The 72089-nt window shown below is 38.1% G+C and overlaps 2 protein-coding genes across 6 annotated transcripts; one reads left to right on the forward strand and one right to left on the reverse strand.

Moving 5' to 3' along the window:
* The first annotated feature begins 5782 nt into the window (after positions 1-5782).
* LOC104441362 (ELMO domain-containing protein A) lies at positions 5783-14029 on the forward strand. 5 transcript variants are annotated; one of them, XM_039312710.1, is made up of 9 exons: positions 5783-6487; positions 7552-7646; positions 8036-8104; positions 8231-8346; positions 8422-8476; positions 11004-11124; positions 12562-12609; positions 12838-12932; positions 13629-14029. In XM_039312710.1, exons 1-9 carry the CDS (start codon positions 6403-6405, stop codon positions 13728-13730), a joined length of 786 nt encoding a protein of 261 aa, XP_039168644.1. In that variant the 5' UTR covers positions 5783-6402; the 3' UTR covers positions 13731-14029. The 5 variants fall into 5 exon arrangements, with proteins under 5 accessions (XP_039168644.1, XP_018727621.2, XP_039168645.1 ...); XM_018872076.2 differs by having other exon boundaries at positions 5784-6487; positions 7537-7646; XM_039312711.1 differs by lacking the exon at positions 5783-6487 and adding an exon at positions 6643-6752 and having other exon boundaries at positions 7537-7646.
* A 1955-nt stretch (positions 14030-15984) lies between these two features.
* On the reverse strand, positions 15985-18164 carry LOC104441361 (nucleoside diphosphate kinase 1). Its single transcript, XM_010054489.3, has 4 exons — positions 18008-18164; positions 17505-17553; positions 16985-17216; positions 15985-16337 (listed from the first exon to the last, which is right to left on the reverse strand). The coding sequence occupies exons 1-4, from the start codon at positions 18056-18058 to the stop codon at positions 16223-16225; spliced, it is 447 nt and encodes a 148-aa protein (XP_010052791.1). The 5' UTR covers positions 18059-18164; the 3' UTR covers positions 15985-16222.
* Positions 18165-72089: the final 53925 nt, after the last annotated feature.

Here is a 72089-nt window from a genome sequence, read left to right on the forward strand (position 1 = left end):
TTCCTTTTTCTTGTTACTTCAAAGCGCTTACATTTTCGTTTATTTCTCCTTTGTCGGTAAATCCTACGGGCTATCATTTACAGTCATATTTGTACGTGCCAGGGAAAAGGGCTAGACTCACATGCATAGTGTTACTTGGGCCCCACCTTCTGAGCATGCGATCAAAAATTTCCTGCCTCGTGTTATGAAAATTTCCCACTGTGAAAGTACTCTCTCCATGTTACCCTCATAATAACTTGGGAAGTAGCTAGGAATCTTGATTTCAACGCTCAGACGTGGAAACTCTCCATTTCTTAGCTGCTTTGGGTTCTTCCATATACATGTTGCCTATCATATATACTTTAAATAACACTACTTGCAACTGGGGGTATGGTGCTAGCCTACGGTTGCCAGCAATGTCATAAGACGTGCTAGCACAATAGTGGGCATGTCACCCACCCATACTCACATCAAGTATGGGTGGCTACTAAACCAACTTATTTGAAAGTAGCCAAAATAAGCATGCATACCCTGACGTGGAGTCTATCTTTCCCACCATAGGGCCCCCAAATTTTCTGTTTATCTTTGTCTTCCCGATAGAGAGGGAATATGGAGGACAGTACCGGGTCTCCCACCCCAAGATGGTTTTCCCGCCTGTTTCTCCTCGAGCCTTTTAAGGACTTGCCCATGTTCATGTTATCCTCATAATAACTTGGGAAGTAGCTAGGAGTCTTGATTTCAACGCTCAAATGTGGAAACTCTCCATTTCTTAGCTGCTTTGGGGCCTTCCATATACATGTTGCCTATCATATATACTTTGAATAATACATGATGTGCTAACTAATTTTACTAGACTAATGTGATGCGGTTTGAGTTGTTCCTAGATTAAATGTGAACAATGATGCGCTTGGTTCATGGAAATTGTTGATCTGGAAAATACTTTTTTAAAAGTAGTTTTTTTTTTTTTATTTAGAAGGGAAAATTTACAAAAAAGGACCCAAAGTACATTGATTTTCTCAAATAAGAGCCCGAAGTAGACTTTATTTCAAATAAGAATCTGAATTGGCTTTGGTTGCTTCAAATAAATGCCTGAAGTAGCTTTGGTTTTCAAATAAGGACTTGACCTTGTCGATTATTTGGCTAGCTAAATTTTCCGACCAGTCAAGGGTATTTTCGTCATTTGACATTTTCCCATTTTCCCATTTTTTTCTTCCTTTTCTTCTTATTTTTTTTTTTCCTTCTGATTCTTCTTCTTCCTCTTCGCTGGTGGCGGCCATAGAGGGCTGGGTGAGGGTCACCCTCACCAACAAGGGCCAACCACGCCAGGTGAGGCCATCACTCGCCTAGGGACCATCCGCAAGGTTGGCCCTTGCCTGCAGTCGGCAAGGGCCAAGCGACCTCGTTAGCCATTGGCAATGGTTGGCGAGGGCCTGCAAGCCCTCACCTAGGCTTTGCTCAGGGTTGACCCTCGCCAGATCTAGCGAGGGTGGCCTTGCTAGCCCTTACTAGCGGCTGACGAGGTTGCCTAGCCCGCGCACTGGCTCTAAGCAAGGCCAATCCTCACTAGTTGCTAGCGGCCAACGAGGTCGCCTAACCCTCGCTTGGGGCCAAGGTGAGTCGACCTCGCGGATGGCCCCTAGGCAAGGGTCGCCTCGCCCAAGCGAAGTTGTGCCTCACCTATGGTCGGTGAGGGCAACCCTTGCCCAGCCCTTTGTGGGCATCGCTGGTGGCCGACCAGAACTAGAAAAAAAAAAGGAAAGAAAAAAGAAAAAAAAAAGGGGAAAATGATGAAAATACCCTTGATCGCTGCAAAGTCAAGTTCTTATTTCAAACAAATATAACCACTTTAGGCCTTTACCTCATTTGAAACAACATCCACTTCAAGCCATTAATTGAGAAAGTGATGGTACTTCAGGTCCTTATTTCAAATAAAGTCCATTTCGAGCCCTTATTTAAGAAAAAAAAAATAGTACTTTAGGTCCATTTTTAGAATTTTTGCTATTTAGAAAGATTGCCAAACGAATTTTTTTTTGAAAACAAACTCATCTAGGCTCATTTATAGGCTCTTATAACACATAATTTGCGGCATTTTTGGATTAATTCACTTGATGTATTGTTCGCCTTGACCTATTTCATATCGAATTTCATGGTTCCTTTGGAGTATGATTGATACTTTTTCAAGAGGATATTCATCATGATTGTGCTTTCACAATTTCACCTAAGCATGTCTAACATTTGAGTTCCAACGCAAAGTGTTATAGTTATGTCAAAAGATCTATGAGCTAATTCCAGATTTGTCTAGAAATGCTTTCTCCTTATTTGGTGCGATTCGATTCATTCATGCCCTATTCATTATTTTATAAACTTGTCCGGAGCCACTCTTTATTTTACCTCTCTAGCCTTTGTGACCACTTCTCACCCTCATTGAATAGGGTCATTACAAGTCCATCAACTTTAGCCTAATTCATCCCAAACCACGCCTACCGAAGGGGCTCTCATTTGATACCATGTTACAACAACCTTAGATTAATTCAATTGAGGTATTATCCTAGTTATCCATCTTATATCGATCATCACAATTTTGTGCTTTGGCATACACGTGGCATTTTTCTAGGTCACCCATTCTAGTAGTGTTATCATCTGAGTATGCTTAACATTGGAGATTTGAGGATAAGTGTTGTCGTTATGATAAAAGATTTTTTTTTTTTTTTGTAAATTAATTTAAGTTTCATATATAATCTCAATAATATTTTCCTCCACTCATTCTTATCCTTTTCGCTATCCTAAAAGTGAGGTGGGAGCCCGCCTAAGCAAAAACTCTACGCCCGCCGATTTATAAGTAAATTAAGGTTAACATAGGTGGCATATTTATTTATTTTTAATTATTTTGGGCGACATTGTAATGCATGCCTGAAATATAAATAGTATCGCACCACGTGGGTTCAACCTGTACGTTAGCAACGAAACCTAAAAGAAAGGAACCCTGGTTGAAAGGATTGATACGAAAGAAAAAATAAAAAAATAACCCCACAAGACAATGCCACGTAGTTGTGCAAACTTTATGACACATGGGTAACGACCGATTAATTACAGGACAAATGACTTAATTAAATTACACTCTACCTTACTTTAAATAAAAATGGCACGAATGTCGACCCACATGGGTAGGTTCTTTGTACCATCGGAATTTCACTATTTTTCTGATTTTTCCTTGAATGAAACTTGAGGGCCACCGTAGTTATCTAGAGCAGCTTTAGCTAGGATGAAAAGTACAAGACAAGGAAAATAATATTGAAATAAAAAAGAAAAAAGTCAAATTACCTTTCTCTTTAGTTCTTTTAAATGTAAGATCGAAATACTTTGAAAAATTGCAAAGTACATAGAGTCTTAGAAATTAGTGCGAATGATTGATCTTAATGTTAAGATAATTATGGCATAAGGTGAGAAGATGCGACAGTCATAGTTATCCCTTCCGGTGATATCATGGGAATGGGATACTTCTATAAGATGTTTGGTTTGCAAACCAATTTATTCCACCATTGCATAATCCCCATCGGACCGCATGTACACCAAAGCCATGTGTTGGCCTCTTAAAACGTCATCCTAGATTCCGTTAGTTTGCCATCATGACCTCATGAAGTGGACAATCGAATATAATCCTCCTTTAACTTTGGGTCAACTCAAAAACTTGTGAGACTCGCACTCTCTCGCAATTCGAGAAGAAAACCATTAAGAAGATAGACCCTCTAGGCTCCGAATCAATTTCAAAGTCTTGTAGCCCGACATTCTCGCTATCCCTCCCACGTAATTCACTCATTAACCTTATCCGGTCGAATCGAGATTTAACCCACGTAATTACTCCCCTTAGATCTTCCCCCTATTCACAAGCCACGGACATAGGACGGCCTCCTTTCCGTGACCTCCTAATGCCATGCTTAACAAAGTGCCGACATCCTCGAGAGAGATCCTGATCCAGTCTCTCTCCAAGACGGAGGGAGAGAGAGGAGGAAAAAGGGAAAGGAAAAGAAAAGGAAGAGGAAGACGGGGCTTTACAAAAGGCACGACCGGTTGTTGATGGAACCGGGAACCAAAGCATGCTCCGGGGTTCGCATGGCCAAAAGCGCTTTTCCCTTTTCCAAAGGCAGGCGGGGGGCGGGCGCGGGCGAGGCGAGCAAAAGCGAGGGGAGGCGTGTGCGCGCTTATCGCACGTAAAGCCACCCCGGACGGATGGGGACCGTCCCGCTCGGCCCCCCATGCGAGGTGGGGCCGATCGGACGGCTCCTGTTCAGTGGGGGCCGCCTCTCCACATCAAACGGTGCCAAAGTACAGTATGATGGCTCATGTGTCGTGGGGCCCCCCTAGAAAAAGATTAAATGAACTCGATGACGCCCGTCGCCGGTTCGGGCCCCACCCTCAGCCAAACACCCCATGTGATGGCGACCCTATTCTTCGCCCCTTCGCCCCTTTGCCGAACGAGGGTGATTCCGTCATTTCGCTCCCCACCCCAGAAAAAGAAAAATAGAAGAGCCCCTCGTCGGGAATTTCAAATTTTTTTGTACTTTCCTCCTTTCTTGGTCGTGTCCGGTTACGTCTATTACCATACGGTTCGATGGAGAACGGGATCGATTGCGTGGAGTTTTCGATTTTAACATCGCCATTCAATGTTCGCCCGAGGTTTTTTTTATTTATATTTTTTTGGTCTTATAAATTTCGATAGTCCGTCCATTATCAATTTGAGACAATCGTAGTTGATGAATCGATCATTATAGGTAACGAATATGATTTGGCAAGATGTAAAGATTTAGAGTCGTCGATAAGATGGATTTTACGAAATAGGGTCAAGGCTATGCGGAATTTACCTATGCCATTTACACCATGATGAGCTAAAAAAGTAAAGTACTCTAAAGGAGAAAGCGAAAAAAGGTTCCTTAACATTATAAATATTCTACTAAATTCGTGGATCTTGCGAGATATGGGGCAAAAAGCATAGAGAGATGAATCAAATATTAGTGTTTTTTGCAAGGGAGTTAGAACATGTAGTCATTACCTAATTCATTGCGAAATATTTCGAGTGATGTACCACGTGGAATGCGATGATCAATCGAATATGTGTGGACATCTCATTTTTCAATCAATCAGACACACTCTGTGTTATAATTATGTGGTTAACTCGTCACGTGAATACTTTTTCTAACTTGTAGACACACAATCTATTTGTATAATCACTAAACTGAAATTCTCGAACAAACATTTGATCCTCAAAGCATCGGTTAAGTCCTGGTGGTGAAGATCATACATCACCATGTCGACTTTCGAGAAGAGATATTTCAAATTGAAACCCCACGGGAAATTCTTAAGTAACCCAATCACGGAAACTATAGTTCCCACTACCCCAGTGCACGACCGTTCTCGTGTCAACAATAACTAGCTGATTTTTCAAATTCTAATTTCTCTCGAATTAAAAAATTAACAAATGTCCGGAGGGCACCCGGTTGGCTCCCTTCCCCCAAGCATTTCGGTTACGGTTAGGCGAAGAACAGCTCAGCCGGCGCCTCCCCCGTCAAGCCCCCTGATTTCCGTTATCGTCGCCCTCCGCTCCCACGCGGTCCACTCGATTTCAATTCCAGCGACTAATTAAATCCCGAAATTTAATCCGATTCAATCCAATTCAATTCGCTCCCCGTCCGTCCTTTAATCAAATTAAATTAAAGTAATCAAATTCATTAACGTTGTAATCGCCCTCGCTCTCTCCATCTCCAAACGCACGCACAGGACGCGAATTACAAAAAGCGCCCCCCCCCTCCTCCTCCAAAACGAGGGAGAGAGAGAGGGGCTAGAGAGAGAAAGAAGGCGCATACAAAAGCCATTTCTAGAGCGAGAAACCCGTAGCCTAGAGAGAGAAACCTCCCCCTCCCTCTCTCTCCCTTCTCTCTCTCTGTAACTGCTCGATGGAGCTTCCATGGCAGATCTCGAAACCCTAGCCTCGGACGTCCCTGTAGACATCCGCCATTCCTCGCGGGAGAATCTCCGCCTCGCTCGCCGTCCACCGGAGGGAGCTCCCGCCTCCGTCTCCGGCGGTTCTCCGTCGAGCTCCCGGCTTCGCTCCCGCCTCGATTCCGGAGATCTCCGGATAACTCGAGCCGGCCTCGCGTCCGGTTCTCTGCTCTAGCCGGCAGGCATTGGCGTTTCCGGATCGTTCCCCGGGGGGGCGAGTTGCGTTGCTTTCCTCGTGCGAGCTTCGGGAGGAGGTAATCCGGTACCGTCCGGTTCGATTGGCGCTCTTCCAGGACCGTACGCGCGCTCGCTGGCTACCGTTGCGGAGGGTGGAGGTCGCGTCTGTGAGGGTTTGAGATTCCGCGGTGGGGATTCCGTGGGGTATATGGTGATGGTGCTGTAGTCGCTTGGTTGGTCAAGGTAATAAATATGGAAGATAGGGGAGGGTCGTTTGTCGCCGTCAGGAGGATTTCTCAAGGCATCGAGAGAGGCAACACCTGCCATTCAACTTCAGGTATTTACTGTTGCATAATGCATCTCTCTCTCTCTCTCTCTCTCTCTCTGTGTAAAAAATTAATATCCCGAAAGTTTGCTTCGACGGGAAGGTATTCTTGTCCGATATTTTCTCTAGCGAAGTGTCCTTTTAGCTTTTGTCTTCAAACTGTCACTGTTAGCAGCCAGCTTATTGGAGTGGGATGGTGGATTTGAATCGAGACGTGTGTCTGCGGTTTCACCTATTATTATGACTATGTACTGTTTGGATTGGCTTGATCGGGCGGGTGAGCTGCTTTGAGATGAGATGGCGATCTCTAATTAATCTCGGAAGTTTCTTCGTGCGATTAATTTTTGGACTGTAACGCTTTTCTGGTCATCACAGTGCTAGAAAAATACTGTGCCAGCCTGGTCTTGCCTTTTTATCTCTCACTTTCTTTTTACTGTATTATTAATTTTCCCTCGGCAGATCTCCAATGGCATGCCGATTTGACTGGAGAGCTACCTTAAAGTTTCTAAACTATGTGCATTGTTCAAATTTTGCTTTATCCTACTTTAAATGTACAATTTTTTCATTCTGGAAAAAATAACGTGTTAGATTTTGCTCGACATTTGGATGTTCTGGGCTCAATTTTGATGATCAACCGTTTTCGCTTGGCTTCTGTATATACGTCTTTGAACTTGAACTCGAATATCCACAGGTAGATATTTTAATCCCTACTTTGATGATTGGTCCTAGATCGACTGCTCTAATCTCAGGCCTCTTGTAAACGGTCAACAGAATGTGGAGTATTTACTTTCATCTGGGAATTGCTTATTCATCCCTCTTTGTTTTGCTGGACATAAACAGTGGATGCTTGTGCAGAGTATTCTGACATGCTCATATGTCAGGTCTTTACATAAAAGAACTGTTGTCAGATTGTGCTCGCCTATTTATAACTTGAGCCCTTTGTTGTTTGGTATGGCAAATGAGTTAAACACTAAGCGCTTTTATTGATGGCCGTGTCGCATTTTCTGTTTGAAGATAGAAATTTTAATTGGTAGTTCTTAGGTGCTTTCATTTTGTTACAGCTGAAGTTGTGGCAGGCTCAGCAGCATGGCTTGGTCGAGGTCTTTCTTGCGTTTGTGCACAGAGACGAGAGAGCGATGCTCGTCCGTCATTTGATTTAACTCCAGCCCAGGTAATAATTTGCTAACTTTGTGACTAATTTTTCGTATTTTATTGCATTTTATTGTTTAAACGGATTAGTGTTCCTTCTATCAGTATCTTCTTTATCTCCCTGAACCTGGGTTATTAAATGCACTGTCCAATGACCCATGTTATCCAGAAATTACTGAGGTTAAAAGATAGCCTTTGTTCATGCATCCTTTTTTTTTTTCCAACAGTTCTGCTTGCACCTTTTTTATGCACTCTGTTTAGTTTCTACGTTGCTCTTTAGTGCTATCAGCCACATCGGTGTTTATATTTTCATTTTGTCCCTATTATGCCCATTAATGGTAATTCTATTGAAAGAGCTGATTGTTCACACCATTTATTATCTTGTAAGTCCTTCAATTTATATGCCATCAGGAGGAAAGCTTGCAGAGGCTTCAAAGCCGCATAGATGTTGCATATGATAGTTCTATTCTGGAACACCAGGTAAATTTTATGTAGACTTCCACATTTTTTTTTTTTTTAACACTATTTATTTGGTGCGGCAAATAAATCAAATTATGCTTCTAACAAGCTAATCTTTTTTTGCATTACCTTGTTGCACTGTCTTAGGAAGCTCTAAGGGCACTTTGGCATGCTGCCTTTCCAGAAGAGGAACTTCATGGTTTAATAACTGAACAGTGGAAGGAAATGGGTTGGCAAGGAAAGGACCCATCCACTGATTTTAGGTAAATCTTCTTTTCTACAGTTGTTGCTACAATGCACAATGCATTGCTGACTGTTAATGGTGTATATGTTTTCAGGGGTGGTGGTTTCATTTCATTGGAAAACTTGCTGTTCTTTGCCAGGAATTTTCCGGTATCTGTTTATTTCAACTATTCTTGTCCTAATTACTTGAATTCTTTCAAATTTAATAATTAGTTGGCACTGGAAGACACAATTTATGTTTGCATATTGTAGAACATGTTACTTTTGGGTTTTATATTTGAGGATAAGACCTTCTGTGTTGAGGTACTCTGTTGGCATGCCTCATGGTTGATGATGTGAGTTTGTGGATTAAGATGTGGACAATTTGTGTGATTCGAGAACTTGAGTCCTGTACAATGATGGTGCAATGATGCAAGCTATATTACATGATGAGTTGGCAAAGATAATTGATATATGCTGTGATGGTGGTGTATGGTTTATAACTGCTGAAAATGTTACATAATGCTAGGCTTAATCATATGGTAGGTAGTCTGGTAAGTATTAGAAGATAGCTTTCTTGTAGCGTATGAATTAACATGAGTAGGAAGCAGTGTAGGTTGTGTAGCAAGCTGAATTCCCTGTCTCCCCCAACCAAGGAGATACCGGGGAGTGTGTGTTATTAATCTCAAAACACTGATCCAGACTTTTAAGCATTCATTTTCATCAAATAGCTATTTAAAGGACATAAGTTTTGACTTTAATGCTTCAATACTTAAAGTACTGATCAGTTAACCTGATGTTCTCAGAAAATTCTGGCCACTCAACTGATCAACAAATGGGTATGACTTGAGGGAAAAGAGTTTTAAATGTCATCTGTGGTGATTGCTGATTTAGATCTAGAAAATTTTCATCGAGACGTGTTCTGGCAGTCTACAAGCATAGTTGGTCTTTCCTTAATGGATTCCAGTGAAGTGATCTAGTGGTGCTTACTTGGCTTGAAATCCTCTGCCCTTGATTTTGATACTAGAAAGCATGACATGCACGTTATGGAATTGTTTCATATTTCGGTTGAAAGGCTAGAGACGATAAATTAAAAATGAAGAGAGAAAGTCAAAAACATTGAGCTATTCAGGTTTCCTTTCTTTATATTAATATATTAATAATGTTGGGTTGAATATGAGCTAGATGCTATTGCCTTGTCAGTCATTAAATGTACCTTGCCTTTCTATTATATCTTGTTCTCCTTTTGGCCTAGATATTAGTTTCGTTAGAGCTAGTCTATTTTCCTTTCTTTTTATGTTTACAGTAATAATAATGTGGGGTTGATTATGACCTAAATGCTATTGCCCTCTCAATGGTAAATGTATCCTGCTATTCATTTATAATCTTGTTCGCTAGAGCAATAGATAGCCTCTCAACCCCGTACAGAGAACTCTGCCATAGATAGATGTTGGAGTTTTTTGGCATCATACTGCTAGTGCTGCTTTGTCTAATGACCTGAATGGGCTTCTCTCCTTATCATATCTCTGCCGCTATTTCCTTTTGTGAGGGAAGTGTGCAAATTTGTGTGAAGCATAGGCGAACAGTGTATTTTAGTTCTATACATGCTGTCATGTTGTTCATTTTTCAGGATGGAGCACGATTTTCTGTAGGAATCAATGTTGTCATATGTGTGATTAAACTATTCTGTAATCTGAGTTTGTTTCGTAGAACTTTTTGCAAGCACTTTCTTCTTTTTACAAATCTCGCTTCCCATGCAATTTCTTTGATATCATGGGGGAAGACATAAAACCTTTCCAAATATAAATCATTTATTTATTTTTTCATAATTTTTGGACAAAATATTTTTTTGGCCTTTCATTTGATGGAAGATTATTTTAGCACTTTTTCTAAGTGAAAGCCAACAAGCTTTAGTTTCAGGGATTTGTCTTTCACAACAAGTGTGCTTGAAGGACATTTTTTTGATCACCTTTGTATCTAAGTGAAGGACTACTTAACACAATGACCATCGCCTTTTTATAACTTATAAGCCTTTTAACGAGTTAAAACTGAATATACAGAATAATTTCCTTAGTCTCTCCAACAAGTTTGATATAACTTGGTTGGAATTTTAACTCACTTTTACATAATCTCCTTAGTACCATGTACCCATCTGACAATTATTAACCAAAGCTGAATCATGACTGAAATAATTAATTAGGGGGGCATAAGAGGAAGGTTGCTCATTTGGATAACATAGCTTCTTATTTAGTGTCCATGAATCCATGCTGGTGATGAGATTAATCCTCTTTTGAGAGATAGCACTATATCTTTTCCATTAAGCAGATTATGAACTGGAAGGCTAAAGCTTCTTTCCCTTCCGTTTGGATTTACCGACTCACAAGAGAGTTGGCTCTAAGTCTTTTGATTGGTGCGATTGTGATTGTAGATTAATATTCGAAATCTAGTTGATATATATTGACATTTGCAGGAGCATTGTTTTCTTAGCGAAAACAGTTATGTGTTCTCAATGTAGTAGTTTTCTTTCAAATAGTGCAAGTTCTTAGAATGTTTTGGTGTGATCAATTTGTTTCCCGTCTGAGTTTTGGTTTTTTGCCTCTTTTGCTACTCATCTTTACTTGCTTCCATTTGTTATGATTGGTTAGAGCTGTTATGGTGTTCTCTTTCCCTATCTGATGCATTGAGTTTTTTGAACCAGAAATCCTTTCAAGATCTTCTAAGGAAACAGGAAGGTGATCGGTCAATGTGGGAATACCCTTTTGCTGTAGCTGGCGTGAACATCACATTCATGCTTATCCAAATGCTCGATCTTGAAGCAGGTAAGATAAAACCATAACTTTCAGTTTGAAATTTTTATACATGATCATTTGCATGTAATGAACGCTGCAAGGATGGGAACCATTGTAGTGACATCAATAAACATGGAGCCTTTTGAGATACAGACAAATGTTAGCTCTTATAACATTTTTACATCTTTTTTGAAGTTTTATAAAGTATGGGACCCTCTCGGATGAATCTCAAATCAAGACTAAGGGTGCGTTTGTTTCGCGGAATACATTTTCGGGGAAAACATTTTCCTAATTTTCCGGCGTTTGGGTCGCTTAGGAAAATGAGTCAATGGAAAACGTTATCCTAGTCAACAGAAAATGTTTTTCTAGCAAAGCTTAAATTCAGGAAAATGATTTTCCCTTTGAAAGGACCGGAAAACGTTTTCTAAATCTACCAAAGCTTAGATTTGATGCTTGGTTTACAAACAATTATTCTTATAAAAATATATTTTAAAAAAATTGAATTTGAATTTTTTTAAATTAAAGTTTGAAAACATTTTTAAAATAAAAATAAAAAATTCGAATTTGCTTCTTTTTCTTTTTCTTTTTGCTTCTTCTTCACCCGTCATTGGCCACAAGGATGGCCAGTGAGTTTTTGCTTCTTCATTTTTTTCCTGTGATGAAGTGTGATTATTTTTTAATGGGATACAAATGGCAGAAAACATGTTCAATTATACATTGCCAAACAAAGGAAAACAAACCGTATTCTTGGAAAATGCTTTCCCGGAAAGCATTTTCATTCATCATTGAGTTTTGGTGCGTTTGTTTCACTAAAATGTTTATCTGGAAACTATTTTGGGTGATTTCTGGTGTTTGAGAGCTAACTGACCGCTCTTTGTGCTAATCTGTTGACTAAGGGCTACTGCCACTTTCTAAAGCTGAGTTCTCTGAAGACTTCAACTAGTGTTTCTTTTCTGATTGGTTCGCATTTTGTTTGCATTGATTCATTGTTTGACATTGCCATGAATTTGAAAATTCTCTCTCTCTCTCTCTCTCTCTCTCTCTCACACACACACACACACACACACACACACACACACACACACACACACTAATTTCAACATCTTCTACAGATCTTTACCAACAACCTTCAAAACTCTTATTAAAGAATTCGACATTACGATTCTAAAGAAATTTTATGTCGAAACATCAGAAAACTATTTGCTTCTCATTTTTTAGCTACACTCCTAGCAAGGGAAAACTACCATTTTCCTCGAAAAAGATTTCCGAAGAAAACTTTCCCTTTTATTATTAAGCTTTCTAAAAGAAGAGAATGCCACCAAAGGAGATTTTCAAAATTTTGAAATATTGATATGAATAAACCAAGTATCTTTCACCAAAAAATAAAATAAAAATAAACCAAGTATCTGGGTGATAGAACTTTGGGAAAGTAAATGCTTTTTTATATTGATGTATTTGATCGTGCAGTTAAGCCACGAACGCTTGTTGGAGCTACTTTCTTGAAGTTCCTTTCTGGTAAATATTGGCTATCTATTGCTTCATTCAGCTCTGTTTAATATAGTCTTATGTTGAGGTAGGTCCAGGAGAATCATGAAGCTGACAGAAGGATTCTCTGTACTTGTAGTTAGAAATTTTTATTCTATAGGTTCTAGTTGATTTCTGTCTCAATCTAGTATATATGTCTTTTACTATTTGCAGTCTATTTCCTGTTATTTTTTTAAACAAAAATAGTTCACTTGACAGAAAATGAATCAGCGTTTGATCTTCTATACTGCATCACATTCAAGCTGATGGACAATCAGTGGCTTGCCATGCGGGCATCATATATGGATTTTAATGTGAGTTTTTCACCCAGAAAATTATCTGAACAGTTTCTCTTTTTTATCTTTGAGAGTTGTGGTTGTGGTTACGAGCAAATTAGTGCAGTTGCTTGAACCTTTTACCTTCTACTTCTCGCAATTAGAAGGGCGCTTTTCATAATTGAATGCCGGATTTACTCATGGCCTATTTGGCGGCCAAAAGTATCGCTTTATGTTGGTTTTTTGGAGGTCCCGCTTGAGTAAAATATCAAAAATGGTGTCAGTAGCAGTTTGGTGATGAAAACAATAAGTTTGGGACTGGTCTGCTGCTCTTCATTATAATCTTTTCTTTATAATTACATAACTTATAGGACAGGGTTGTCAAGGGGTCTCAACCCGTATACAAGCAGAATATTCCGCCCCTTATGAGATCATTTGAAGCCTCCTGTCAACCCTGTATCCAGAACCAAAATAGCAAAGTGGATTGCCCTCTAATTTCCCCGACCCTCTTCTCAAATGAGAGACCAAAAACCACACATATACCTCTATTGACTGTTATACTCTACAGTTTTGAAGACTTTTTGGAACTCCTTACCCTACGGCAACTTTCTCTTAGCCTCTGTAATGGATGCATGCTATAAGTTGCTAGGAGTGGCGCACTTCTAATACGTAAGTTTAGGATAAAAATTTTAACATCTTGTTATTTTCTGTTGGTTGTTTGCTTTCCCTCCATAGGCTGTGATGAAATCGACCCGCCGTCAAATGGAAAGAGAGCTGCTGCTTGAAGATGTAACTCGTCTTGAGGACTTGCCCTCTTATGGCCTTCTTTCTCGCTAGTGTGGTTCTGTAAGTTCAAAAAGTGGTCGATGTAGAAGCAGGTTTTATAGAGTGAACAAGGAGGTTTCCTTTTTTTAGCGTCTCTCTCTCTCTCTCTAGATCATGTTTGTACGTCACGCTACCCTCATAAAATGGCTTTGCATTTACAGTATTGAGTGTTATCCTTGATTCTTTTGGAAAATTTGAACCTGGTTTCCCAAGTCTGTAACTTAGAGTGGCCCCCTTATTGAGTGATTTGGAATGCTGCTGGCAGGAGCAGAACTATGGCCAGAAAATGAAAAGCAAAAGAAATCGATTCATCTATCTGCAGCCCAATGACATTTGGTAGTTCTGCCTGATGAATTAGTGATGAATGACAGTAAAAATGAAATTGGTTCCCACACGATGACATGCCGATGTATTGGTCAGGGTTTAATACTGCTTCATTGGGAGGAAAAGAACAGTTCAGAAGATTGTCAAGGTTACGTTTCCGAGCAGCGTTGGATTTCAACAAGTAGGGGAATGAACCACGAGACAGTCCCTTAATTACGCTTTGGAGACACATTAGGCTTTTTGATTAAATTGGAGGTCTGGCTTTTAGCTTGTGAAGTTGAATAGCAGCGGTTGATGGACGTCATTCAGAACCAAACCCACTTATATTTCTGACTTGCTTATCCTTTTTCCCCTAACTACATTTATGCCTGCGATTCACTTTCTAGGCTGAAGTAGTACGATTAACATTTTCGACAAGAAATCCACTCAAACGAGCCAATGTTTACACTGTTTCGGCAATGTCAAAAGCATGGACTAATTGGAAATCTTCTGTTCAATTGATAGTCGTGCTAGACTATTGATCACGGACTTGTAGTGATTAGATTCGATGAGAGCACAATAATAATCAATCAGTTTCAACACAACAGATTCACAGACATTGGATGGATAGCAGAAATGAGATTGCGATGATTTTTCAATCTATCAAAGAAAGATGGGGGCATTGGATGATTGGAGGCAGGTTCCATGAATGCAGAAAAACAAAGGAAAACAAGCGAAGGCAAAATTATAATGCCGAAGAAATGTAAACCTCATAGAAGGATATACCCTAATCGATGCAGATTTTCCCGCTGTTTTCTCTTTGACTTACCTTAAGCTTAAAAAATGCAAATTCTGCGCGCCTCCCAGGCTCCTATGCATTATGAGGATTGAAATTGTTTTGAGAAGCGATGCTTGGGTGTTTTGACTTCTTCATTCGTTATGAAAGTCAAGACTGTCCCTGAACCCCTCACTTTAGAATGTGTAGCAAATGGAAAGTACATATATTTGTTACCAAACCATTTATTTGAATATCAATGTAGGCCCATATGAGTCATAAACTCATTTCTCAATCCATATTGGTGCAAGTTATACAAGTTATAGATGAGTTTAAATATAATATAGATATTAAATGAGTCATTGATGAATTTACAGCTTACTTAAATCTAATCCATTATAAGTTTTTCGTAAATTGAGTTAGATATATAAATGCTTTAGCAATATGAATTAAGTTGGATATGAATCATTGCACTTTAGCAAAAGTGAAAAACGTGTGATATGAATCTATCAAATGTGAAAGTCGTGTGATATGAGTTTATTAGGCATGAAAGTCGTATAATATGAATCTATCAAGTGTAAAAGTTTGAATATGTACAAATTATTGGCCATTGTCAACCATAAGGGATTTTTGTACATAATTGATGATCTCCAGAACTTTACCAATAATTAGTCTTATGTCTACATAAGTAGGTGCTTGTAATGTTAAAGGACAGAAAACAACCTACCTAAATATAATATCGTGTAGCAATATGGAAAAGCTTTAGCAGCAATAACTCTCTTTTCTTTGCCATGCTCATCAACATCCATAGAGTTTGGCACTTTAGGCATATGACAAAATCGATATCGAGCATCTATAAATTCTTCTAATATCAGAAATGGGGGATTAAAATTTAAGGGGTTCAATGTGACTATTTAGATTGGACCATTTTCACCCGACCCACCTATTATCTCATCGTGACAAAAAAGGTGCAGATGATCAAGTCAGTAGCCTGCATTTCTCATCCAAACTTGTCAAAACACACAGAAGATGTCAACACCTAATAGAGATGTGCCACCTCCATAACTTCGGATGGATTCACCCTACAGGAAGATGCTGCCTGACGGGACAACCTTACTAGGGAATTTCAAGGAGAATAGGGTCAGAGTTAAACAAAGCAGAGCGAAAATGGACATCTGGAAAAGCACATGAGACTCAACTAGAATTGCCACCAGACATCTATCAAAAATCATCATATATCGTTCAAATTCCATCCGCAGTCGATGCTACATTAACTAAATTAGACGAGCAGCAAACACAATCATATCGCAAATCTACTCATAGATAATACGGGACACTTACGACAAAGTAGATCAAAAGCTCAACAGTCGATAATACATTAAACTAAATTGGACGAGCAGAAAACACAATCACAGCCCTTGCAAATCTACTCGTAGATCCAGGAGTGAGCGCTGCTTTGCCAGCTCACAGTGCCCTCAGGAAACCACAGCGCAATTTCCTTCCTTGCGCTCTCGACCGAGTCGCTTCCGTGGATGACATTCCTGCAAGAGAAAAGTCAATTTTGATTATCGACGCATATAAATTTATCAAAATCCCACTATGCAAAGATCATTCCGTGTGCAACTCCAATCTCAAAAGTGAATTCAGGAAGTCCTGCAACTGAATGTAAAATCGAGACAAGACATCAAATAATCATGTATCCAAAAGTTAATGTATCCCTCTGATGTGCTGGAAAAGAATTTGTAAATGCGTGTCTGTTTGTCTTCTCTTTTCTATCATTTGAAGGTGTTTACATGCAATACTGCATATTCTTGCATTAGAGAAACTAATGGGCCTAGATAACTAAAAAACACAGTTAAAGAAACTCCAATATAACCGTTACTTGATGCTGTTCTTAGTTCCAAGTTGCATTGGTTTGGTACACCAATGCTACACTACTTTAAAGATTGTCTTCCCAAGTTCAGTGGCAACTTTGGAAGGGTTATCATGGGAAGAATTTGGTGATTCAGCTATAGGACTATTGATATTTGGCTACTTTGAACTATACATAATTGACCGATATGAGACTTTTTCTGACTAAGGAGCAGAAGCAAAGCGACTTCAGGCAATCTGACAATCACCAGCAGACCATCAACTGATTCCACTGGAATGTATTCAATAACTTTAGCTGCATGCAACAGGAAATCACCTGCCAATGTCAATGGCATAATCACCACGGATGGTTCCAGGAGCAGATTCTGCAGGGTTGGTGGCTCCAATAATCTTCCTTCCGGTTGTCACAACACCTTTGCCCTCCCAAACCATAGCAACGACAGGACCAGAGATGATATAATCAACCAGGCCACTGAAGAAAGGCTTTGCAGAGAGGTCAGCATAATGCTTCTCGGCAAAAGGACGATCCACACTAACGAGCTTCAGACCTGATTCGAATTGCACATAACACGCTTTCATCAGAAAGATATGCAACCAAGCTTAGTCAAGTCCGAAAGTCAATAAAATGATTAGAGCAAAATGCCATAACGATTATTAGATGATGCCTGCTCAATTGAGAATGAAAAATCTCCATAACGATTTTCAGACTAGTGTCATCATATTCAAACAACAGGTTCAGGAAAATTAAGCAGCAAAAGCAACGGCAATCTTTTTCCTCCCGTCAAACAGATTGATCGCTGCATTCAACAATTGTCAGCTGATAAAAAAGGATGTACCTTTCAAGGAGAACCCTTTCTTCTCGAACCTGCTGATGATTTCACCGACCTGAAAACAAGAACAGCATTCATGTCAAACCCGACCCAAGTGTTCACACAAGTTAACCAAAACAACGGACACAAAACTCGAGCGAGAGAACAATCACCTAATCCTCTGAAATCATTATCTATTTCCACATAGCAAGCTCATAAATTTACGCCTAACCCACGCTCATTTGGTTTCGGAGAGATCCCAAATAATGAAAAAATATCTCAAACTCGATCCTTCTTGCATCGAATTGCCTTCCACGCGAAGGAAAAAGTAGAAAAAACTGACAAAATCCCTAAAATATCAGAACCCATCTTTCAAATGCCCATCAAACAAAAAGGGTATCCCACAATCAAGAACCCAAAATCCATATCCATCTTCACACGACTCCTCCCGTCAAGAAACACCGGATCAAGCATGCAAGACAAGTAATCAGGCTGAACATAACGAAGGTCAGATGACACGGGATACTCACGAGGCCTCTCTGGACGCCATCGGGCTTGATCATGATGAACGTTTGCTCCATCTTTCACGGCGTGTACAAGCGAAGAGACGCGAGGAGACAGAGAGCGAGCTGAGATGGTCGGGAGGAGTGGGAGGAAGACGACTCGGGCTTTGGTTTTTATAAGATGGACGGGGGCAGAAACCCTAGCCCGTCATCATGTCATAAGCTCCGAGGAATATTCGCACGGATGCCGGCCCCATAACGAAATTTCCGCTTGCCGGTTCGCAAAGCCGGCCATCATCATTACACAATTTCATGTAAAAATTTGTGATGTTTGACGTTAAGTCTTAACCAAAGGTCGATAATCGACCTTTCGAGTTTGATATCATCACATATAGTTATTAAACATAAGGACCAACTTGGTTGTGCAAATTTGGCAATGTATGCATTGACGATACGTGAAAATCGATGATAGATATAGAATGGAAATAATAATAAGATGAAATGATAGGTAATGTATTTATTTATTAAGTCGGGTCAATGACCCCACTCAAATGATAATTTATGTATAAAATATGTATACTCTTTTTTGCGATATTGCTCCCCCTAAATAATTTTAAAATTTATGTACAAATTTTATTGATTATCAAAAAAATACAAAAACGAAAAGCAATCTAACGTCACTTGAATATAACACTTCCCCTAACTTTTATGCGATCATAGTTTAGACATAAGGCACAATTTATTTTCGAGGGAGAAAAGTCATGGAAATTGCCTCCCTTTTATCCGCAAGAGTCCTTTGATATAGAGTTTTTTTTTTTTTTTTGGTCGGTCTTACTTTGATATAGAGTTTAAATAATTGAGAGCTTGGTTTGATAATTTTTTTTTGGGGTCGAAAAATACCTTCACTGAGAAAAGATGAGACAAAGTCGAAAACCCCAACGAATGGGCTTCGTTGTCCATAAGGACTTGAGGGGGAAAAGAAAGCCAACTGCTAGATAACTCTCTTTTTAAATGGGTTTTTACAACCCAATCTGTTAAGGAATTAGCCTAATCTAGATTAATGAACAAGCAGAATACTAGAAATTTGCAATAACGTATCAGCACCCTCTTGTATAAGCACCTGACCCTCCCAGTTAAATTGATCTTTGGTCTTAAACTGGGAGCGCTTATCCCGGACATCACACCAGTTTGTGGGATGCATCAATGTTAATGTTTGAGTGCTCCTTATTTCGGTGGACTTCATAGATGAGGTGAGTGAAGTTCTGCAGAGCTTGGGTTTCCTTCCATTCTCGAGGAATTGAGTAACCCATCCCATCTTTTTTTTTTTTTTTTGACATTTTGTAGCAAAACAAGGGCCGATTAAACTGTTATCCTTGGATCTGGGACTTGGCGTCTAAAGATCAAATTGCTCCGTGCCTTCCAAATTCCCCAGAGAATGGCCGCAATCAGTCGTAGAGCAGGCGGGTTTCCTTGGCTATTTGTGCAATACAGAAGCCATTCATCTATTCTAGTTGGACCATGTCTGGAAATTTGCAAGTTTACTAGAGGGTTGGACCAAATTGATTTCGTCCAAGAGAAGAGATGGAATATGTGCTCGGTGGTTTCGACCAAGCAACGGGTGGGGTATTCAATTATTTTTCTTCGGAATAGATTCTCCCTTCCCTGGTTGGTAAAGCAATTTGGCATAAATTCCAAAGGAAAATACCAACTTTTGGTAACGATTTCATGCCCCATACTTTGCTCCATAGGACACGAGATTGCTGGAAGGAGAAGGAAGTCTGGGCAGGGTTAGGCGTGTCTTCCTTTTCTATAATTCCGTGGTACTCTTGACCAAGTATACCCCTGATTCGGCTCTATTCGAGACCATCAGGTCTTTAGAAACCTGTGGGTGCACAAGGATCCACAGAATTTTTTTCTACCGTGGTGTCATCAAAAAAGATTCGAAGGACTCGTTTTTCAACTGTTTTCTTGTATATTAATCAGCTCAGTTACTTGTTTGGGTTTATTCCTCATGGCGGGACCTCCAAGAACTCCTTTTTCTGTCTTCCCTGATATTCACTAGCTGGCCCTGGCTTATCGACAACATCAATGATGAAGATATTAGTGGGTTTGGTTTAAGTTTGTAAATGGACTTTGGGTGTAATGCAAATGTTAAAAGTCAAAATTTATTGGGAAAACATAAATTGTGTTCAGAAAGAACTCTTTCTAAAGAGACTTTGGGTTTAAGTAGTGTTTGGCAAAAAGAAAAAAAAAGCCTTTGCAATAAGTTTTTGTTATATTTTTGTTATAATTTCTTATTAAAAAAGAACTCAAACCCTTCATCGGAGCTGTCAAAGGGCTACCAATGAGGCAAATTTAGCATCGGCGGTTGTCGGCCGAAATTGCCCAACAAATAGAGGTCAACCACTAGATTTGGCCTCATTAGCCCCTTCTACCTAATTAGATGAACAGCTGCAAAGAAAGACAGTTACAAAAAGGCAAAATTGAAAAACTAAAAATTGATGAGGGTAATTTGGCAAAATCGAAGCAGATGTTACTTTGGAATGCTAGGTGGGAGTAGCATTGGGCTTTTAGCATTCCCAAGGCTAGCATTTAATCAAAACTATTTCAAAATACTTGGCAAACGCTTCAGCATTTTCTCAAGGGAATCTTAGGCTGCATTTGGTCAACTGGATAAAAGCCTGGATAGGATATGTTTTATCTTATTTTGTGTTTGATAGCCAGCTAGGATATGATAAGGTCGGATATAGATGGGATATAGCCGGATAAAAAAATCCGAGGGGGAGGGTGGGATAGACTTAGATAGGATTTCTCTTGTCGATAAAAAACCCTACGCTTTCATTTTCCTTTTCATTCTCTCTCATGCACGACTCCTCTCACAAAAAACACGTCTTTCTCGGTAGCTCAATTTGATGAATTCAAGCACCATCTCTGGTGAGGAGCCATGGTGATTATGCTTTCTCACAAGATTTCGTCTCTCTTTGTGCATTGATATTTGCACGCTTTACAAGGTTTGCGATTTCCTTTCATAGGTGCAGTCAATTGGGGAAAATTACTAAAAAAGTCCTAAACCTATTACAATTGTGCCAATTTAGTCCTAAACTTATTTTTTTGACCAATTGAGTCCTAAACCTTTTATAATTATTCTGATCAGTCCATCCGGCCAAAAATGGCCGGCCGGCGTTGATGTGGCAAGCCGGCAAAGCATCGGCGGCATTTTTTTAATAATATTTTATTAAAATTTTTAATCATTTTTTCCTTTTTTTTTTCCCTCTCCCTCCTTCCTCCTCCTCTCCTGCTTCTTCCCTTGGCTCCGTGTGGGCCGAGGGGAGGGCTGGCCATTCAGCCGGACCGAGGCGGCGGCGGGCGAGCCCTCGCCATCGCCGGTGCAGTGAGGCGAGCCCGCTTGATCCGGCGAGGGCTCGCCCGCCCGGTGACCGAGAGGCGAGCCCTCGCCGATTCGGCGAGGAGGGCCTTGCCGGATGCGATCCGCGACTACCACGCCAAGATCGAGGCCGAGCTCGGGCGAGGCAAGCCCTCGCCAGATCCGGCGAGGAGGGCCTTGCTAGATGCGATCCGCGACTACCACGCCAAGATCGAGGCCGAGCTCTCCAAGATTTGCGACGGCATCCTCGGCCTCCTCGACTCCCGCCTCATCCCGCCGCCTCCGTCGGCGACTCCAAGGTCTTCTTCCTCTAGATCGTTCCGGACCCTTGGTGAGCCCCCTCACCGGATCGCGAGGGCTCGCCTTGCCCGGCGACCGCGAGGCGAGCCCTCACCCAGATCCGACGGGGCTCGCCCGCCGTCGGCCCAGGCCCGCGCCCGGCGAGGCGAGCCCTCGCCGGATCACGCGGGGCTCACCTCGCCAAACCCGGCGACGGCGAGGGCTCGCCCGTCGGCCGCCTCGGTCCGGCGGCGGCCGGCCCTCCCCCTCGGCCGGTCGCCGGAGCCTAGGGAAGAAGGAGGAGAGGAGGAGGAAGGAGGGAGAGGAAAAAAAGAAGGAAAAAAAGATAAAAATAATTAATAAAATATTTCAAAAAAAAAAAATATTATTAAAAAAATATTGCTGGCGCCGGCCAGCTGCCACGTCAGCACCGACGGCCATTTTTGGCCGGATGGACTGATCGGGAATAATAGTAAAAGGTTTAGGACTCGATTGGTCAAAAAATAAGTTTAGGACTAAATTGGCACAATTGCAATAGATTTAGGACTTTTATGGTAATTTTCCCCAGTCAATTGTGGCTCATGAAAAGGCAACTCTTCTTCCATGAAATCCTACTTTACCGTGTGCCCTACTTTTGTTTTTTCACAAATTTCATCACTTGGTCACCGTTTCTTTTCATACCATGTTTTTGTGACGATGATCTAATGTTTATCCAGAGTGAGATTCGATCAATAATGTTTCCATTGTTAAAGCGATCTTAATATTTTCACAATTATGCTTTGTGAATACTTGATCTCAATAGGAGATATTCATTGCTTGTGTGGTAATATCTTTTACAAGTTCGATGTGGGAAAAAAATGTGAATCAGAAGTAAATGTTAAAACTGTGTTGTTGTTGGTTTATGTGTTCTTGTGATTGTATATTTGCAATTCTATTCGCGTGGTGGATATCATCATTGATTCATTGGTGATACCTAATCTCAATAGGAGATATTCATTGCTTGTGGGGTATTATTTACAAGTTTAGCATGGGAAAACATATATAAAAAAGTAAATGTTAGAATTGCATTGTTGTTTTATCTTGTCGATTTATGTATTCTTGTGGTTGCATTTCTGCAATTTTATTCATTTGTTTTCTGATTGCATCCCTCTTGTGAAGAAGAGTGTCTTCAATTTCTACTATTTGGCTTTGGCCAGTCTTAAGGACATATGCTTTTTTCTTTGAGTGCTTCTACTCAAGTTGGCCTGAATTGCATATTAGGTTTCCATCATTAACTTCTGTCGCGTAGCATGTTTCCTGGATGGACAATGCAAATAGCAAGATAATGATTTAATTTTTAGTAAAGAGTAAAGCTGTGGGAGATCTTGGCATCAAAACGTGTGCATTAATTCATTCTAGAAGCTTGGCACTCTCAATTTTCTGTAAACTGCAGTCAGTATACTGGAATGCATCATCTGCAGGGGTTCAAAACAAGTAGGAAAAGGCCGAGAGAGTATGTTATTTCATGACCAATTAAAAAGCCTTAATCATTCATCTGTTTCAAGTTTTGCATGGATGCCAAATTGTACGTTAGTACTCACGCTATACAACAAATCTCGTTCACTAATCGATGACTGCAAGGTGGTCTCTCCCTCTCTCTCATATACATTATGATTGACTATAGCTTTGTCCTAGAAACCAAGAGTCAGAATACATACATATTTACAAACATCCTAATCTCTATGTACATCTTTCACAGTCTATAACACGGCAGAACGTGTATATGGAAGATATTCCAGCTCAAAATCGATGTCAATGGTGTCAAGAAGGCTAGTTGTACGACCTCACATTTTAAAAGGCAAATCATCAAGTGGGATGGGCCAAGCATCAACGCTAACATGAGGAAGGGACGTCTGAGGTTGGGGGCTCTTCAAGTGCAACCACGCATAGCCAAATGCACATTCGAGTATGACAAGGGCGAAGAATCAAAGACAGCTTGCATGTTATTTTCTTGCCACCAAGCAACCCTTTAACTTCACTAAGCATCCGAAACTGCTAGTTGCTGTACCAAGAGGAATGTGTCGCGTCGGTGCATATGTTTAGAGCGAATAACTTTCGAGTCTCTTTGACGTTTGATTTGTGGATTAGCCCTATGAATTACATGTATTGTATCGTTGTCACCCGCCATCAGGTCAATGAGCAATTAGAATTTTGCCACGGCACTTTTTCCTTCAAGAATTTAATATTTTCAAATGATCCGGCTTCTCATCCGTTCAAATTTCTAATGCTTTGGTGTTAGTCTTAATTGACTCATCTCATATTAGCATACACAATATCACTTTTTGATTCTTTATGCACTTTGCATATAATGCATAATCATGGATTGATTTTGTGTAATGTGAGAATATGTTGATTTGAAAAAAAAAATTCATTTTGGATGATTTTGCTATAATATAATCTGTTAGTTTGTGCTTTCCTAATTTTTTTTTTCAAAAATATAATTGTTCATTAAAATATTTGACTTTGAATCCGTAGTTCACCAAATAGTGGATATGATATGATATCAGATATCTGACTTTGAATCCGCAACTCACCAAACAATGGATATGATATGAAAAATTTCCGGATTTATTATCCTATCCTATCCAGTCCTATCTTGTCTAGAAATCCGACGACTAAATGTAGCCTTAGAGGTTGAAAACCCCTTGAGAAAGCTAAACCAAATGCATATTTTTTACTCTCCAACAATCTTTGTTAGGAAAATATAGTCCTTTGAAAAGTTGACTCCACAAAGTAGATGGGTTTTGATGTGAACACTGGGCCTATTTCCCAAGCATTGCTTTGTTGAAATAATCAAGCCCTTGAAACTGAGTCCCCTTTTATCCTTTCTTGTTTTAAGGATATTTTGTTTCTTTCAATGAATGTTGGTTTTGGATGCTGAATTTTCCCACAAAAAATTGGCTATTTTTTGTTCAATAGCCCCACATATCGATAAAGGAATCTAAAATATAGACATGAGATATTATGGTAAAGCTCACACTACACTTTTGATAAGGATTTCCTTCCCTACCTTAGAGATCAATTTTTCCTTCCACCCTTCCAGTTTCATGTTCACTCGTCCCAATATTGTTGACATTTGATTTTTAGTTGGCGCTTCAATGAAAGGTAAAAAAATTGAGATTAAGGTTTTCGATTGTGACAAAACCTATTTCGTGAGCAAAAAGTCTTATTTTCCATTTCTTTCTTTTGTTTTGTCATTGTTAAACAATTTGCCATTCATTTCCATCGAAAATACAAAATGTCAACATCGGGTAAAAGATTCTAAATGGTCCTAATTTCACTTTAGCCAAATTAATTTTCAAAAATTTCAATGATTTACCCCAAAAATCAACTTTTTAGGAAAAGTCAACTAAAGCCCGCAAACTATGTTGTTTTTGTACCAATTTGATTTTAGCATTGAAAATTTTGCGAAAATCGATCAAGAACCTTTTTTTTTTTTTTTTTTTTTTTTTCGATTTTTCAGTTTGAAGTTCAAAAAAAAATAAAATTACTTTCAATTTTAGTCATAGTTAGGCTTGGTTCTTTTTACGGCATTTGATCTAAAGATCATTACCCATTCACTCATTTAATCAATTTCAAGATCAATCGTGTCAAAATGTGGATTGTCATTTTTAGCCCTAATTAGAAGGTCCAAATCAATTCTATACGATTTGCGAACAGACATTTCCATTCTACTCATTCTCGTAAGAGAAGTTCAAATTCAAACTCCATTTTAGGAAATTCATTCGGAAACTTCTCAATTTGATGAATTTAGCCTTTTTAAACATAGGAAAACCAAGCTAATGAACTTCAGTTGAGGAAATTCAAGTTGACCCATTTGATACTAAGGTTTAATTTCAAGAATTGAGACTCAATTTCATCATTAAACTTTAGTTCAATGTTAGCTTAGAAGTCACGCCATTATGTCAAAGTTAATTTGGATGCAATGAGTTACCCTAGATATAGTCCATTAATCCAATAGGTGCCTGACAATATTAGTTGAGTTCAATTTTAATTAATTTGTGATTTTAAGTAAGAAATTACATGGAATTATCCAAATTAGTCTAGAAAATACAATCACATGTGCCCATGAGGTAAGTCCAATATTTGTCATGTTAATTAAGCAATTAGGCCAATAAAAAATTACTAAATTGCTTGCATATAGTGTATTTGGTTTCATTTCTTCAAAATTAGACCATTTCTCTTTAAAATTGGATCATTTTTCCTCAAATTGACAACATTTCTTTTCAATTTAGTCCTTGAGAGACTAAATTATATAAATTTTAGAAGTCCAAGGACCAAACCACCCAAAGACCAAACAAACTAATTGAACCGGTGTGAATCGACACTATTGGCCATAGGCAGAAAAAGCCAATTTGGCCATCCGTTGGCTAGCTTTTGGTGGTTGGCCACCACCCATGAGTGTCCCGTAACATGTATTTCTCTTCCATGCCCTTCAATTTTCCACATTTCGCGAATATGCCCGGGTTTTGTGAAATTATGAAATTACCCATAATTAGGCCTTAATTGCAAATTCAATTTAAACTTCCAATTTTGACACATTGACACCATTTGGATGATCGTATGACACATTTCAATCTTGAAAGGGAACATAAATGAAATTTTCCCTCCAAAACTTAGGGAGGCCTCATTTGATGAGATTCCAGCTCAAAAGAAGTCCAAAATCTCTGAAAACTTTCTCCCCCTCAATTTCTCACCAGCTCTCTTTCTCTCTTTCCTTTCTTGCGCGCGACTGACCTCCACTAATACACAGCCTTATGTTGGCAATCTCGCCACTGTTGCTTGGTCCCTCATCAATCCTCTCTCTTCATCCATGCTGTTGGTGGTTGGCACCACCTTCGGCCTTGCTTCGATCGTCCTACTTAGCTCCCATTTTCCCACCATGTTAAAGGCTGGTGGTCGAGCTGATGTTGAAGTCAATGACCTTTCCTCTTCGATTAGTAACTTGCCGTGGTCCATTAGTAGTTTGACTACCGTGATTGTTTCCTAGGTGAATGCCCGACCCTTTGGTGGTCAAAACTTGATTGGAGAGCCATCGGATGAGTTCGGGTGGTTGTTTCTTCACAGGTAATCTAAACTAGGTTTAACCAGACTAGATTCTACCTAGCCAAAAGTTGGCGGCCAATCGGCACCGATCCGACCCCTTCGGCAATCACTGACCTCCATTGAATGATTCTTGACATATTTGAGTTGCTGTAGTGGTCCAATTGTGGTTTGATTGATTTTTATTTATCGAAAATCGTACAAAGGTTAATGTCTAATCCCGAGCCTGATGAAGTGAGATCTCATTAAGAGATCGGGGCTAGAGCTCACACCTAGGGTTTGTTTGATGATGAGTATGCCTATTATAGGATGATTAAGATGATCTAAAATGGAGATGGATGATTCATGATGGTTTGATGATAGTCGATTGCTTGATTAAACTTGATCTGCAATTTTCAGATGATTAGATGACTGATATGAGAAATGGCTCGATATTAGCTTGAAAATGTAATTTTCTATGTTCAAAGTCTTCATAAAAGTCAAAGATAGTTTGAATATCTTTCCAATGAGCCATAAAAATCTCTTATCGAGCCTTGTTTGATGTGGTTCTTGCATGTCCAAATTCGAGTTTAGAATTTGTCCATTTTTTATTGTTCTTTCGATTTGTGGTTTGCAATGATTGTTGATTTTTTTTCTTAATCTTTGTGTTGTGATTTTGAAGTTGATTTCTTCCATGAAAGTTGCTTGAAATTGCTTTGGTTATGACGTATTTTTTTTTGGATTTTTTGAAATAAATTTGATTAGGAAAATCCTCAAAAAATTGTCCGTAAGTTGATATGCTCTATTTGAGTCCAATGTACGTTTGCTAAAAAATGAGCTAGTAAACATGCTTGATTAGAGTTGCATATTTCATGAAAGTCGTAGGATATTTAAAGCTTTCTAACAAGGTATAGATTGCGCCAAACAATCACTATTAGCTAGGTTAATTATTTGCACAAAATCATATTTGGGCTACTGCAATTTACAATGTTAGCGTCTTCACTCTATCTTCCCATTTTCATATAGATTTTTGTGAACTAAATTGGACCTTCATAAGAAATGATCATGACATTTCATTCTAAACATATAAATTTTTCATGGATTTTTGTCACAACATTAGGTCAATGAAAATCATCCATATTTTTTTGTAAATCCTGCTATAATTGTGGGCTGATTATGTTTATGAAAATATCTTTAATTAAGCTCCTTAAGATCATAATTTGTTAGGAGACCCAAGACCATATAACAAATGATATCAAAGCCAATAGTTGCAATTTTTGGGTAGGTGGGCATTGTTGTGTAACAATGCAAGCCCGTAAGGATGAAGTTGGGCCAAAAGGATACTTGAATTGAGGGAGATTAGACCTAATATTGAGCTCACACATGAGAGGGAGATTGTTTGGATGCACATGTAAGTGAATTGTGTTAGAAAAATCTCACATCGGAGAATTGGTGGGATATTGAACAATTAATATATCCTAGTTGGCTTATAACTCATGAGCTTAAGTTTTTGAGTGAATGTAGATCTAACCGGTATATTGACAAGCTTAGATTTGGGCTCTTTCTTGATGATTTCCTAGGTGAAGGTGTCGAACTTCTATTATGTGCTTCCAACAAATGGTATCGGAGATAATAGTTACAATTTATGGGCAAATAGGGCATTATGATATAGCAATGTGGGTTCGTAAGGATGAAGTTGGGCCAAAATGATACATGAATTAAAGGGGAGCAAATTTAACACTAGAGCTCGCGCATGAGGGGGGATTGTTAGAATGCATATGTGAGTTATGTTAGAGAAGTCCCACATCGGAGAATGGGTATGATGTTGAGCAGTTCCCATAACTCATTGGCTTAAGCTTTTAAGTGAAGATAGATCCAACTAGATATGTTGATGGGCTTGGATATGGGCTCCTTCTTGGTGATCTCACTAAATAAATGTATTAGGCTTCTATTGTGTGCTCCCAACAAATGGTATTAGAACTCATATTTGCCAACAAGTTTGGATCCAATATTTCATGTGAGAGAGTTACAGATTGTTGCAGCTCAAACTCAAGACTCGATATATTAAGGGGAGATTATTGAGGTTGTCCCATATCAATTGTAGATGGGACATGTGTCAGTTTATAAGTGTGAGGGAAAATCTCATCATTTGAGTTAACTTTTAGGATGAAAGAGGTCCAAGACTACCCAATACTTGTATTAGAGTCTATGTTTGCCAACAAGTTTGTACTCTAAGAGTGACACGGGAGAGTTATGGGTTGTTACCCTTTGATCTAGGGCTCGATGTGTGAGAGGGAGATTGTTGAGATTGTCTCATATTGGTTGTGAAATGGACAAGTAGTTTGTTTATAAGTGTGAGAGAAAGTCTCACTCCTTAAGCTAACTTTTGGGATGAGGGAGGCTTAAGACCACTCAACAAATGATATTAGAGTCGATGGTTGCAATTTCTGGCCAGGTGGATGTTGTGGTGTAGCAACACGGGCTCGTAAGAATGAAGTTGGGTCAAAAGAGTACTTGAATTAAGTGGAGTAGACCTAACATTGAGCTCACATGTGAGAGGGAGATTGTTAAGATGTATGTGCAAAAGAGTTGTGTTAGAGAAATCCCATATTGGATAATTGATATGGTGTTGAGTAATTAACATATCATATATTAGCTCATAACTCACCCACTTAAGTTTTTTAATGAAGATGAGTCTAATTAGATATATTGACGGTTTGGATTTAGTATTTCTTTTGACGATCTCCCCGGATGAAGGTATTGAACTTCTACTATATGCTTCTAACAAATGGTATTAGAGTGGATAGTTTTGATTTCCAGGTAGATAGGGTGTTGTGGTGTATCAACAAAGGCTCGTAAGAATGAAGTTGGGCCAGAATGATACTTTAATTAAGGGGGAGCAAATCTAACATTGGAACTTGCACATGAGGGAGAGATTGTTAGGATGCGTGTATGAGTTGTGTTAGAGAAATCCTACATCAAAGAATTTGTGTGGTGTTAAGCAGTTAATATATTAAAATTTGCCCATAACTCATTGGCCAACTGGATATGTTGACGAGCTTGGATTTTGGCTCCCTCTTGACAATCTCACCAAGTAAAGATATTGGGTTTTTGTTGCATACTTCCAACAAATAGTATTAGAGCCCATGTTTATTAACAAGTTTGGACCATGAGTCACACAAGAGAGTTACGGGTTGTTGCGGCTTTGACCCAAGGCCTATGGGAGGTTGTTGAGGTTGTCCCACATCGATTATGGAAGGGGTAGGTGGTTAGTTTATAAGTGTGAGGGAAAATCTCATCCTTTAAGTTAACTTTTAGGATGGAGAGGCCTAAGATCACCCAACAAATGGTATTGGAGTTGATGGTTGTAGTTTCCCGGTAGTTGGAAGTTGTGATATAGCAACGCGGGCTCGTAAGAATGAAGTTGGGCTAAAAGGATACCTAAATTAAAGAGGAGCAGAGCTAAGATTGAGCTTACAAGTGATGGGGAGATTGTTAGGATGCATGTGTGAGTGAGTTGTATTAGAGAAATCCCACATTGGAGAATTAGCATGGTGTTGAGTAGTTAAGATGTTCTATTTGGCCCATAACTCACTAGCTTAAGTTTTTGAGTAAAGATGGGTCTAATTAGATATATTGATGGGTTTAGATTTAGGCTCTTTGATGATCTCCCCAGATGAAGGTATCGGACTTGTGCCACGTGCTCCTAACATAATTGATGCATGATGCCTTCTAGACATACTTAGAGCACATCATAGGCTTCAAAACAATGCATAACATGTATCATTTGAAGGTTGTTTGCTATGTGAAATCCACTTACCAAATTGACATATCACTACTGAAATTATCATGCATTTTGTTGTAAGTGCTTCTTAATGATAAGTCACCTATTGACATTGATGGAATTTGTGTTATTTTTTGTACATCGATCTAGGGTTAGATGTCTTAATCAAACTTGTTCATCGCATTTAGTCCTATGTCATGTCTGAATGTCACAATTTTCATGCATAGGTGGTTTTTTTTTGGGGTCTAAAACGTTGCCTTTCATTCAAGTACGACCGAAATTACAACCCATAGAAAGGGCATCGATACATAGCAAATCCATTAATATTTGGGGCAGAGAGGAAGCCCAATTAGGAGAAAGAGTGCTGTGGGCATGGGCCTTAGCGGCCCAATATGCCGAGGCATTTACTTCTCTTCTACAATGCCATATGCGCAAATGGGGAAAACAGAGAATCAAAGCTGCAACATCAACGATCGACGCTCGGCAATCCCATGGCAGAAGGCTTCGATCGTTGAGGATCTCCACAAGCTTTATACAATCGGACTTGATAATGAGGTGAGTATCATCATGTCCTCGTTCTAGCAAATAAGTAAGATGGAAATTAAGGCTTGAATCTCACATTGCAGCGGGCAAGACGCATGAATTGTGTTGGTGAATCTGGCGATTAAAGTTCCGGTGTGATCCCTGCAAACGCAAGCGATGGCACTTGTATGATTGTTGGTGGGAAAAGCTCCATCTATGTAGACCTTGATGATGCCCCGATCCAGAGGGATCCACACCCAATTAGGGTTTAGAAGATCTTGTCCTGCGTCTGTCGCTGGCTGCACCGGGTTGCTGATCAACTTTGCATTTGCGTGTGCCAGATCTACTATGTTGATGTCAAAAAGTGAAGTGATTCCGCGCTTTCCATATCTACCAAAGGATGGATGCGATGATCTCCATTGAAGGTAAGTCAGACTGATTTTCGAGTATATCCTTCAGCCACGCATCCATTCTATGCCTTTTGAAAACTGAGTTATTAATCTGCACTTTAGAATGAGACCATATGTACTTTGCCCATGGGTAAAACAATAAGATATGTTCAGTAGTTTCAGGTCTATGTAATGAACATAACTGGCATTTCGGGTCCTGAATGATGTCTCGAATCTTTGGGGCTGTCCTTAATTTCCAGATTTGTCGCTAGAGATGGGTCGAAGGCTGATATGAGGATGAGGCGTGGTTTCCGTTCTTTCTATGATCTAAGTGTCTGAGATTATGGTAGACACTTTTAACTGAGTATATACCTATTTGTGTTCTTGTCCATATGATTTGATCTGTGGTAGAAGTAGTGCTTAATGGAATGGCAAGAATCTCCTCGACTGTTTGGTAGTCAAAACTGTTTTTGAGAAGAGGGATGTTCCAGATATTTTCATACGGAATTATAAAACTAGCAACCTGTTTTGGCTCTCCTCTAGGCACTGGTTCGCCGATAGTTCCTCTGGTGAGCCATTTATCCTCACGTATCTTTATCTTCTGCCCATCACTGACGGACCACTGCAACTTGTCTAGGATAACATCTCTACCTAAAAGTAAACTCTGCCATCCCCAAGAAGAATTAGTGCCTTTTTCTTGCATGCTAGAAATTACCAGTATGAAAGTAAAGTCCCTTGAAAACGCGACACCATAAGGATGAGGGGTTTTGGAAAAGCCTCCAAGCTTGCTTTCCCAAAAGGGTTTTGTTAAACGTTAGTAAATCTCTAAAGCCAAGCCCCCCTTCAATCTTCCGTTCTTTGAGAAGATCCCATGCCCTCCAATGTATGCCGGATCTAGTACTATTGTTTTGCCACCAGAACTTTGCTATTCTTCGTTCAATAGACTGACATATGGAAACATGAAGTTTGAATATGGACATGGCATATTGCGGGAGTGCCTGCACTACTGTTTTTAACAGGATTTCCTTTCATCCTTTAGACATGAGATGCTCTTTCCATCCTTCTAGCTTCGCATTTACTCGACCCAGAATCCAAGCAAACATGTCTTTTTTGGAAACCCCCTAGTTAGATGGGATACTCAAATACTTCCCAACCTTTTCTATCACAGGGACTCTTAATTCAGCAGCCAAATTTTGTTTCAACATAAAAGGGCAATCTTGACTACAAAAGAGTCTGGATTTGTTTCTATTCACGGCTTGGCCCGATGCTACACAATATCGGTTTAAAATATTCGCTAGATTCTGGCATTCTAGGGTTTGTCCATCCAAGAAGAATATTGCATCATTCGCAAAAAATAGATGGGAAAGAGTAGGACACCACCTATTGAATTTAATCCCCCTGAGTGTTTCGGAGTCGACAGCTTGCTGAATAAGAGTAGATAAGTCATTAGGTAAAATGATGAATATATATGAAAAAAGTGGATCTCCCTATCTTAACCCCCTTGTAGGACGAAAGTAAAGCAATGGTTCACCATTTAACTTGACACTGAAGGTTGCCGTGGTAACGCATTGCATCACCCACCTTACCCATTGATCATGAAACCCCAATTTTTTAAGATAGGCCTCTAGAAAATCCCACTCTACCCGATCATAAGCTTTATGCTTGTCCACTTTTAATACTGCCTGAAATTTTTTCTTTCTTTTCCTGATCCTTAGTTGGTGAAGGACCTCCTGCACAACCATAATATTATCTTGTATTTGTCTACCTGTGACAAAAGTATTCTGTTTTGTTGAAATCAAACCAGGTAGCCACTTCTTTAGCGGTTTGCCAGCACTTTTGAAATTATTTTATATATGAAATTGCAGAGACTAATGTGTCTATATTGTTTTAACCTTTTGGGGTGCGGAACCTTTGGATTAGAGTAATGAAAGTTCTGTTAATACTAGGGGGCAGCACTCCTGTTCTGAAAAAGTCTTGCATCGATGTAAATATATCATCTTGTATAATATTCCAATGGTTCTGATAGAATAGCCCATTGAAGCCGTCGGGTCTTGGGGCTTTAGTAGCCCCTAATTGGAAAGCCGCTTGCTTGACTTCCTCCCTAGAAACCATTGCTGTTAAACCTGTGTTCATGTCTGCTGTGACTACTTGGGAACATTGTGTGAGAACAGGGCCATAATCTCGGTAGCCAATCAAGCAATATAGATTTTGAAAAGAAGTCTACGTCATTTTCTTGAGCTGATTAGGGTATGTTTTGAATTTCATCTTTCATGGAAGCTACAAGTGCCTTATCGTAGTCATGGTTGGGTTTATTAATTTGATGTTGGATTTGTTGTTGTAATAGGTGGATTTGTTGCTGTCCATTGTAGAAATGTGATTTACTCCACTTGGGGAGTGCCAAGGAAGTCTCTCGAAGCTTGCAGGATAGAGAGGGAACTTGCGTCGATGAAGAATCCCAAGCATCTCTGATGAGAGATCGGCATGCCTTGTCTTGAAGCCAAAAAGCTTCAAAAGTGAAAGTTTTCCTCCGTCTTGAAGGGCTGGGTTCAGTGGTTAGAAGAAGAGGGCTATGCTTTGAGCCCAAAGCAGGAAAAGCAAAGGCTTCCGCTTTCGGGTAAGTTAATCTCCAAGCTATTGTGCATAGCACCCTGTCAAGTCTTTCCTTAACCACTTCGTCACCTTCTCTATTGTTCACCCAAGTATAGGTACAACATTTACTTTCTATGTCCATAAGCATACAGTCGTTTAAGAATTCTCTAAAAGAATGTAACCTATACGGCTCAGCTATCATTTTACCCACATTTTCCCAATGATATAATATCTCATTATAATCACCGATACACACCCATGGTAGGGTATTTGAGGAGCTAAGTTGTCTTAAGTTTGCCCACAATTCCTGTCGTTGTTGATATATTGTTGGCGCATGAAGATAGGTAAGTCTCATTGTATTATCACTTTGAATATCAGTACACATCATGTTGATGTAGTATATAGTATGATGCTCCACGGTTAAAGGCATCTGATCATTCCAAAAAACCATCACCCCTCCAGCCAAACCCAAAGGACCTACCACAAAACAGTTGGAAAAATTCAGCTTCCTCTTAAGATTCTGGATCACCATGTTTTGATTTTTCGTTTCCATCAAAAAAACAACGTCGGGTCTTTCACGGGCCACTAGGGCCTTTAACGATTGAATTGTCAGGGGGTTGCCTAGCCCCTGACAATTCCAATTGATGATCCTCATTTGGTGGCTGTTTTGGGCAAGCCACCACAGCCCATCTTCCTACCCCTTCACCTGCAAAGATAGGGGTGTTCATAAGGTGTGATTCATCAAGCTTTTCATTAACATTAGAGCACGTCCCATACGGATTATATCTCTTGGCTTTCTTGAGGGGACTCGCTTTTGTGGTCATTATTGGACTTTTTAGCTTCTTGTTGTTTGAGGAACCTTCGGCTGCATTGCTGATGAAAGTTAACTGGTTCATCGTAGGTGACTTAAGTATAGGTTCTTCAAGGCTTTTTGGATGCTCATCAAGTGAAGAATGCTGCAGGGTAGGTTTTGGAGTGCGATGAGGGTGTTGTTCTGGGCTGGTCTCCACGTTGGCTGGTTGTTGTGTGGTACTCTAAGGTGCTGCAGGGAATAAGAGAGGTGACTGTTGTGGAGTTTCTGGTATAATCTCTTCGACATCGTCTTGAGTTGGTTGTTGCTCATAAAATGCTAACTAGAATGGGTTGTGTTCTCTGACTTCTGCTCTCAGCCATTGACCATAAGATAGTTTGTCTTTTCCATAAATTTTTGCTTCATCAAATGGAATGTCTTCACAGGACATAGCGTAATGGCCTAGGATGCTGCAAGAGTAACAATAATGTGATAGGTGCTCATATCTAAAGTCAAGCCATATATTCTTCCCCTCCAATCTGATAAGTTTGCCAGATTTCAGCAGTTCTTTTAAATTAAGTCCCACTCATGCCCTCCCTGATCTAAGTGTAGAACCTTCTTTGTTCTCAATTTTCATCTCCTACACCTTGCCAAGATGTCTAACAGCTTTAGTGATCACGCTCTTGGTGCATCTTTCCAGAGGAAGCTCGAAAACTTGCACCCAGAACGCGCAAGTTGTGAAATCATAGCAATGCAAAGGTGTATTTGGCACCCAAGGTTTCACAATGACTAGATGGTTTGCAAACAACCAAAGGCCATTATCTAAGATTTCGCTGCCTTTCCCCTTCTGAATTGAATTTAAATACAAATAGTCTGGCTTCGCGTTGAGAAATTTCTACTTGATCATTGCACCACGCACGTTTTAAAGTATTCTGAAAAGCTTGAAAATTGGTAGAGGGGTTGGACAGAATTTTACCCACTAATGTTAATTTGCATTCTTGCAGCTTCTCCACAGGGACTTCTTCGTCCCAGACTTCCACTTCTTGTTCAGACAAGAGTTGTCCAAGTCTGTTGCATAGTGCGGCAAGACGAGCGTCTTCTTGTTGTCGAGTTTGTTCCGTTAGTAAACCTGCCGTTAGTGAGCAGTTGAATGCTGGGTTGATTCCACATGCAAAGCATCGATGAAGATAGCACCAAATAGAGCTTAGTCACTGGGCCACCCAAAATGCAGGGGAAGAAAGGTTAGAGCTTGATGATTATAAAAAGTGAAAATGAGGGAATTCACCCTGGTCGTCGAAGAAGGTGGAAATGGGCGATGAAAGTATCAAGGCATAGCAAGCGTGAAAGGGATGGCGAACGGAAAGGTGGGAGGCGGAAACTTCAAGGGTGAGATTGAGGTCTCGGTTGGGTAAACTCCATATCGAAATTGGGATTAGCTTCTGGGTAAAGTGATGAAGGGAAGAAGACAGAGGGAATTAGGGTGGGAAATTGAGGGTTTAGGAGAAACAGAGACTACCCGAGGGTAGAGAGGAACTCTACATTTCGAGAGAAGAGAATTCTATCATCCACTTCATTGTGCAGGGACAAGGGCGGTCTTGCTTGGCGCGAAGGCTGCTGGTTCGAGGAGACGCGTCCCGTACTTGAATCGCATTATGCATAGGTGGTTTAGTGAGTTTATTTTCATGTATCATGTTCTGCAATGCTTGACTAATTTGCGCACTTTTGCAATTGTCATCATTTGAGCGTGATTTTGACTTTAATTGAACTCAATGTCTCCTAGAAAGTCTTAGAGCACGTCTTGATCTTTCTAATGGAGTCAATTTTGCACCATTTGCATGTCATTTGACCAATTTTCTAATTTTTGCAAAGTTTGCTCTGAAATCTGTCATGAGTGAAATTCGGAATGCTTGTTCTGCCATTATTGAGCCAGCCTCTTTGTCATTTTTGTATGAATTTTTCGGTAAGGATTTTGAAGTCGAGTTCCAACGGAATTTATTTGTCATTCTTATTATATCTATGTTATGGCGAAATTTCAGAATTTTTAGACATCATTTATTGGGACGAGTTGTTGATTTGCTAGGATGTCTTGCTACCATGTTCTGTTCTTGATGCACTGTCTTGCATTCTTGGATTTTTACAAATTCATGCCAAACTTATCTTAAGAAGCTTCCTCATATAAATTGTTCCTTTTGTATTCTTGATGTACTATAATTTTCTTAGGATCAATTTTCCAGAGGTCATATCCCAATTATTCTGATCTTGATTGCCCTGTTTAATGATCTCTATTGTGATTCTTTGCTGCAATTTCATTCTAGGATTTTTTAGAATGTTTTGCATGCTGAATCGAGACTCCTTGCCTTTACAAGTTTTGGTTCTCATTTTTCTGAACTTCATACACAAAAATTCTTAGAAAATAAAAAACATTTTGCCATACTTTTCAAACCCCCCAAATGTTGCAAAACAATCTAAGGTTTCAAGTTTTGATTGATCCGAACCCAATTTTCATACATGTGATGCCCACGTGGGAAACTTTCATTCTTGAAAATATTTTAGCATGGTTTGAATAGTGGCTCGACACCAATTTTGTTTAAGTTTGAGTCATATTTAAAATGTTTGTGAAGCTTGATCGGTGTGCCCATTGATGCACCGAGTTAGCCTTATCAATTAAATGTGCCTCATAGCTATGACGAGATCATGTCTCCCTTTCATCCAAGTTTTCATGTTATGCTCTATATTTAAACTTCCAAATTATGTTTTTGGCTTGGCATTGATATTGTTTAGGTTTGGACCATATTTAGGACGCTTGCAAAGCTCAATCAGTGTGTCCATTGATGTGACACACTCAAGTTAGCCTTTGTGGCTAAATGTGCTCCATAGCCATGATATAATTATGCCATGTCACTAACATTTATTGTTACAATCTATTGTTTGATTTGCTCTTAGATGACTTTTGGATATCACTTGAATCTTTTAGCTTTTGATGTGTTCACTTTTTTGGAATGCATGTGATTATGTTTGGTGCTTGATGATTGAATAAGTGATCTGGTGTTGGCTCACTAATTTGCTTGATTGATTGAGAACCGAGGTCCAATGGCTTGCTTGCATATCTACTTTCAACTATGTATGCCATTTTTAGATGTATGCATAGGTATGATGCATGATCTCGGGGGTATCTTGAGGCACACTTAGACCCATTTTATGGACTCTTAGCATTGGTTGCCACCCCAAAACACAAATGGTAGCCAATAGTTATAAGTCATCTAAAAATGAATTGGGTAGGTTTTCTAGATGGATTGTTGCATGAATCACAAAAACCAATCCGGAGGCCATGTTTCATTAGCTAAACACATTGACTTGATTTCCGATTGTGATTGTTTTTGTTTGTTTGTGATTATGGTTGTTTCTCTCTGTCTTGCTATATGTACATTTTTTCCTATTATAAACATTTTAGTCTTAGTATTAGATTAGAATTAGAATAGGTTCATGGAGAAGACATGAAGATGACATATGGTTGATGTCCAATTGACCCTATTTTGTACCATTCATTCCATAATATACATTTTGGGTTGCTTTGTGTTGTATAAATGCCCGATGAGTTGTGGGTTCCTTTCTTTCGCTTTACTTTCTATTTTAGGACCGCATGTTAGGTTTACCATTTTCCTTAAACTAATTTGAGTGCATACTTACTGCCTTATCTTTAACTTTCAGTTGATGGTCTTCTTTCCTTTTTTTTTTCTTTAATAGAAATAGAACGACATGAAACCGACCATCCATGCATGATCACTTAGTTAATTTCTCATTCGCACGAAAAAAAGTAAAAAGACATGCATGGACACCTTAAGAAGCACGACAAACTATTAGGCATTGAAAGGGCTTTAATAGAAATATTAACCTAACCCAAGTCCTTGAACTTTAGAATATCTGATTGCGTAGATATCGAGAGACCATTCCCGACATTCGATTGGGTTTTCTAATCGGAAACAAGGTTAGTGGCAACTCCTACAATCATATTTTAGGTTGTTTAATACAACTAATAATAAAATGAATATGTTGTACAGGGTATAGGTCTCACTAAGACTCATCGTGGTTTAGCATACTCAATGTGGAAATCGTCCTAAAGGATGGATTGATGCCATCTTCTTGGGTGAAAGTACCATCGAGAGGGCTACCATAATAAGAGTACGCCTAAATTCCTTATTCACATCCAATCTCTTTTTTAAGGCATAGCATACGTGTGAAAGTGAATCACAACACCTTCTTGCTGCCGCATAGGGTATGGGTTTGGGAGAACTTGTGTTTGTGTAGATTTCAAATCAATGGTCAAAATTGAAGGTGAGGTCATGATGTATTTGGTGGACATGACCCCAAGTGTGAGCTAGCGAGCAAATACCCCTAACCGTTGCCCCTTCTCGACAAGTGAATCGCAAGGGAGGGCGAGTTGCGATTTGAAGCTCCCCATTTGGATGGGTTACCTAGGTACTTCCCAATGTGATCTATAGCTAGTACATGCAGTTCTCTTGCTAAATTCTCCTCTAGGCTTAGTGGATAGTCTCTATTGAAGAAGATACCTAACTTCTTGAGGTTAATCGCTTGTATGGAAGTCATACAATACTGATAAGTAGGGCAGCCGGATTTTGACACTTTGTCAACTTCTCATCGAGAAAGAAAATAGAGTCATCTGCAAAAAATAAATGAGAGAGAGTCAGGCAAGGACTATTCAGTTTCATTCCCTTGATGCTTCCATTTTCAATTGCCAAAATCTTTGATAGAATTTTGTAAGCAAAGTTATATGAGCTTATGAGATGGAACTACTCAATTTTTTACGGGTTGGGGATTTTTGGAACAAGGGAGATTTGGGTACTTTTGAGGCTGGATTTAGTTCCACCAAGTGGAAAAATTTTCTTACTACTTTTAGCACATCCTCCTTAATATTTTCCCAACGACGTTGAAAAAAATAGTCCGTTCAAAAGTTTAAAAGTGAGTTAGATAATGAGTAAAGTGAGACTGGACAAAAAAAAAATCTGTTTAGGCCATGCGCCTTTTCTGCTCCCAACTGAAACATTGCAGCTTTTACCTCTTTTGCTGTAAGTTTTTTTGGTCGGAAACTGAAATATATATTAGATGGGAAACGATTTACATCCTGCTAATATAGCATCTGAGAGAATGATATCAACAAAAGGGGGAGGGGGAAATATAAGCCAGTGTCTAGATGGGCCAATAGATCGTGAGCTTTAGCGGCCCGGTCAACCGCTAGGTTGGCATCTCTACAAGCGAAGCGAATTGAAAAGTTAGGGCAACTCGAAAGAAGATCGTGGAGAGCATGGAAGAGGTGCCTCTCGTTCCGTGGTTGCGCCGACGATTCCGAAGGATCTCCACCGATTGGAGGCAGTCCGATTCAATCCGAACTCGGCGACGATGAAAGCCCCGATTGATCAAATGTTGGAGAGCTCGAATAAGGGCAAATATTTCCGCCCGAAAAGCCGAAAGGGCTGGGACTGTGGCCGTAAACATATCGGTAAGATTTCCTTCATGATTTCTGTAAATACGGGCGATCGTGCCATGTTTGTTCACCGGGAATGAAAGATCCATCAACATTACATTTGATAGTGCCCCGAGTCGGAGGTTTCCATTGACGTTCCACACCGACTCTATCATCTTTTCCTCGAGTTTGACGGGGTTGCAAGGACTTGAAAGTGCGGCTGTTGATGAGAGCATTTTCCACGACGCGAGTAGGATCAAGGGTCTTTCGTCGAAAGATGGCATCGTTTCGCCGACGCCAAGTTTCCCACATCGATAGGCAATCTCTTCAAAACTTGGGAGATCCGAGATAGAGCAGCTCTGGAAGCTACCCATTCCTCCAAGCGTCGGACAGAGGTAAGTGAGATAGGGATTTTAATCTTTTGATGATTCCAAATTCCTCTCGTCCAAGGACAATAGAAAAAGAGATGTTCTAGGGTTTCGGGATTGTTACGATTGCATAGACTACGTTTGGGTTTGGGGCAATGTGTCCGAGAAATAAGTTAGCTCACAGTTGCGAGAGAATTTTTACATGCTAACCACATAAACACTTTAATCTTTGGGGCTGCTGTCATATGCCATATCTTTTTCCGAGAGATGAGCGGGGTTTTGGTAGGAGGATGAGGCCGAGGTGTGAGGGTGACTAAGGTTTGAAGATAAATAGTGGTAACAACTCTTAACCGAGAAATCCCTCGATGTAGTTTCCGTCCACACTATTTGATCTCGACCCCATAGAGGAATTTATAGGTGTACTGAAAATTGATTGACAAACACGGGCATTGAAAAAATTTGAAATGAGATCCTGTTTTCATGTTGAATTGTCTCGAGTTGAGAATGTCCGCAACAAGTAGTGGTTCACCCTCAAATGGTTGTCCTCCTATTTTGCCCGTTGATAGCCAATTATCGCTCGAATATTGATTTGTGAACCATCCCCCACTAACCACCCGAGTTTAGGAAGAATTGCATCGCGGCCTTTTAAAATACTCGCCATCCCCAAGAGGGCCTATATCCTAATGTAGCATTTTGAAAAGAGGATTGTTTAAAATATAGACCTTTGAAAAGCTGGCTCCAAATAGCAGTAGGTTGCTGAAATAGTCGCCATGCTTGCCTCCCGAGCATTGCTAGATTGAATAATATCAGATCACGAAAACCCATACCACCCTTTGCTTTAGAGTGCTTTAGATCTGTCCATGCTGTCCAATGAATACCAGCATCATTATTATTTTTGCTCCACCAAAATGCGACATCTTCCTTTCAATCAATCGCAGAGTGACGGGGGAGCTTGAAAATGGACATGGCGTGCGAGGTAACGCCGAATAACACTTTTAATAAAATTTCTTTTCCCCCTTTAGATAAAAGTTTTTCCTTCCACCCGATAACTTGGCATTAATTTTGGCCAGGATCCGGAGAACATCTCACGTTTAGAATAGCCCCAATCCGAAGGAATGCCGGATATTTGCCATATTTGCGATCACGGTATGCGCATTTCTCGGCTAAATTATCTTGTAGAGTTGTAGGGCAATTCTTGCTGAAAAAAATGCCAGATTTGTTTCTATTGATAAGTGACCGGTAGCATAGCAATTTGGTTTAGAATATTCATAAGATTCTGGCATTCCATTACTGTTGCTTTAAGAAAGAAGACTGAATCATCGGCAAACATTAAATGAGATAATTGAGGGCATGATTGGTTGAATTGAATCCCCTGCAAGTGGCCTATGCTTACCGCTTGATTGATAACAGTAGATAATGCATTAGCAATCGTATGAATATGTAAGGGGATAATGGATCACCTTGCCGAATTCCTCGAGTTGGTTTGAAATATGGGAGTTGTTCTCCATTGAATCGGATGCTGAAAGTAGTTGTAGTAATACGAGGCCATGACCATAGAAACCCAGTGATGTGTGAAACCCAATTGTTGTAAATAAGCCGCAAGAAAGTCCCATTCAACCCTATCATAGGCTTTTTGCATATCAGTTTTTAGAATAAGATTGAATCGTTTTGATCTAGATCGAACCTTAAAGCGGTGAAGAACTTCGGACAATCATGATATTGTCTTGAATTTGTCCGCCTCTAACAAAAGCTGCACTGTTCTGAATTGATCAATCTAGGTAAGCATGATCTGAGTCTATTAGCCATGACTTTGGATATAATCTTGTATGCGAAGTTACATAAGCTAATTGGACGATACTGAGATATGCTTTCTGGATGCTTTACTTTTGGTACCAAAGTCAGAATTGTTTGATTTAAATGAGGATGCATTGAACCTGATTGGAAGAATTCTTGCACTGTTTTGACAATAGTTGTTTTGATAATGTTCCAGTGATGTCGATAAAACAGGCCGTTAAGACCATCAGGGCCAGGAGCCTTGGAAGCACCCAGTTGGAATGTGGCTTGATAAACCTCCTCCTCAGTCACCTGGCATAGTAAGTGAGCATTAATTTATGGTGTGACTATAGGAGGACACTGAATTAGAAATGGAGTAAAGTCTCTAGGCCCTGCTGACTTGTATAACTGAAGAAAAAACCCCATTGTGATATCTTTTAGTTGCAGTGGTTCTCGAATCCAGTTCTGGTTTTCATCCATTAACATACATATACGATTTCTTTGCCTTCTTTGCATTGTACATGCATGGAAGAAACTGGAATTTTTATCTCCCCATGTTAACCGTTTAGGCGTGAGCGCATTGCCCAAAACTGTTCCTCCTGATTCCATAACTGTTGTATTTCTTTCCTTATAGAAGCCGTTAACTCCTTGTCTCCCACCTGATATGAATTGCTATTATTGATGATTTGGAGCTGTTGCTTTAACTGACATATATGTTGATTGGCATTGCTAAAACGGGATCTGCTCCATCTTCCAAGTTGGTGGGAAACAGTCTTTAATTTGGAAACTAAGGAGGTGGAGTTCTTGTTCCATGCCGATTTGACAACTTCATTACATTCGAATGATTGCTCTTAAAGCTTCATAATGGAATGTCTTTTTTGATTTTGCAGATTGATAGTGAGTATGCAGCATAAGAGGACAGTGATCTGATCCTATCGCAGGAAGGGCAAAAACTTCGGTAGAAGGATAAGATAAACTCCAGTCCAGAGAGCAGAAAGCATGATCTAACTTCTCCTTTACCAAATCTGAACCCTCTCTGTTGTTGGACCAGGTGAATTCACAACCTTTGCTCTCCAATTCGATTAAAGCACAATCGTTAATCAATTTGCGAAAGGATTGCATTCTGAGAAACGTTGCTGGCCTCTTTCCTGTTTTGTTCCATGGAAACAGGAAATCATTGAAGTCCCCAATACAGATCCAAGGTAGGTAATTAGTAGCATAGATAGTTCTGATTATATCCCAAAAATCCTGTTGAGTCTGATATATGGCAGGAGCATGAAGACAGGTGATGTGCATGGAGACTGCCAAAGAGGGATCCATTATTATCAGATCAACAAAGTGCTGACCATCCTGAACAACAGTTACATCATAAAGATCCGTCCAAAAACTGCCAGACCACCTGACTGCCCAACAGGATCTCTCAAAAAGGAATGAGGGAAATGAAAGCGACGTTGTAAGTTCTTCAATACCAGTTCGCATTCTTAGTTTCCATTAGGAATACTAAATCGGGCTTTCGAGAGGCTATCATAGCCTTAAGGGATTGAATTGTCGGGATTGCCCAACCCCGACAATTCCAACTCGATAGTTTCATTGATGACGCGGAGGTCATTGCGGGCCAGCCTCCAAAGCCCTTTGACAGGTAACATCAGCCATAAAAACATGAGTATCTAACAAATGGGATTCATCCAGCTCGGGTAGAGGATTAAGTTTAAACTCATATGGGGAATATCTCTTAGTTTTCTTACTTGAACCCCGCTATTCGAGTTCGATGGGTCTTTTTGTTTCTTACGAAGTAGTATCATTTAAAGGCACTTGGATTCCTTTTAATTTAGTAATTGCGGGAACCAAATCCGTCGTTCGAGAAAGAGGAATTTGAAGATGTGGTTCATTTAGAATATCAGGAGGGGGAGTAGATTTCTTTGGAGTTGGCTCCGGTGGAGGCAATGCAGGGAGTGGAAGCAGCATAGTTGGAGGAGTTTCAGGTATGGTTTCTTCCATAGGTTCCATTGGGTTTGGGGTTGTAAAGGCATCCCAATAAGGGCTATTCTGTTTGACCTCAGCCCTTAACCACGGGCCATATACCATTGTTTCTCGGCCGTCAAATTGTGTTTCATCATAAGGAAACTCTTTGCAAGACGCAGCATAATGTCCTAGTTTCCCACATGAAAATGAAGTGGGATAGTTTTTCATACCGAAATCAATCCATAGTGCTTTGCCTCGCTATGCGATAAGTTTACTCGATGTTAAAGGTGTCGTAGATCAAGCTCGATGCGCACTCTACCGAAGTATCGGGTTTAATCTCCAAGACTCTACCCATATCTTTGGACTGCTCGGCTCAACAGGTTGAGGAGTGTTCCATTCCAGGTAATCCAATCACATGAACCCAAAAGGGGCATTTAGAGAAATCATAACAGTGTAATGGAGTTTTTGGTTGCCACGGTCGTAGATTAACGAGATGACCCGAAAATAGCCATGGACAACCATCTAATATCCGTCGTTTTTCTGTTTCAGATCTGCATTTAATGATGTAAAGGCCACTATCGTTTGCAGAGATGTCCACATAATCAACTCGCCATGCCTTCTTCATAGCAATTTGAAAAGCAGGTAAGTTAACTGTAGGATTGGTGAAAATATTACCCACGAGAGTTAGTCGACATGCAGCTATATTATTTGTATCGTTGACATCTTCCCAGACCTCCAATTGTTGTTCGGAACAGAGACGGCCCAGTCGATGACATAGTGAGGCAATACGAGTGGAATTTTCTTCCTCTTCAGTAGCCATTTGAAAGGTTCTAGGCTTCAAGAAGAGGATATAGCCGCAACAGATGGTGGAGATGAAGATTACTCAGATGCATGTCGAGGATTGGCGAACATGCAATTGATAAAACCAGCAAAGAGCTTCAGAAGGAACTGAAGAAGGATGGAAAGATATTCTAGTTGTGAGGAAGAAAGTCGAAAGAAGAAGGTAGAAGGAGAAACTCGAACATATCGCGAGAGAGAGCTCTAGCAAAAGCGAGAGAGAGCGTGGGAACAACAGAATGCAGAGAGAACGGGATCAAAATTCCAAAGTCCCATAGATTGGTAGAGGTCTATTAGGAAATCTACAGTTTTATGTTTGAGTTGTTGCCGCCCTTTAAACCAATTTCCATTCGTATCATTAATAATTGATATTCTGTTTCTATGTCGTTGCTGGATAGTTGTGACATAAAAATACTTTGTATTTTTGTTACCCCATCGCAACTAGTTAATCCTGGAACACATTCCCCAAAGCATCTCCCCTTGCCTCCACGCTGTTTCTATCTCCTCTTTCATGCTCAGTATTCTGGCCTTATCATGGTTGAGCTCAGTTGGTGCAGCATTCTAACTTCTTTTTAAGAAAATTTATTCTATTATGGCCATGAGAAAATTTCTTTTTACTCTATGTCCAACAGATGCATTCGGAAGTTTTCGATTAAGAGAGCAATCGACTAAGCTGGGAGACTCCCAAGCTTCTTTAACCACCCTCCTACTCTCATCCAAACTTGAAAGTTTTGACTCTCTTCACTGGTTTATACTCAGTGTCCTCAAAATCTGCTCTAATTTAGAGTTTTCGAAACACTAAGGTTTGCTCAGGTGATACGTATGTTCGTCTGCCTTCCTCGAGATCTGTGCTTGAATCACCAGTCACTCCCGAGCGTAGACCCGTGTGTTTTCGATAATTATATCTATGTGCGCGGGACTTGAAAACTGTCGTAACTAAAAAGGAATTAGTCAATGTGCAAAGAGTCCCGGCTACTCCAACGTTAGAAAAATAGACTCTGTATTATTGACCAAAGAGGATTTATGAAGATTAGATTAAGAACATGTTCATTTACTTGATTTAAGTGAGGAGACTCTGCTCATTGTTGCGACTATTGTGAAAATGTCATTTTAGGCGATGAAGATTGCAAAAAATTCATCCGCCTATAATGGACAGTGAATATATTATACTTATTGGGCCCATGCATAGTCAGACAATGATGAATCTCTACTAAAGATTCTGATTGTTTGTGAAAAATGAATAATTTAGAAAACATTTTCATAAAATTAATCAATTAAATTGGTTATAAAAATGAATAAACAAAAAATATTTTCATTGATTATGAAAGACTTACACATAAATTGTTATTGATAATGGAAATATTTTTCATTAATCAATTATTTCAAGCAATACAAGTGATTATTTTTAAGAAAATAGTTTTTACGAAACAAATGGAGCCTAAGGTTTCTCGGAAAATAAATAATTTGGTAAACATTTTCTTAAAATTGATCGCTCATATCACTTATAAAAATAAATTAAAGAAAAATATTTTCATTATCTGCGAAAATATTTGGATATAAAAAGTCATCGAAACAAAAATATTTTTCATTGGCTAATTATTTTAAAGGATACAGACGATCAATTTTTACAAAATAAATTGAGGCTACATTTTAGACGTGATCTTAAACAATTGCAAAAAATAAATATTATCTTGTGTTTGATCTATAGATTTGTCTAATACTAATATCATACATGAACTATATACAAAAGTTGGGTGGATAGCGCCGTGTTCAGAAGTCTCTGCCATGGACTTGGAATTCTAGGGCTTCTTGCGTATTTTCCAAAAGCCGAGCTTTAGGAGGATTTTCTTTTCTGTTTTTATATGGTGATTGTGACTGACCTGCGAGTTCTGAACATGATGAAGCCTTCATCATGAAAGGGAAGAAAACTTTGAAGTCATTCGGCCCTTTCAAAGTGGTCAATGGGCAACCAATTCTCTTTGTGTAACCAAATCATTTCGCTCTCATCTATTGTCGGAGCACTCTGATAAATTGCTAGCAATTATGTCACCAATACCGAAAGCGAAATTCCTTTGTGATGCCGACGCGACGTTCATAAAAAGAAGGGAAATTATTAAAAAAAATCGCAAATTTATTATATTTATATCAATTTAATTAGAAATATTTTTATTTGGCAAATTTAGTTTTAAATCTTTTGACAAATTAGTAACAATTGGATAAATTTGATGATGTGATGAATTACTTAATATGAATGGTGCTAACGTGGAATTTTCTAATTTTTTTAATTAATCAATTATTTATTAATTTTTCGCTATTGTTAACGGTTGGAATGGCTGAGGCCCGATGGCGAGGGCTTGCGAGCTCTCATTGGCCACTTTGATGCCACCTTCCACGAAACCATCCATGGCCATAGTGTGAAAATCACCACTAGATTGGACCACCGTCGCTATGTACTTTTTTCCTCTGTCCTTACCGTGCCTCTCTCTCTCTCCCCTCCCCTTGTATTTCTTGCTAATGCCCTCGGACTCGTGCTTGGCGATGGTCATGACCCCGAATCGACATTGGTCCGAGCCTCCGCAAAAGCCCTTATTTCAGTTTTGGGCTTCGAATGAACTCTTGCTAGGGCTGTAGTGGCATGAGCTCGGAGTTGGAGGCAGGGGGGAGTGGTGAACAAGGGCCAAGTCAGGGGGGAGAGGGGGAGGATGCAGACACGTCAGATAGGATTTGAGGGAGAAGAGGGACCCATGCAATGACAGTAGTTGCGAATTATGGAAGAGTGACGCGTGCAATGGTGACACGGTGTGAAAGACAAGGGTGGCGGCGGTATGTGGTGGTGGGCTAGTCATGGGGGTAGGGGTAGCCTGGTAGGGGCGAGGCCCAATCCGTTTGAGGCATCAAAAGAGTTTGTAATTTATTTTGGAAGAAAGCAAAATTAATGAAATTTCCTCTTATACACCTTTTGCTAATCTTGGTCAAGCAATTTGAAAATACTTCAAGTTGCAACAAAAGCATCAACTTAATGAAGGAAGAAGCTGAGCAAAAGAAAAATGGAGTGAAAGTGAGATCTTGCCACTGGGAGATAAAAGTCGAGTTTCTAATTTGAATGTATTTTGATAAACTATTTAGAAAGGGGCGATTTTAGCAATTAATGAGGTAAACAAAGTGGGTGCCCAAAAAATGAAAAAAAAAAAAAATAAGTAAAATGGATAAAACTAAATTGTTAATATCATAAAAGACAAATATATATTAATAGAATTTTACCAATATATATATTATTAATAGAAAATAGAAGTTACTAAAGTTTGATCGACATAGTGATAGAACTAATAAGATATTAAAAAAAAACACAATTAAGTAAAATGGAAAACAACCTCAAGGTTAAATTACAGAACTTTGATACTCACTATGAATTTTTAGCTATTCTAATCACCTCTTACTCTCTACAAAGCGGGACAAGGTGTATGGGTTTTGGAGTCTGGACAAGAAAATTGTAGCGATTTTTCGTTGTCTTTTTTTTTTTTTTTTTTTAATGTAAGTTAAGTGCATATGAGATATCAAAAATTTGTAAGTAGGGTTATTATTGGCAATCCATTCGTGCTTTTTTTTTTCCGGCAGAGTACACGTAAAGCGCGCAAGTGACTACATAGGACGTCCCTATAAATGTCAACTCATCATGGCATATTAATGAAATTGGATTAGAGAGAGCAGTCAAGATGGGATGAATTCGCTGTGTAAGAATATTCCAACTTTCATTGCATTTCAAAGCTAGACGATGTGTAAAGTGCTCATTGATACTGTATGAAGAAAGTTGATGAAAGAAAACGACTAACCTCTTCAATGCGTAATAAGCAAATTATCCAAGAACGAACATTGAATCACGAGAAAACGACGGACGATATGACTTCATGATGGTCTAAATACAATCACTAGGAAAACATTCAATTTCCACAATGTTACTGCCAATTGTCTTCTCAAAGAAATAATGGAATGCCTATTGTTCTTTGATGGAGAGAGGAGAAGAAGAGAAAATAGTTTTTTTCTGAACATTCTTTCTGTCAACCATTTTAACGGTTATTTCCAGAAATTATTTATATAACTCCCCTTACACCCTTCAAAAGGTTTCTCTCCATTATGTCCCATCAAGACAAATTGGTGCATCTTAATTGCACCCCATCATGGACGTACCAACATAAATACAACATCTCCCATTTGAACATGATGGACTTGATAGTACTTTATAAAGAATATAAGGTATTACATTTATTTATTTTAGAAACAATTTACACTGGTGTGATTAATGAGTACACCTACACTTGGGAGCTCAAATAATGCATCTATTAGGGATGCCATAATGCCAACAATCCCAAAAAGGAATAAATAATTGACGTCTCACGGTACTCCAAACATATGTTGTTATATCAGTCCAAGTATACCTATTTCTAAAAGGCTATACTTAACTATTCTCATAATATCATGTATATACAATTATATCCAAAACCATAGAAGACGATATTATTGGTTAACTGGTAAATACATATGATAGATGTAAAATAATAAAAGTCTTCCTATGCACTCATGTTTCTATCCATCTCAGAACAACTGCTTTCCTAGACACGTCTCATAAACCCATATTTATTTGTGACTGCTTGTAACATGTTAAAGTAGCAACATTAATCTCTCACTTTGAGAATATAGTCAGAAGAACATATGACACAAAATGATGTAAATTATAAATTACTTCAAGGGCTAATATGATGAGTAAATAGGGATAATTTTACTCACTTTCACTTGTTGGTTGTATAATACACATGTAGCATGAATTACATGTTATAATGGATTATCTTTCTATAAGAGCGTATGCCATTTATTAAACAAATTTACTATACAGATCTTAACCTAAAACATAATCGTATGCTTCTCACATACTCATATTTAGCTCAAATGTTGTATCAGCTCGCTTTTAATAGCGCTCAATTAAGTACTTGCATTCGGTATTTTTTAAGCGTATATGATTGTTAGACCATTATGTTTGGTCTCATCATATACAAATCACATACCTCATTTTGACTTCAATCAAGGTGATGTATCATTTTACGTACTAAACTTGCTCTTCCAGTATTTATAGTACATAACGTCTCATCTTAACGTGCTAATTATGGCATTTGAGGTGATTGCTCGTGCAAGTGAGCCAATCATTGCCCGCTAACATATCTTTCAACAATATATGTATATTTGTGTTAGACTCATGAGGAATTTGTACTTATTGATAAAATATCAAGGCACTAAAGACAAATAAGTATAATAGATGTGTTTACATATACATAAACCAATGATCTTAAATAATATTACATATCATATTTTATATAACCCTAGAAACATCCTGTGGGTCAAGAAAACGTCTTAAGAAACAACCTTCGTAAACGGATCAACAACCATTCTATTGATTGAAATGTATTGTAGGATAACTTCTTTCTGTGCTATTATATCTTTGACGAAGTTGTTCTTTATGTTAATGTGCTTCATTCTACCATGATATTTGGGATCTTTCATATAGACAATAATTGCTTAATTATCATGATAAGCCATCATTGGTCTTATAACCTCAGTTTCAATGGCTAAATTTTTTCAAGAAACGTTTTAGCCATAGTACTTCTTGCACTGTGGCAAATCATGCAATAAATTCTGTCTCCATTGTAGATAAGGTCGTCCATATCTGTTTCTTGCTATTCCAAGAAATTGTGCCTTCATTGAGCAATAACACATATTTAGAAGTCGATTTACGTATCTAGATCTCCTTCTCGATCAGCATTTGAGTAGCTTAATAAGTGTAAATCATTCCCTTAATAACAAAGTTGTAGTCCATGATGCCTTTCAAGTATCTTAATATCTTATTTATTACTTTTCAGTGTGCTTGACTAGGATTTGATTGATATCAGCTTACCAACCCCACGGCATGACATATGTTAGGTTGAGTATACATCATAACAGGTGTTAAACTTTCGACCACACTAGCGTAAGAAATTGTTGTCATTTCTTTATTTTCTTTTGGAGTCTTATGACACATTTTAGTATTCAGGCCTTCACCTTATATGACGGGGGTATCAATAGGATTACAATGTTGCATATTGAAATGCTCAAGAATTTTTATTATATAAGACTTTTATGATAGAGTAAGGAGTTTCCTCAATCGATCTCTTTCGATCTTAACTCCCAATATATAGGTAGCTTCTCTCATGTCATTCGTTTTAAAATTAAAGGACAGACATTCTTTTTTGGGGGATAAGAACGCTTCAAGTGTCAAAAGTTGGCACAAAAGACACTTAAGTGCCAAAAGTTACGAAAGGTACATTTAAGTACCACATTCGAAGAAAAACGGATCACTTAAGTGCCACTCCGACCAAACTCCGGCCAAAAGGCTGACGTGGCATTTTTCCGATGAATTCCGGCAAAGTGAACCCAAAACGACACCGTTTTGCACGCCGACGTCAAAAAACGGCGCCGCTTTGGGGCGACGTGGTAAAAAAATAATATAAAAATTAAATAAATTAAATTTAAAATTAGATTTAGTTAAAATATTAAAGAATAATAATTTTAAAATTAAATTTAGTTAAAATATTCAAAATAATAATTTTAAAATTTAAAAATTTAAAAAAATTTAAAAATTAATAAAAAAAAGGGGGCGGTGGCGAGGGCAACCTCGGCCACCACGCCACCTCCTCGCCGTCGCCGGGAAGGGCCGGCGACGGAGGGGCAAGGTCCCCAGCGAGCGGCGGCCCTTGGCTCGGCTGGGCGAGGGCCGCCGACTCTCGCCGGATCTGGGCGAGGGCTGTGACTCTCCGCCCGATCGGGGGGGCGAGGGCTCGCGCGCCCCGCCGCCGATCGTTTGGCTCGCCGGCCCTCGGCCAAGGGCCGGCGACCCCAGCCGACCCTTCCCCCTCCGTCGTCGGCCTTTCCCGGCGACGGTGAGGAGGCGGTGGTGGTGGCCGAGGGCTGCCCTCGCCCACCGGCCCCCTTTTTTATTAATTTTTTTAATTTTAAAATTATTATTTTGAATATTTTAACTAAATTTAATTTTAAAATTATTATTTTTGAATATTTTAACTAAATTTAATTTTAAAATTATTATTTTTAATATTTTAACTAAATCTAATTTTAAATTTAATTTATTTAATTTATTTAAATTTTATATTATTTTTTATCACATCAGCCCAAAATGACGCCGTTTTTGCATTATTTGGCCACGTTAGTGTGCAAAACGGCGTTGTTTTGGGCTCGGTTCACCGGAAAAATGCCACGTCGACATTTTGGCCGGATTGGCACTTAAGTGATCCATTTTGCTCCGATTTTGACACTTAAGTTTACATTTCGTAACTTTTAGCACTTAAGTGTCCCTTTGTGCCAACTTTTGGCACTCCAGGGGTCCGCATCCCCTTTTTTGGTAATAACCAAATCCTTGTTATTCACAGTCAATAATATATCGTTCATATAAAATGTTAAAATCACAAATTTATCCTTGAATCGTTTGACATATACATAGAGATCTTCTTCGATCATTGTGAACCCGAAAGACATTATGGCTCGATGAAAATGAAGATACTACTATATAGATATTGCTTAAAGCCACATATTGAGTGATGGAGCTTGCAAATTTTACGCTCTTGGCCTTCAACTATAAAATTTATTGGTTGCTTTATAAAGATTTTCTCATATAATTCTTCATTGAGAAATGTTGTCTTTACATCAATTTAATTTAATTTTAGGTTCAAACATGTGACGATGGCTAAGATAATGCCTATAGAGACAAACCTTACAATTGGTGAAATTGTTTTCTCATAATCTATACCATTTTGTTGAGTGTAGCCTTTCGCCACATGAATTAATCTGCCATTCACTTAATATTGAAAACCCATTTATTTTCTATAATCTTGCGATTGTGTGGTAGATCAACAAAGTCCCATACATAATTTGCCCTCATTAACTCCATTTCATTTTCCAAAGTTTTTCTCCATTTTTCCTTGTAAAAGGATAAGAAAACCTCTCGGACAGTCTTAGGTTTAGTATCGTCTTATGAAGCAAATATAAATGCTTTCCTTTCAATCTCAAAATGATGATGGTAAATACTTGTACGATTACTTTTACGTAACTGAACTCTCTGCGACACTTTAATTAGGTTTTGTATGTTGAGGTAAATCTTTATTTCCCTCGACAACATAGTAGGTGTGTTATCAGGATCTTCAATTTCATATAATTGGAAGTCCTTATAATTCTTACATCTATTAGGAAAATCGTTATCCAAGAACATGACATCTCATGACTCCATTTTAATTGCACTTTTATCAGCTTGTTGACCTAAGAACACGTATCATTTTGAGTATTCAGAATATCTTATAAAGATACATTTATTCCCTTTAAGGCCTAATTTGCCATATTTATGAAAAAAATCATGAATATAAGCTGCACACTCCCAATGTTGTAAATGATTTAAGTCTGATTTTCTACCAGTCCATAACTCACAAGGGTTGAAAGTGACTGACTTAGAGGGTATATGGTTAAGTATATAGGCAACAATCAATAACACATTTCCTCAATATGAGATAGGTAGATTTGCTTGCACCATCATAAACCTAACCATTTTCAATAGGATTCTATTTCTTCTTTTAGCAACCCCATTTTGTTGCGAAGTATCATAAATAGTTAATTGTCTTATAATTTCCTTCTAATCATAAAAAGCCTTAAATTGCTTAGATAGATACTCACGTCCGCGATCGGGTTTCAATGCTTTTGTTGTTTTTTTTAAGTGATTCTCTATTAATATTTTATATTGTTTAAAGCAATCTAATGCTTCTGACTTATGGAAAATAAGAAAGACATAACCGAAACGTGTGAAATCATCTATAAAAATGATGAAATATGAGACTCCATGCCTCGCCTTTATGTTCAATGGACCAAAAATGTTAAAATGTATGAGTTGCAATGGAGGTTCAGCTCTAGTTCCTTTACATAATGATTTTCTAGTTACTTTTTCCGCTAGATAATATTCACATTCAAGTAAATCAATATTTGCTAGTGACTTAAAAGGTATTCTCTAGCTAACCTTTGCATTCTTTGTAACTCAACGTGAGCTAGTCTAGCATGCTATGTACTTACATCAATCTCAACATTACTAGAAGATGCAGTTGAAGAAAAATAACCATCAACATTAACGTTATATACATCATAGTTAATGTTTAACACCATAAAACCATTCAATACATAACTAAAATCTTGATAAATTGTTTGAAACAAAATGTCAACACAATTATCATGAAAATTCAATATATAACCTAAGCTAAGAAGAACAACTATGGAGACCAAGTTTTATCGAATCTCTGGAGCATAGAGGATATCATGTAGGAATAGGTTTTGACTACCATGTAAATTAATTTACATGTACCGATACCATTCATTTTAACTTTTGAGTTATTCCCAATAAATATCTATCTTCTTCCAAACTATATCCGATGATACTCCACCAATGCTTCTCATTCTTTAAGTACGTGTTCTGTTGTCTTGAGTCTACAATCCACATTGAATGAGATTCAGCGAGCATTATAGTGATAAAAATAAAAACATTACTTAAAGTAATGGAGTAATCGGATGCCTTTTTTGGCTCAATGCATTCGCGAGCGAAGTGATTAAGCTTGCCACAATTATAGCACTTCATCTTAGTCTTGTCCTTCTTCCCACTACGCTTTTTATGTCAGAGGGTCTTAGCTCTCTTGGGTGTTTGATTAGTCTTATTCCCTTTATTATTTAATTTATGGTTCTCCTTGCGTTTGAAGCCTGAAATTTTGCTTGAACTCGATTCGGTAACATAAGCATCAATAAAGGATTTCGTAACCTTTAGATGCTCAAACTCTAAATCTAAATGAGACACTATATCGTCAAAAATGGCAATATTCTCATTGTGCGTCACGTTAATTTTCATATGCTCATAACTGTCGGGAGATATCTTATAATAGTCTGAACTTGCTATTCATCAGTAAGGGTGTGACCTACCTACTTTAGTTCACAAATTATGTTTGACATCTCCCGAAAATACCGCCTCATCATTAGATTTGGAGGCTTTTGGTATGTGTCGAACTTGATGATGAGTGTCCTCAATTTAGTGGCAGACATACCCTCATACATATTTTTCAAGACAACCCACATTGCTTGAGCTTTATCATAACCTTTAAGCTCACACATGAGATCATTTTACATACAACTAAGTAACTTGATGCAAGCAATGCTATTTTTCTTTTTCCAAGCTTGATAAACTTGATCTCTCCTGTGCTGAGCTGAAATTCCATACTCAGGTTCATCCATGGTGTAGTTGAGGATTTCCAAAATCTTTTACTTCTCAAGGATGTACTGAACCTTTTGATGCCCGATATCATAATTATCATTGTTCAACTTTTCACCCTTATTGAGGTCAGCCACAATGGTCTTGGATACCGAAATTATAATCAATTGTTATAACCACATTGACATAATAAACGCAGAATCAATACTAACATATTTTCCATAGTAACACATTTAATTTGCAACAAAAACAAACTAAAATTAATGATAATTCAACAAAAGACTCTGAAATGAAAGTTCACTACTTCCCAATCAACTTTAGTGTGCAATTGTTTTACTATCGTTATTAGTTGAATTTGCGCAAATCTCAAGTTCTAGGTAAGTACTCCTTCGAATCTATTAATCTATGAACTCCCATTAAAAGAATATAAAAATTACATGACTTTATGTAATTTGTATATTTTTATTTTAATATAAAAAAAACATAGTATAATATGAACCAATGAACATAATCGAAAGCAGAGTTCAAAATGTAATGAAAAAATCAAGGATCTCTAATCGTTGTTCTAGTTTGCTCAGAATCAGGAAATTACAAGCATGTCAAACCATATACATGCAATCATCAAACCAAAAACTACACAATACATATGTGGTCATTTAAATATAGGCTAGTTTCTGTATTTCCAAAACCATAGGAAAATATAGGTAAGAAGGAATAAACAATACAGTTATACCCCTATAAAAATGCGTACTTAGGATTTCGTACGCATTTTTGTACTTTTAAAAGCCTTAAACATGTAAAATAACTATACCATAATGTAGAGTACTTAAACATGTAAAATAACTATACCATAATGTAGAGTACATCCATACAAACCAAACACCACTAACCATGCGTCCACATGCATCGAGCCAAGGCTAGTCCTACTAGGCCGGTTCGATTGGTCCGATCGGCTGATTGATCCTATCGGTTGACAAGTCAACCGGGTCGGGTCATCGAGTCGGATGGGTCACTAATCGGGTCGGGTTTGAATGTTGATTGGTCTCCAATCGGTGAATGGCGATCGACGACTAGCAGGTGGTGATGTTATCAATGACCTCGGTAGGTGTTATTGATTATTGGCTGAAGTCATGATGACATCAACATGGGCCGATTCGACCCAGGCGTGCCTCTCATGCATTAGGCAGTGCCAGCATGTTGGGTGAGTGGCATTCACGTGCCGCGGCTTCTGGCCGTGGGTGTGGGAATGTCTAGTGTCGTTCGACAGCGTGCCATCGTTGTTTTGATCATTTCAACGAGTACTTTCATCTTGTATATTCAAAAGTTGAGTTTGGCCAAAAAAATATTTCAAAAAATGGCCAAAACCATACAGGCATCCACAACCTCTAAACCCATTATTCATTTTAGTTCATTTTTGACGATACACATTGCAGCTTCTGAGCAATGAACATCCATACAATATGAAGTTCATCCTCTTGATCCTCATATCCAATAGCAAGTGAAAAAATTTGACAGAAAAAGCAAGGTAGAGTGATAACAGAGGCTATGATATCAATGTAGGAAGAAAGTCGACGAAAGAAAATGACTAACCTCTTCAATGCGCAATGAATAAATTACTTAGAAACAAATGTTGAATCACAAGCGAACGACAAACGATATGATTTCACGATGGTCTGAATGCAATCATGAGGAAAACATTCAATTTTCACAGCGTTAATGCCGATTGTCTTCTCAAAACAGTAATGGAATGCCTTTTGTTTTGTTTTGTTTTGTTTTTTTTTAATGGATAGAGGAGAAGAAGATAGAACAATTTCTTTCTAAATGTTCTTTCTGCTAACAATTTTAACGGTTATTTCCAGAAGTTATTTATATAATTTTCCCCACACTATTTCAAAAGGTGTCTCTTCATTATGTCCAATTAATATGAACCGGTGTGTTTTAATCGCACCCTATCATGGTCGTACCAACATAAATATAATAGATACTGTAGAACAATCGGGCCTATATAGAAGCAGTTTTCTTCAATTAATAAAGAGTGCAAGGGATAGAATAAATGCAAAACACATTTCAATGATTCAGCTTGTTAACTTGACCTATTTTATTCTTCTAGCTCTAAAGTCCAAATTAAGTTGCGAATTCACTATTGTAATTCTAAAGATGGTAGACATGGTAGTTGGTGAATCGTGTCACGTTTTCTAATGCACTCTAGATATTTGTGGCTTATTATTATTATTTTTTTTTAGGAGTTTTTGGGGACACTAGCCACAAATTTTGCTTGGGCTTTTTTGTCATTTTTCCTTCCTTTTTTTGGGGGTCAAATTGAGGAAATATAAAGGAATAATAATATAAATGATCTTTGAATTTTGATCAAATACACAACATGATCCTTGAAATTTTAATTTATTCAATGTGATCCTTAAACTTTAACCCAATGTTCAATGCCGTTATTGAACTTCTAATTTATTCAATGGTAACATATGCCGAAGATATTACTTCTAGATGAAGTTTTTGCAGTTCCTTATACAAAACATTTTCCACAAAGCTCAATATCTCTCCTCAATTCAATCAAAAAGCAGACTAGACTGTTCATGTTGAGATTAGGGGATGATGAGGAAGTACTTTTTATGGGCTAACCTTAAGGCTGTGTTTGATAATCTGGATTTGATAACAAAATATCTTATATAGTGTTTGGTGATATCCTATAAATTGTACAAACTTAAATTCAAGAAAAAAATCTAGATAAAAAATCCGAGATAGGGGTGGGATAAACTCGAACTAGATAAAAGAAATTTAAAAATAAGTTAACAATTATCTTTCAACTATTGAATGACATGTAAGGACCATCACCATAATAGTTGATCGCTATCACTTTCAACCACAATGCAATCGTTATCACCTTTGACCACTATCGATCATCATCATCGGTCGGTCGATTGCGTTCCAACGAGTGAGGGTGAAAAGGAGAAGTTACACGTTACATAGCTATCATTATTGAAAAACTCAATTCCCTCACAAGTGCGCCAAATCCTTTGAGGTCGTCATCCACAATTGAGGCACGCCTGCCCTTATTACTCACTACCCCAGCGTGGTCCACCTCCTCTGCACCCCTCAGTACCCTAGATTGTCAGCATAAAGTGGTGCCCAAGCTTTGCTCATAGCGTCCACCATCCTGTTGTGACCCTTTAGCTCTCATAGGTGGCTACTGCCTTGTCTACCAAATCGGCCATGCCCGCTACATCCCGATGCCCTTGACAGCATAGGCTTATCTTCTCTAGTATTTAAATCACCTTTGATGCAGTGGTGAGAGAGCTTAAGGGGGTAATATTTGGATATTGTGGGAGATTGTGTTAAGCAAGTGAGATTTTCAAAGATTTTTTTTTAATCCTATTTTGGATTACATCAGACACATAATGGGATTTTCTACGATCTAGAGGATATTTGGAGGATTTCTAAATTTATTTTATCCCATTCTATCCCAATTTGGATATGGAAGTCCAAATGCAATCTAAGTGGTTAGAATAAGTATGATTTGAATTTAAGACCTCATGTTGGCAAAACGCAAGGTTGCAAATGTTTTACTAGGGAAAATGAGAAAATGAGAAAATAATTATTTTGAAGTTTTCTGTGAGTTTGAAGAGGAGAAAAATTCAAACTTGAATGCATTTCTTTCTCCCTTTCTTCACCTCCAACCCTGCCAAACATAGCATACTTATTAAAGGCACATTGAGAGCACATCCTTTGTTGTGATTTCCCTCAATTTATTGTCATATTATAATCTATTAAAACTTTTCCCTACGATTCTTCTAAAGAATTTCAGAGTTGCATCCAGTGGAGATTGTGAGCTTTTCCCGCTTATTGATATGTTGTAAACTGTGTAGGGAAAGAAAAGAAAAATGTTTACAAGACTATCTTGGATAAACTTTTAAAACCGGCATCTTGCACATGATATGTTTTGTAGGAAGGGCATTAGGTCTTTAACCTAAGCAATTTTGTTGGAACATGCATATTGAGGATTTTAAGGATGCAAACTGCTAAGTAGGATTGACAACTTATGTTGTGTCATCCTATAAGTTCTAGCGATTCATGTCAATTTGTATCATCAAAAAATTTCAAACATGATTACAAGTCTGATTCTTTTATATTAAAAGTAGGTGAAAACGTGTCAATTTCGAATTGAAGAGTGTCGTGATGGGTCGAGTTTGGATTTTTTCTAGTAACTCCATCACCCTATTCGACTGGTATCCTCATGTCGTATGGGAGATGATCACTTTTAATTCCAAGTGGAGAGGGAGTTTTCTTGAGCGGATAGGCCCAACTCCAATTCATTGGGCTATGGAGATACTAAATTTCCTTAACTAGTAGCTTTGTTCCCTGGCCCAAATGAAATCAGTATTGGCCCAAGTTCCCAAGGAAAGGTCCGATGAGAAGAATTTAATTGGAGTAAATCAAACAACAGTGTTGAGGGAAAAAAATCCAGATTTAATCGAGTTTTTTGATAAGTAGTGAAGATGATTGAATCCAGTTGACATTTTAGATTAATTAGTTAAGTTGCTCCCCTTTTTAACATACAGTAAAAATATGCATCCATTGCATTATGTCGATCTTTTATCAATACAATTTTAAAATTTACAGCCTCTTTTTCTCCCCAAATGTCATTGATGAGTTATTCCATAGATATTTAATAAAAATACTGAAATATTTTGTAGAAATATGTTGTTGTACGAAAACAACCTTGCTATAAAAGTTATAATCTTGAATTTTTTTTTTTCCTTTTGACATGTATTCCAATTCAGTTTTATCGCATCAATGATTTTTTTTTTTCAATTTTTTAGTGACACGGATACTTAATATGAAAACCATTATCGGAAAATCTTTTATAAGTCAAATCTTAGTATTTTTAATATTGCTCTTAATAGCATAACTTCTTACTAGAGAGTAATAAAATAACTTCAAAATTCATAAAGCAATTAGGGTTTTTATTTATTTATTTTGTCTGCCCAATAAATACACGTTTATTCGCCTAGCTTGGCCCATGGGTCCAGTATAAGTTGCTATGTAATGTTCAAGCTGGATTTCGATTTGCGTTTGCCCGTTGACCACTCCCAATAATGAGAATGAAGTAGTGATTAGTTAATGGTGTAACGCAGCCCCACCTGGGCGCCAGCGTGATATTGTTCCCTCATGTCGCGGTTTGCCCTCATCCACACGGCTTTAAAACTTGTGGTGAAAGCTTAAGGTTGTGCAAGACTTATCTGATAATGTAATAGCCCCTATATTGACGTGATCGCCAACATAAAAAAGAGTACCTAATGCATGTACGCTGGTAATCTTAATCAATCAATACATGAATGTGTGTTTTAGAAGTCCTGATTGTTGGAGAATCACTTGACTTACACGTTCTGCATCTTAAACTCTGCCCGCTTGGGCTCTGCGTGTGTGAACTAGTGAGTTCGCGGAACATGAACCAAGCAAATGTTGTAGGATCACGAGTTTGAATCAAATGAATCCAAGATAGGTGAGAGAATAAGTAGAAACTCATTGAAAAAGAAGGTAGACCCATAAAAGGGCGAAAGGAGAGAAGAAGAAAGCAAAGTCGAAATGTCAGACTTTAATAAAATCGTGCATGATGGCACAATGCCACTAGCGACTGATTTTAAACGTGTTAAGTTAGGATTCGGTCTAAAATATAACACGGACAAATCCAAGTCGGTGGCAAACAGGGGGCTTTTTCAATTTAAACAAAATGGGTTTTATTCAAAATCATATACTATGATGTTAGATGAAAGATTACTATCTTATCTAAATATATGTCAGGAGCATGTTGTTTAGTATTTATAGATCTTAAAGCATTTTCGCTAATATGCGGGTTGAATTTAACCTGAGATTAAAGTACAACAACCGGCGTCCTCCTGCGTCTTTTCTTTCAAATGGAGTGCACAATCATTTGCTCTACATTAACAAGTTAAAACCCTGGTTTTCTTCCCTTTTTCTAATCCCAGAAGCTTTCTTTAACTCCATAATTGGCTAATCATGGTAGATAGAACGCGGTTCGATTTTTCTCGTTGATCTTCACAGGTGATGAGTACTTGAAACATTCTCCAGGTTTCTCTATTGGCAAGTTGGTTGGCGATGGCTAAGTTTTACCTCCCGCAGCAACACACCCACACATGCCCCCGCTCCAGATTTCAAACCGCTTCGGATCGTTGAGAAAAACGATAGAAAAGAACGTATGTAAAGAAGCGACCCGGATCGAGACAAACTGGGCCCGCCAAATATCCGATGCCTCACTCCATCATCATTAGACATTAGAAGGCTTTAGACCTTGATTGGAAAAGCCATGATTGTTGCATGGAATTCAGCATATACTGCTGCCCTTTGCTCTCTCTCTCTCTCTCTCTCTCTCTCTCTCTCTCTCTCATTGCTTCGTATTGCAATCTTTTTCATTTTTTTTTTTTGGCCTTTTCTTTTCTTGTGGGAAGAGAATAATGCATTGCACTTTTGAACTCTTATCTTCGAAATCATGAAGATGTCGGATCCGTAGGGAAACTTCTTTTTTTTTTCCTTCCCCTCCTTGCCAATTGCTTAGGGCAATTGTTGGGTGGGTAGTTCAATTCTTGTTTCTTTGGTTTGGAAATTATTGGTTCTGTAATTATTCTTGCCCCCTGCTGCTAGAAATAAATGGGGCCACTGTTTTGCCCCTTTCTTTCTGACACTATTATTATTATTTTTTGAAATTTCACTTTTAATTTCGTTAACGCATGATTCACGGTACTTATTAAATATCTCTTTTCAATTTTCAAAGCATCAATTGCCTTATCATACGCATAATCAAAATCTTGAAAATTAAATTATTTCAAATAAAGTAAGATCAGCAAATACTTCCAAGACACTCTTTAATGGCACCATCTCTTCTATAACGCTTGAAGGAAAATTTAGATTCCCGCAATTTTCAGTAATATCAAACAAATTGTGCTGTGTGCGCTTGAAAATTAATGGTAGAATGTGACATGGTTTAACATAAATATAATGATGAATGTATCGTTAGCATTTGATTGCTTAAGAAAACACAAGTTTCAAAAGTCATGCACATAATAAAATTAATGTTCCACGATGATATGTGTAAAATACAGTGCCATGTACATTCCTCTGTATTTCTGCCTCTGTGTAATATTTCTGAACTTTTGTAATTTGCCTGCAGTGCTCTTGGACTTGGCCTTTTATTCTTTCTCTCACGTTAATGCTAAAAAAAGAAAAAGAAAATTAAAAAAGGGACCGCTACTAGGCTTTTTTTTTTTTTTTAGTATATTGGGTCAAGGGCGCTCTTCTCATATCGGCCTGATATATCCAGAATTTTATTGCGAAGCTTGAACCCAAAACACAAGTAATGGAGCAAACTCTGGCGACACATGTTAACACACCTCCGACACGAAAGCATGTGCACAAGTCAAAAGCTACACTATATTGATTCCAAATTTAGGGAAGTATGTAGTTTTTTTGAAGATGACAAGTTCAATTCTGTATATGTAATCCGTTCGAGGAGACAGAAAATCTTTACTTATAGCTTCTACCGCTGACTTTCACTCGTGAACAGGAAAAAGGAGAAAGGAGAAAACGATAGTCTCTTATTTATTTCAAAAAAAGAAAAAAATTACGGAAGAATTTTGCACAAGTCGTGTTCCATGTAACCCTAATTTTATGTTCGTGAAAGCTGTCTAGGGTCTATGCAGATGACATGTGGGCTCTAGGGTATGGTTTTGACCTCTTTCCTTTCTCTTGTGTTTATTTTGCTCATGAAAAGAGGGGGAACGAACATTAGGGGCACCGCCTTCAGATATTGCGCACAAGTCTAAGTGCCAATATTGCCATACGACTTTTCGCAAGGATAGTAAAATATTTAGAATTTTAGGCCCTGACTTCACTTATGAAAGACAAATAGTTGGTTAGAGTCGAAAATAATATCAAGTACTCCAGTGATTTACGCACATAGGCATCAAAATGTGTTGCACAAGTTAATTGATGGCGGCCGTGAATGGCAAGTCACAAAATTTTTATTCACATTGAGAGGGACGAGATTACTATGGATGTCTTTGTTCGATGACTCATTCATCCCGGCCATTAATTCATGAGGGAAAAATAGCATGAATGATTGATTATAAATTATTGAGATTATTATTATTATTATTATTATTATTATTATTATTATTATTATTATTATTATTATTATTATTATTATTATTATTATTGAGATGTCAATGGAAGCACTGAGTGGGTTACAGGATTATTGTCCATATAAAGATATGTTTGCTGTTAACATGTGATTTTGTGCGTACGCTTCTGTAAATATGTAAGAATTTTTATCAATCAAGTACCATACATATGATGAGCCCAAGAGCATCGTGCATCGTTTTGATCCATTAGACTCTCATTGTATCTCATGAGAAATATTAGAAATTTATTTTAATGGGAACTCCCTCCAGCCAATTTGGGAGCGATAAGCATAAGTAAAACAATATTCAAATTTAACAAAATCTCTAGTAGCCCGTTAAAAGGTAGTGATTCCTTACACACCCTATCTTGACTTGAATGATCTTCTTTCGTTCGATCTAAACTGTTAATTCAATTAAAAAAGAGAATTTGTCTATTATAACCATTTATAAGGTGCACAGAATTGAGAACTGATATAGTTTAGAGTAATTAATATCTTAGATATGCATAATTTCTTAGTTTACCCTTATAAGTGAAGGTAGATCAAATTAGATTGATTTTTTCTTTGTGATTTTCCTATAAGGATGGCATCTCACTTCTATTATGAATGCCCAACAAATGGTATTTCAGTCAATTGTTTTTGTTTTTTTGGAAGCATTTGAGTCAATAATTGAGTAGATAGGTTGTGCCTTCTTTATCAATATTTGATTATTTCATGGAAGGTCCGAAGCTGGCGATGATCGAGGCTTTTCGTAGGGCATAAGTAGTGCATGACATTGATGGAGATTTAAGCTGATATGATACGTTGGTGGGGAAAGATACTTGATGAACTAAAGAAAAACAAGTATAGCACAACAGACTTTAGGATTTTTTTTTTTGGGGGGAGGAGGATTTGTTGAAGTGCACCGTGAGGGTATTTGGAAAATTCAGTAGTGAGTTAAAAATAATTAATATATTTTAGCCGCACATAACTCATTGAGTTCATTTTTTTGAGTAAATGTAAATCTAAATGAATTTGTTAGGAGGATTAAATAATTAATTTATTTGAGTTGTCTTTCTCTCATTATTTTTTCAATTTTAAGGTATTATATGTATAATATATTGCACTTTTCAATCATAAAGCAACTTAGCAAGTGTTTCATTTTAGTATAAGTATGTCTGGCTACATCGAGAGCAAGAAAGAAATCAGAAAAGAAAGATAATTTTTGAAACTTCTACAATAAGATTTTCTAGAATAATTTGTGGATAACTTTAGGGTTAGGATAGTAAGTTGAGACGTCGATAGATTTTTAGTTTAGAAACTAGTTACTTGTTCAAATCCCATTAATTGAGTAAAAATTATTTTGAGTCAAGACTTTCTATTCGACTGAAAGTTTGAACTTAAGGGATGTATGGGACTTGCCATAAGATTCATGGATCTCCGAGGTGCCTCCAGATTATAGGGATAAAAAAACAACATTCGTGGACTTTTAGTGAGGGAAATTGGTTAAGGCCTTCGGCTCTGAGAGAGGTCGCTCTTCTGTAGGAAGTTAAGCCCACAACGTTATGTCAGACAAATCTGAATATTTTCCACCTCAACGCCACCGTCGGAGCTTGTTCATCTGTGTGCTCGTGTATGTTAGAGAGAGAGAGAGAGAGAGAGAGAGAGAGAGAGAGAGAGAGTGTTAACCCGACAGGTTTATTTGTGAACTTCTCTTTGCTTTTTTAATCTTCCTTTTCCTTTTCGATAGTGGCCCTGTATGAAGTTTTTGTCGAGGGAGAGAGAGGATTTGTTGTGACAGTGGGTGATGCGGAGGGTGTTGGGAGAGTCTTTTCGAGAGAGAGAGAGAGAGACACTGTAGATGAAGTAACGGGTGAGAGATGAGTGGATGGCTACGAGAAATAGTAAACAGAAGAATGGAGGTGGAGGTTATTATGAGGGTAGTCTCCACTTTTGCAGGGAAGAGTGAAAGTGGATATTCGATAAAAATATAATTAATCAATATGTTTTCCCCTTCGCCTACTTTGTTTTTTCTTTTTAAGGGATGGACTAATGCAAACCTAAAGTTCAAAAATTTCAGAGACTTGAAACACAGAAGTGATCCATTCAAAGACTCTGCACATGCCCAGGTGGGAGATCTGCATGGCCTCTCCTTCCACGGAATTGAACATACATACGACACTGCTCGTGCGCACTTAAGCGACGCGAGAATGAGCCCCTGCCAAGGGGCATCTAATTTTGCTTAGTGATATTACTGTTTGTATTAGTTATCTATACATCTTTAATATTGATAAGTGCATTCATTCTATCAATAGATGTTTTTATTTCATGACTACTTATATAGATATATTTCACACTTATGACATTTTAATTTATTCATAATTCATTTTCTTAGCTTTCACTTTTAAATACATGCTCCTATCATAAACACTTTAAATACATATACGTTACTATTTAATAGCATTTTTATGATTTATTCAAACTTTTTGGCTCAACTAATCCTCATAGACTCCCATGCATACCGTCTTGTTTACATGCACTGGGTGAAGTTTCATCTTCATAGCGGTGGGGTGTGGTTTGTTAGGTTATGACTACTAGATACGATGTTTCAATTACAAATTTTGCTCTATCTAATCCAAATGCTCTATAAATTGACCAACCAATATATAGAAAGTGTACTTATAGCACACGTTACGCTGTAAATTTTTTTCCACAACTTGTCCTAACTATTCTCAATTTGATGGTTAGGAAAGAATGGATGATTAAAAGCCAAATGAACGGTGGATAATGTTGGTTGTACAGAGCTTTTTTTTCTTCACATTGACGGTATATGCACTAATTTTTATATATATATATATATATTATATATATATATATTATATATATATATATATATTATATAATTGCAAATGTTATCATCTTTAAATATTAAAAAAGGATAAACAGAAATTTGATTTGGCAGGATTTGAGAGCCCTATCATTTCTTTCCCCATCTTTAAGCAGCCACAGGAGCACATACTTTTGACATTGATGGAAGTGTTGATGTACCCACCACTCATTGTCCTTGGGACTTTTATTCTCCTACATCCCATCCACACGTCTTAATATGCACTGTTTTCTGATAATTTACACTTTAAATATAATGTTGTCTTTTCTGAATATTTAAATGATTATACCACACTGGGAGAAATTTTGGCAAATTACTGAGTAGTTATTAGCTTGATGGAAGATGATTGTAACCTAAATGAGAAACGCGCTAACACATCACGTTAATCATTATGCTACATATTTCAATTTTGTTACTTAAACACTTGAAATCTCACAAAAATGCGGAAAATATTGGTCCACTTGTCATGTCGTTTATATTTTCTAAATGGGTAGGCATGAAAAGGATTGGAGTTTTTTTATTTTTTATTTTATTAATATGAACTTTAGATATGTCTATTACTGTATATGATGATAACATTGGATTCACCACTTTAAATTGAAGCTCCAGTCCTAATGTTACATATACGAGTGTTACTCATGTTGGATTCTAATCTAATGTGCTACAGTTTAGCTTCAACAGAATATTGGGAGTTACATTACATTCACTAATTGAAAAAAATCACTTTGGTCACCATTAAATTTTGTATGTCAAATTGATCTTTTTCACATCTACGAAATAAATTCCTTGATTATGTGTTGGAGTAACCATATGTTACCCAAGAAAAATGGAGAATAATGGCAAATGCATTTGACATAAAAGGATGATGACTATATACTAGAGAAAAAAATTACTTAATCAATCATAAACTTATTGTAGGAATGCCAATTTAGTTTTAAATTTTTAAATTTTAGCAATTTAGTTTTACATCTTTGCAAAAAATTCGGATATAATCATTCCAGTTAATTTTTGCAAGTAAATTGTTGGCGTGATGATTCAGTCACCACTGACTGTTTTATGTGGCATTGAGCCACATTAGCAATACCAATTTTTTAGCGAAAATTGACCGAAAGAACTACATTGAACTTGACGCAAAGGTATAAGACTAACTTGGCAAAATTAGAAAATTTAGGATTAAATTGACATCTATATAATAGGTTTAGAATATATTGGACAATTTCTCCTTATACAAGATATCAAATCGTGAAACTCTTAAAATTCATATACAAAGAGGGTTTCCTCCACAATATAGACAATCCCTAATTGACTTGTTTCTCTATAACATCCGTGAAAGAGACTCCCAAAATATTTTTCCTTTGGTTTGGTCGGTCATCCATGTCTTATCTTATTTGTGTTCAATTTCTTCTTCTTGAAAAGAAAAGGATAATTTGGCAAATTGACTTTAGGGAGTTATGAAATTGACTCGCAAGAATTTATTGGATTCATGGTCCTTGTAAAGGTTGTAACAATCTTACAAGGAAGTTATGTTGACTCCTAGATAGAGTGGTTAGCACATGCTTTGAATTTATAGTAGTATAGTAGCTTTTAGAAGGGGAGCTTGTGTGTTTGTAGTTGGCGTATCTAGACTTCTTACACTCTTAATTGAAGTTGATTAGTGGATTCTCTATGGTTTTTTCCGTTTTCACGTGGAAAGGGTTTTCCTTGTAGATTTTGGTGTAGTTGCTCTCTTTAAATCACTTGTGTTAGCAATATTAGATTAGAGATTCTTAAGATTTTCTAAAGAATATAATCTTATGTTAGAGAAAATTATGATATTATTGTTGATTATCATGATATATCGACATGTGCTAAAATTCCTCGATTCTCTCTTCCACATCATTTGCTAACTACTTGCATTGTATTATTGTGGTTATTGTTGGTTGGTTTGATTGATTAATTTCATTTGTCACTTAGGAGCGATAGCTTCTTTCCTCATGACATATAGATTCCATGTTCAAATCATAATGTAGCGATGCTCATGACTTTGAGATTGGAGCTTTGCTTGATGTAGGTGAACCAAATAGGTTGTATACATTCATATAGGTTGAGCCAAAAATTCGTATTTCATTTCATCCAGAAATAAATATCATCGAAAATCTAGTAAAGCACTGAGGGATTGAATGTTCAAAATGCATCATGGTATCTTGAAGTCACAGATCGAGGACAGCTTTGCCTCTTGCTGAGGAAAGCTCTAAAAGTCTCATCCATGATAATAATGCCTTCTTATTAAGAGAATGACATGGCCTAGTGCGTCCTAACTGCTGAAAATATGACTTCTTTCTTTCCTGGTCTTAAGCAAGCATCATGATTGCTTGATTCTTGTTATAATTGCTGTTAGTTTTGCCTATTTAATTAAAAAACAATCTCACTTCATCCCTCTAAAAATTTAATAACACGGTATAGATGTGTAATTTTGTCCTCTAATTTATGAAAAAAGTCAATTTTTTATTTATAATTTGTTGAACTTATTAACAAATGTCAGAATCAGGGATTTGTTGCAGGTTTATTTGATGTGAGCATTGTTCAATGCAAGGATAACTTGGGATAGGTGGTGGGATTGTAGGTTATCCTTGTTTCTTTGGAATGTTTTACAGAGTTTTAATTTGGTAGGCTTGGAGCGAGGCTCCTTATGGATGGCTCATCTATTTCCTAACCCTTTCCAGTGTGCTGGTGTCAGCTGTGTTCTCCTCACACAAACAATCTAATGATTCACCCGTGTTCCCTTGACACATGGCAGTCTATCTATCGTTGGTTACCAATACTAGAATTGCCACATGGCATAATCTTGTAAACCAATCTTTTTGATACTCTCACTATCATAATTTCCCTCATTGAAGGACTCTTTGCTCTTTTAAATGTCTAGACTTCAACACTTCTGTTGACCTCGAAAGTGAACCACCGAGGGAACTCTCCACAACATTGATTCGGTACACATCCTCTACACTCAACGTTTGGGTCTATTAGAATTGTCTTCTCTTCCTCTCATTCTCTTTCTACTTCATCCTGCTTTTAATTTATCATTGCGAGATGTTAACCCTTTACCAAGACTCAAGGATCTCGAGAGAAAACCAAATCAAGATATGGATATGCAAAACATCAAAATACCTGTAGTGACACAACCAGCTAGTCTGTTTTCGAAAAGTTAAAGGGCAGCTTAGAATGAAGAAAAGCTGGTAGAAACTTATAAGTACCTGCGATTTATACTGATGTTATCAATGGACAATTTGAAGTATGGAGAGTCCTTCTATGAATTCAAGTATACGAACAAAGTCTCGGATTCTGATTTCTCCCGATGGTGTTTCATTTACCAAATTACCTGAGTTGATGATATCTTTTTAGAGAAAAAATGTTTTCATTTGTTTTTCTTTTGCCATTTTTTTCAATATGACATGATGTCGCTTAGACCAATATGGGCCACCACATGGAAATGGAGACCTGATGTTTGGGAAATGATTTCTGCTGTAAATTGCTTCGCTTCAGGGATGCTTCAGTTTTTTCCAACTTGGAATTACAAAGAACATCAAAACAACAAATATGGATTTTATTTGGTGTGCAACAATTATAAAAAAAAGCTGTATATTTCTTGGAGGATTGTTTTCAATAAATGCAAGTTGATTTTTGAAAAAAAAAATTGTCGAATGAGCACCCTACTTATGACAACAACGGAGTAGAAGTTTGCATTGTGAAAACACTTGACATTGATGGCACATTTGACGGGAAACAAGTGCATAAGCTAATGCCACTGAGGGTGGTCGGAGAAAATAAGCATGCCCTTTCCGAACCCAAATGAATCAAAACCTTTAAGCAAAAAGTTGCTAACATAGTTGCAGAATCGATCACTACAATCCTGATTTGTGGAGAGAATATAAGTCAAACCCAGAGAAAGGCCACCGACGGGTGCGAAGCAGGACCTACAAACTCCAAAGCTTGGTTCAAACCCTCTTTGAGGAAGTTGCTGGAGACAGCAAGCCAATGCCCAACAATCTTCACCTATTGGCAAGATGGGGTGGTCACCACTGAGTTCAGGACCTTTAACAAGCAAAATTATGTACCCAAAAGGAAGAATTAGATTAAATCATAACCAAATCAAAGTTCCAAATGAAACCTCCCAATGCCACCAGAGGCTTAGTTTGCAAATTCTCAACATGAATGCTAGGGGTGTTCAAAATGGACCGATCAAATCTGGAACTGCCTGGACCAGCTTGTTTGGTTTGGTTCCCAAGAGTGTTGGTCCGGTTCCTAATTCCTAAAAGCGGAATCAGTGTTCAAGTGATCTGGTTCCCCGTTACAAGGGGAAATCGAATTAGGTCAACTTCATATACTTTTTATTTTATTTTATTTTCTTCAAAAAAAATTAGTGGGCTTAGTCTATTGTTTTTGAGGAAATAGGAACTTGTAATTGGACAATAAGATATTCGGATGGAAGCATAGGATTTGTCTTGAGTTTTGAATTTGTTCATAGTCATGCTTTGAACAATAAGATATCCATATGGAAACATGAAGAAAATAGTGATTAGTTTCATTGAATCGAATTGGGAGCTAATCACCCTTAATGAATACCATTTTGTATTCTCACCCATCTAAGACATTGCCCTTTATCCTATTTTTTTTTTTCTTGGGATGGAGCAAAATCATGATATCTTGCTCAACAAAGATCGTTAAGAAGAGTTTAAGCCTGAATCCATCAATGTTTTCATCTGAATCCACATCCATTCAAAAAATTTGAGCCTCTACGAGCCAATTAGATATATCATCAATTTACCCTTACCATTTCTCAGATATGAAATTTCCTTTTGTCATTAATATGCTCGCGCCTTAGATGATCAGTATCGACTAGACAGACGTAAATTTTCTGAAGATATAGCAGCAATAAATGGACTTTTAACAATGAGTTTGCAGCCAATTTATCCAACCAGTGTAACTGATTAATAACCAAGAGACATAGCTTATATACATGAATACATTAGCACTCTCTTGATCACGTGTATCTTACCATGTTTTAGTCAAGCGTAAATGTTCAAACTGATTATGGATGATGATGCAAGATTAGAGTTGAAGATTGAAATTGCGAAACTCCCCACTCCTCATGTTCAAGAATTCGTTGCTCGCATTCACTAAGCCCTGGTGCGCACTATTGCCCTGTTCTCATGTATTGAGTGAGACTCCACCTAAAAAAGACGTTAAGCATGTGCTCCCATACGGATCTATAAATTAGAAACATTTCAATTCGAAAGCAAAATTATTCACATCTAGATCAGCGGGTAATATTTCCTTGGTGATAATTTAGGATTTAGGGCTCTTTTGGTACTACTTGGTTCAACAAATAAGGACTTCCAGGAGTCACTCCCTTCGTACCTCTTAGTTGTTTATTTATTTATTTATTTATTTATTTCTGGTTTGGCAAGGAAAGGAAAAGGATTATCTGTTCAATGGGATTGATATCTCGGGCTCTTCAA

This window comes from Eucalyptus grandis, chromosome 5 (assembly GCF_016545825.1).
Source record: "Eucalyptus grandis isolate ANBG69807.140 chromosome 5, ASM1654582v1, whole genome shotgun sequence".
In the NCBI taxonomy this organism is placed as follows: Eukaryota; Viridiplantae; Streptophyta; class Magnoliopsida; order Myrtales; family Myrtaceae; genus Eucalyptus; species Eucalyptus grandis.

Coding starts and splice junctions, on each gene's coding strand:
- LOC104441361 (XM_010054489.3), bottom strand. CDS start 18,058: ATGGAGCAAACGTTCATCATGATCAAGCCCGATGGCGTCCAGAGAGGC. Junction 17,554..18,007: donor ATGGCGTCCAGAGAGGCCTC/GTGAGTATCCCG, acceptor TCTTGTTTTCAG/GTCGGTGAAATCATCAGCAG. Junction 16,338..16,984: donor TATGCCATTGACATTGGCAG/GTGATTTCCTGT, acceptor TTTCTCTTGCAG/GAATGTCATCCACGGAAGCG.
- LOC104441362 (XM_039312708.1), top strand. CDS start 6,988: ATGTGCATTGTTCAAATTTTGCTTTATCCTACTTTAAATGTACAATTT. Junction 7,167..7,516: donor TTGAACTCGAATATCCACAG/GTAGATATTTTA, acceptor GGTAGTTCTTAG/GTGCTTTCATTTTGTTACAG. Junction 8,347..8,421: donor GACCCATCCACTGATTTTAG/GTAAATCTTCTT, acceptor ATATGTTTTCAG/GGGTGGTGGTTTCATTTCAT.